The sequence below is a fragment of the Alnus glutinosa genome, chromosome 1 (assembly GCF_958979055.1).
Source record: "Alnus glutinosa chromosome 1, dhAlnGlut1.1, whole genome shotgun sequence".
In the NCBI taxonomy this organism is placed as follows: domain Eukaryota; kingdom Viridiplantae; phylum Streptophyta; class Magnoliopsida; order Fagales; family Betulaceae; genus Alnus; species Alnus glutinosa.
The window spans coordinates 33,617,946-33,690,034 of NC_084886.1; the positions used below are offsets into that span (position 1 = coordinate 33,617,946).

Here is a 72,089-nt window from a genome sequence, read left to right on the forward strand (position 1 = left end):
TTTTGTATTTATTATTCTTTTTTAGGTACCTCCTCATTCACTGAGAACCTAGGAACTCATGTGAAGCCTCGCGTACCCACTGTGGATCTAGATCCAGCAGCTTGTTATTAGACAGATTATTAAAAATAATAAAACATGCAAAGCCACATGCGCAAACAAGTAAATAAAACAGTAAACATAATATTATAGGAAAAGTCAACCAGCTTCGTCCTCAATAAGTATAGAGATACTTACTAGTTTCTGCTCCAAATATTTTCCTTTACAACTGCATAACAATCATTATGTGATGATAGCGAGTTAATAAAGTATTCTTATGAAATCATCATTACTACCATATTTCTTCCTAGAAATCGCAACGGCTACCGAATTAAACATGATCTCTTATTTATCTATTTTAATGCTCACACACCAACTCTTGTACTACTAGAATTATCCATCACATAATATACTTTAAAAATAAGAATACATTGTCATACAATCAAGCACACATATGATTTTACTCTTCTTTAATTCACATCCTTATAACACACCTAAATATTGCTCACCTCTTTTTTTCTTAATATATATATATATATATATATCAAAACCTCAACATATTACTCTCACACTTATATTCCTTGATCCATTTTTAAAACACAATTTATCCATTCTAAATTACTAATCTCATGTAGTAAATACTCATCCATATGTTTACACATATACTCACATGTAAGCTAGCCAACTTTCCATATAACATGCATAGTTAAAAACAAGAACAAGTCATGATTTCAAATAGCAATAGAACTACTTGATCTTATGAGAAGTTTGAGGGAGAAAATACTCACCCAAAGTTCCTCAATGGCTTAGAGAGTGGAGGAGAGTTGCTGTCCAAGAAAGTTCCACTTGCAAAGCTTGGCTTCTTGGTCTCAAAACAAAGGAGGTTTCCACTCACACTCTACTACTGATTTGTGGGAGAATGAGGGTGGTTTTTGGAGCTTAATTGGGTTTGCTAGGTGCTGGAAAGTGGGGTGAAAATGGGGGATTTTCGTGCTACTCTTTCAGCACTAGAGTGAGGGAGAGTTTTGGCTATAGTTTTGTTTCTCCTTCATGAAAATCAACTCCCCATGCAACCTATATATAGTACTCTTGAAGGGCTAAGATTTAACCAACAAATCATCATCCCAATGGCCAGATTTGAGCCAACCAACACCTCAAATCCATAGCTCAAATCTCCTAGGTTACTATTTCATATCTTGGCCCATGATTGCATGATATCTAAGGAAATCTAGTTAGGCTTCAACCAAAATGGACTAACTAGGCTAACTAAATGTGGACATGATCGTTTGGCATCAAGTACCACGTGTGGGTCCCAAGTTATTAGGTGGAAAGATCAATTTTCGCAACTGGCGGAAACTGCACTGCACTGGGCGAAGTCGCTCGATCGACTTCGACCTATAGTCGCTCGATCGACCAGAAAGTCGCTCGATCAACTAACCTCAGTGATCCAATTCTCTACATGCATAACTATGTAGCTTAATTAAACTAAGAGCAATTCTTAAGTCTTATATTTATGCACATATTGATAACTTAAGAGGGTCGTCTTTCCCGGGTATTACATTTTATATTTGACTTCTATATTTTAATATGTCTCAAACTCTTAATTCTGTTCCTACCTTAGATGGTACGAACTATGGCTATTGGAAAGCTCGGATGTGATTCTTTTTAAAATCTATTGACTGTTGGAGTATTGTTGACTCTGGTTGGACTAAACCAGAGGATGCAACTCCCGAAACAGTCCCTCTGAAAAACGCCCGACTTTCCAATGATAAAGCCCTCCATGCTCTATGCCAAGCACTTTCTCCCTCTGAATTTGCCAAAATTTCAAACTGCGAATCAGTCAAAGAAGCATGGCAAATCTTGGAAACAACATATGAACGCACGAAATTAGTTAAATCTGCCAAACTTCAAATGTTGACTTCAAGATTTGAAGAAATTAAGATGTTGGAAGAAGAGACTTTTGGAGAGTTTTACTCCAAGATAAGTGACCTTAGAAACTCCATGGTGAGTCTTGGGAAATCTATCTCGGATGTAAAACTCATCCGAAAAATTCTAAGATCTTTACCCTAGCGTTTCAGGATCAAGGTAACGACAATCGAGGAAAGCAAGGATCTTGAAGAGATGAAGATTGAAGAGCTAGTGGGATCTCTTCAAACGTATGAGCTGTCTCTGCCCTCGGTCAAGAAGTTGAAGACCATTGCCCTAAAGGCTTCCAAGAAGAAGGTAGAAGCCTCCTCTGAAGATGACTCTAAGGATGAAGAAAAGGCTGTGGCTATGTTAGCCAAAAATTTCAGAAGACTGATGAAAGATGATCGGTTCAAGAAGAAATTTTTTGAAAAATCAAAGAAACCTTTCAGAGAAGCTGAACCAGAGAAGAGAGATCCCAGAGGACCCCGATGTTTTGAATGCTCAGGCTGTGGGCATATCTGGGCGGATTGTGGGAATCTCAAAAAGGGCAAGGGGAAGGCATACAATGTGACGCTCAGTGATGAGTCAGAAGAAGAAGCTCCAGAGTCTAAAGAGTTTCTGGCCTTTGTTGCCCCATATGTTGAAGAAGAAGACTCATATTACTCGGGGCATAGTGAAAATGAGGAAGAGCTCAAGGAGGCCTACAAGACACTGTACAAAAGAGTTTGAGAAGCTGAGGGAAGGCCGAAAGCAACACCTGAATGATCTGAACAGTTTGCAGACCGAGAAGAGTTCATTGCTGCTCAAAGTACAAGAGCTCAAGGAAAAGCTACTAGAGACACAGCTCCAACTAGAGAGAGTCACTGATGAGAAGTTGACTCGTATGCTGTCCATCCAGAAGAGCCTAAATGACAAGACTGGTCTTGGGTATGTAGCTTCCTCTTCTGATGTTCCTTCTTCCTCAAAGACTGTATTTGTGAAACCTAAAGTCCCAGAGCTTCCTCCCGCTGTTGAAGATAAACAGAAGGAAAAGGTTAATGATGATGTTCCAGGCACTCAGTAGCCTCATTCCATCAGAAGACCTCCTATTTGCCATCACTGCGGTCTCAGTGGGCATGTTCGGCCTCAGTGCTCCCTCTTGAAAGCTCAAAAGGCCAAAGCCAAGAAAGAAGTGCCCAGACAAGCTCATTATGGCGCTAGACCTGCGGCTCAGCATCATACTCCTTGGCATCAGGCATCCTATCAAGTACCATGGGGACAAGTATCAAGGCATTAGTATCAAGCCCCTTGGTCTCATGCTTCTCAGCATCAATGGTCTCAACAGCGGTTTGTACCAGCCAATTATAGAGGCACTTACAAGAGCAAACCCAAGCATTTGAGAAGGCCTCAAGAGCAATACTCCAGTGAGCCTCCTGTCTGGATGCAGAACATGATGGAGTTGATGATGCAGTCTTGTCAGCAACCACCCACTGGAAGGCAAACTTGGGCTGAGAAGGGCAGTTACCCCAGGAAGGGGAACCGACACACCTAACAGGTTCGGGTGTTCATGCCTAGGATTTGGTTCCTAATCCTAAGGCATCAGGTTTGATTGCTTGCACTTTTTATGTTATATTGATGTGCTTGTTATGCAATCTAGGAACTAGCTTGTTGTGCCCCCTGTTTCTCTTGAGAGAACTTTGCAGGTGGGGAAGACAAAAAAAGCAGGTCGAGCGACTATTTTTCTGTACTGACATCTTTGAGCATTTACAGGTGTGATCTTACCTTTGCATATGATGTCCTTTCCATATTGCATGTTTTGTTTGTTTTTAATAAAAAAAAAAAATTATTTTTTTGGGAGAATTTGCAGGATTTTCTTTCTTCTTGGCTTATTAGATATTGTATGTATCTTTACCTGATATCTCAATTCTGTGAGCATTAATTTACTTTGCTTAGATACATTTGAGAGTATATGATTATCTTGGCCAAGTTATTTTTCCTGGTTGTGCAAAAGTAGGATAGCTCCTTTCCTCATGCGATGAAAAAGTGCACTATCCGAGACTCCCTAAAGGTACATCATTCCTTCTCTGACTATTTGCTTCTAGAATTTCTAAATAAGAGAAGAGGTTTGTGATAAGATGGTCAAATTGACCACAGGCTAGTTGAAACTAGGATCTAAAAATTCTGGCATTTCCTCTAGCTTGCAGCACCATAAGAATTGAGCAGTTATTCGTATGAATTTTGTGCCTTAAAATTGTCTATTCACTGCTTCTGTACTGAATTTGCAATATACCTTGCCCTCTATGAGCAAGTAAAAATTTATCTTGTCTTTCATGGTACAAGTAAAACAATTCGGTGTTGTATCTCAGGGGGAGTGTATCAGATAAGGATGGCTAGGCCCTAGTAAAAGTAAGGTTTGATTTTTGGCCAATCTGTCACGGATTCTCTCTCTTCTTTAGGAAATCCGGTTGCTCTTGTCATGATTTTTTAAACCTGTGGGTTCAGTCTTCACACACACACACGCATTGCATGAGTTGAGTTGCCTATTTGAATTTTCTATGATCAGGAAAATTATTTGTGCTATTTGAAATCTCAACTCTCATTTATATCTCTGTTTAGTTTTTGAGATGATCTTTGATTGTGTTATCAATTGATTATACATGCGTGTTCTGACACTGACTTGAGGAAATTTGATCTCTGTAAATTTTCCTCAATTTTTCTGGTGTTTCAGTGTGGAGCGTCTGGACGGTCTACATTGACGTCCGGACTGGCTGGTGGTCCGAACGGCTCTCTCTTGGAGTCCGGACGAGGATGGAGCCCACATGTCTAGACAGGACCTGACGAAGTCCGGATGCGCGCTGTCATCATCGTCCGAACGGTCTCTTTATATCGTCCGGACGCGCGCGACCAGTCTGCTCCTTTTCGAGGCAGCGAGCGTCCCGACGTCATCAATCCACCGTCCGGACGGGGACCCCACAGAGGCTATAAAAACCCCTGCTCGCCACATTCACTCCCTACCCCATAAAATCATTGTTTTTGGCTGTTTGTGAGTTAAGTTGGCTTTAAGTTTTTGGCTGGTTACATATTCCTCTCATATTTCAGGTATTTTTCTAGTCTTTTTCTCTTCAGTTTTTTTTAAAAAAAAACTGTTAGAATGTTATTTATTTTTTTTGGAATATGAGATGCATATATCTGCCATGTTGAAATTTCTTGGACTTAGTTGTGATATTATTTTGTATTTATTTTTTCACAAGTCCTTTTTACTGCTGTTATTCTGCCAAATTTTTGTTATCTTAACAAGAATATTTTTGGAATATTTTTCTTTGGAAAATTCTTGTTGGATTTTTTTGCAGAATCATGTCTGCCGGCAGTCCACCCCACAGGGTCCATCAGAGACTTGTGGAAGATAGGGATGCAATTCAGGCCAAGATTATGGACTGCACTGTCATTGCTGAGTGGAACGTCCTTCAGGCTGACATCATGGTGCCACCGCTGGACAACATTCTTGCCATTATCCAAACATACAATTGGGGATATCTCCACAGCTGTGCTTGTGTGGTGTACACCAGACTGGTCAAGCTGTTCTACGCCAACATGGAGGTGGTGCAGAATGATGATCATGGAGTGGTGCTTCAGTCCTCCGTTGCAGGCCATCTCATCACTGTTGATCCTCAGGTCATCAGTCACATCATCCGAGTTCCAGTGCTTGAGATTTCGGCCAGCCCATACAATGAGGTGGTGCTTCCTCCATCCCTGGATGATCTCAGGGAATTCTTCTGTGCCGTTCCCCAAGGTGAGGAGCGCTCTACTGCCATCCGGATTGGTGCCTTGTCATCCTCCCACCGCATGCTGGCCAAGATCATTTAGTAGAACATCTGGACTGTTGCCCGGCGCAGTGATCTGATCCTGAAACGGGCCCAGCTTGTCTATGCAGTCCACCTTCGCTTGCCTTTCTGCCTGTGCAAGCACATTTTGGGGGTTATGTTAGAGGCCCGTGATGAGGGCACTGCTGGTCTTCCGTTTGGCTACCTCCTCACTCCGATGATGAGGTGCCCCCACCTGCTGCTATGCCAGTCGGCTTTCCAGATATGGCTTCATCCTCACATACTGTTCCGCCATCTGAGCCGGAGGTCAATTATGCTCAGATTATGGAGGCTCTTGCTGCACTTCAGGGAGGGATGAGCAGCATACAGGTGTCTATCCCCATGCAGCAGTCTATGTGTTCCATGCAGCAGTCCATCTCATCCATGCAGCTAGCTGTGCACTCCATCGACAGGCGCGTGGAGTAGAACCAGCTAGACCTTCAGGAGTGCCTGAAGTATCATCATCCTAGCGGCAGTGATGATGAGGATGATACAGACAGGATTTTACCCATGCCTGAGGATGTTTGATTCCCTCTTGTGTTTATTGACTTTTTATTGACTTTTTGTTATTTTGAGACAATTTTTGCTGTGTTAAAACATTTGGATATATATTACTCTGTTTCCCAGGTCCTTCTGAGACCGTTAGGGGAGTAATTTTTATTACTGTTGGCTATTCTATTACTCTGTTTTACCCTTTGTCCCTTTGTGACAAAAAGGGGGAGTAATTTTTATTTTCGACCGGGAATGTATTTCCAAACCGGTCAAGTGATTTTTGTCCCAGAATGGCCAAAGGGGGAGTTTGTTAATATTTTGGCCTCATTCTGTGTTTGGACAAAATCACTTAAGTGTAAAGATGCTGTAAATAGGGTTTCCACTATTCAGAGTCTGTAAGTCAGAAGAATTCAAGTTCCCTGTCAGCCGTTCGGACGATCGAGCCATCCCGTCCGGACGCCCATCTGTCCACTGTTTCATCTGTCCAGACGACGTGTCATCCCGTCCGGACGCTAGACAAACTAACATCATCCGTCCGGACGAAGTGTTCATCCCGTCTGGACCCCATACTGTATCAAGAAGTTTCTATGTCAGCTTGCATCCGTCCGGACGTTTCAGCAGCACGTCCGGACGCCTCCCAGTACTCGATCAGTTTCTGATTTCTTTCCAAGTTCCAAGAAAGGGAAGATCAATCAACCGTCCGGACGATGTGGTATCTCGTCTGGACGCACGTCTCCTTAAGGCAAGAATCACAATTCAAATATGACCGTCCGGACGTCTGACAGCTATGGTCTGGACGAGCGTGCATCAAAGAAGGAAATTGCCGATTCAACTTCAACCGTCCGAACGACTGCCTACCATGGTCCGGACGCGCGCATTACAGTTATGGAAATTTCATATTGAAGAATTGCCGTCCGGACACTCAAAAGCCTTATATGTAAATTACTTGCAGAGGACGTGCGACCGTCTGGACGATGTGCCATCCAGTCCGGACAATGCCCTTAAACAGGAAAGATTTCCCCACGAAAGTTTCGGAAAATCTTGTCGCACAGTTGTCCGTCCAGACAGCCCATGTCCACCGTCCGGACGGTGCCCAGGTATATTTTGCCTGATGCTCATTTGAGCCCCCGGCCTATAAATAGAGGCCCCTGGGCACTGAGAACTGCAAGAATTCAGTGTGAATTCCATTAGAGCTCAGAGAAGTCATCAATCCCTCTGAAGCCGTTTTACAAGCGTGCTGTGCTGCAAACCGAAGTCTATCTTAGAGGTCGGCTCTAATGTAAGGAGTTCCATTGAAGACCCCTTCAGGTAGGTGAACTTGGTTGGGAAACGTTCGTGTTGGGTTACACGTTAGAGATCAAGGTACGACCACTGCATCGGTACATGTGAGTGTTACTGTCTTGTATCTAGCTATGTCTTCTAAATAGTGGAATTCCTGGGTTTAGCTGCCCCGGAGTGGTTTTTCTCTTAACTGAGTTTCCACTTCGTCAACAAAAATCTGTGTGTCATTTACTTTCCGCTGTGCTTTAATTTTTGTTGACACTTATGCACACACTTTATTTTTAGAAGTCAATTCAATTTTTCACTAGGTGCATCATCCTCATCATCACTACTGTTAGGATAATGGTACTTGAGGCACTCCTTGAGGTCCAGCTGGTTCTGCTCCACACGCTTGTTGATGGAGTGCACTTCCAGCTGCATAGCGGTGATGGACTGCTGTATGGAGGACATAGAAACCTGCATAGTGCTCATCCCCCATTGAATGGCAGCTAAAGCTACCATGATCTAGGAATAGTTGACCTCTGGCTCAGATGGCGGGACGGTCTGAGAGGATGAAGCCATGTCCGGAAAACCAACAGGCATGACAGCAGGTATGGGCACCTCATCATCGGAGTCATCTCTCCGCAGCTATGCATTAGACTTCATCAAAGTCTGCTTGCTGATGGGCTGCTGAATCTTCATCTTAGGTTCTCCAGTAATATTGATGCCGGACTGAAGAATGATCTGAGTGAGTAGGCAACCAAAGGGGAGACCGGTATTGCCCTCATCACGGGCCTCCAAAATCATGCCCAAAATATGCTTGCACAGACAGAAAGGCAAGCGGAGGTGGATGGCATAAACGAATTGGGCCTTTTTCGGAATCAGGTCATTGCGCCTGATAACTGGCCAGAGATTATGCTGGACAATCTTGGCCAACATACGGTGGGAGGGGGATAAAGCGTCGATCCTGATGGTGGTGGCGCGCTCCTCACCCTGTGGAACAGCTTGAAAAAACTCCCGGAGATCATCCATGGAAGGAGGGAGTACAACTTCATTGTACGGGCTGCCAGATATCTCGAGGACAGGAACTCCGATGAAGCGACTGATGATCTGGGGATCAACAGTGATGATATGGCCGTCAACGATGGACTGAAGCACCAACCCGTGGTCATCGTCCTGCACCACCTCTAGGTTGGCATAAAAGAGTTTGACTAGCCTGGTGTACACCACACAGGCGCAGGTGTGAAGATATCCCCAATGGTATGTCTGGATAATGTTGTGGATGCTATCCAAAGGTGGCCCCATGATGTCAGAGCGGATCACATTCCGCTCGGCTATGACTGTGCGATCCATAGTTTTGGCTTGAAGTGCAACCCGATCTTCCACAGTCCTCTGGCAGACCCGGCGCTGTGGACTGCCTGCAGATATGATTCTACAAAAAGAAACCAACAAGATTTTGCCAAAAATAATGCAAAAAAAAAAATCTTGTTAGGTTACAACAAAAAATTGGGCAGAATAACAGCAGTAAAAATGACTATTTCAAAAATATAGACAGAAATTATCACATTGTAGTCCCAAAAAGTATCACCACAAATAATCCCAATATGGCATATATGTATCTCATAATCTCAAAAACATTCCTAAATAATCAACATTCTAACAGTTAAAAATAAACTGAAGAGAAAAAGACTAGAAGAATGCCTGGAATGTGAGATTAATGTACAAAAAGACAAGGAGGGATGAGATAAAGCCAAAAACACTCAAGAAATAACTCACAACAAGCCAAAAAGTGAGATTTTGGTGGGGTAGGGAGGATAAAACAACGACCAAGGGCCTTTTATAGAGTCTGTGGGGTCCCCGTCCTGACAGTGTATTAATGTCGTCCGGACGTGCGCTACCTCGGAAATGAGCGGACAGGTCACGCGCGTCCGGACGTCTATCCTGATCGTCCGGTTGTTTGGTGCCGTGCCCTTCCGGACGTAAACTGATCCCGTCCGGACGACTAAGCTCCATCCCTGTCCGGACGCCAAGAAGGACCGTCCGGATGCTCAACATTGAAACATCAGAAAATTGAGGAAAATTTACAGAAATCAATTTCTCAAGTCAGTTTCAGAACACGCATGTATAATCTACTGATAACTCAATCAGAGAGCATCTCAAAACTAGGCAGAGATATACAAGAGAGTTGAGAGTACAATCAACACAAATATTTTCCTGGACATAGACAACTCAACTCATGCAATGCGTGTGTGTGTGAAGACTTAACCCACAAGGTATGGCTTTCAATGACATGACAAATGGCAACTAGATTTTCTAGATAAGAGAGAAAATTAGTGAAAGATTAGTCAAAAGTCAAACCTTATAACTTATTAGGGCCTAGCCACCCTCATCTGATACACTCCCCCTGAGATGCAGCACCTAATTGTTTTACTTGTACTATGAAGGACAAAGTAAAAAAATTTACTTGCACGTAAAGGGCAAGGCATATAGTAAATTTTGCACATAAGCAGTGAATATACCATTTAAAGCACAGAATTCATATGATTAACTACTTAATTCTTATGGTGCTGCAATCTAAAGGGAATGCCAGAGTTTTTAGGTTCTAGGTTCAACTAGCATGTGGTCAATTTGGCCATCTTATCAAAGACCTCTTCTCTTATCCAAAATCTCTAGAAACACAAAGTCAGAGAAGGAAAGATGTACTTTTAAGGGAGTCTTGATAGTGCACATTTTCATCGCATGAGGAAAGAAGCTATCCTACTTTTGCATAAACAGGAAAACACTTGGCAGATATAATTATAAACTCTCAATTATATCTAAACAGAGTAGATTAATGCACACAGAATTGAGATATTAGGTGAAAACACATGCAATATCTGATATGCCAAGAAAGAGAAATCCTGCAAATTCTCCCCCCAATTTTTTTTTAATTATTTTAAAAAAAATGCAATATGGAATTAACCTCATATGCAAGGCAAGATCAAACCGGATGATGCCAATACAGAAAAACAGTCGCTCAACCTGCTTTTTCTGTCTTCCCCAATAAGTACCTGCAAAGATCTCTCACGAGACATAGGGGGCAAAACAAACTGGTTCCTAGATTGCATAGTAAGCACACAAATATAACAAGTAGAAGTGTAAGCAATCAAACCTAATGCTGTAGGATTAGGAACCAAATCCTAGGCATGAACACCTGAACCTACTAGGTGCTTCTGTTCCCCCTTGAAAAATGAAATTGACTTCTAAAAACAAAAGGCAAGTGTGTGCAACAGTGTGCAACAAAATATCACAATGCGGAATTAAAAGAGATAGATATTTTGTTGACGAAGTGGAAACTCAATTAAGAGAAAAATCACTCCGGGGCAGCAAAACCCAGGATTTCCGCTATTCAGAAGACAAAGCTAGATACAAAGCAGTAACACTCACACACCCCTGATGCAGTGGTCATACCTTGCTCTCTAACGTGTAACCCAACACGAACACTTCCCAACCAGGTCTCCTACCTGAAGGGGTCTTTAATGGAATCCTTTATCTTAGGGCTGTCCCCTAAGATAGACTTCAGTTGTAGCGCAGCAGCAGTAAACTTGCAATGGCTTGAGAGAGAATAAATCAGCTCCAAAAACTTCACAAAATGACTCTCTAAGCTCTGAAGGAATTCAATACCGAATTCTTGCAGTTCTCAATGCCCAGGGGCCTCTATTTATAGGCTGAGGGTTCAAATGGGTGACAGCAATAATATGTACAGACGCCGTCCGGACGGACAACTGTGCGACCAGAATTTCCGAGGTTTTCGCTGAAAATCTTTCCTGTTTGAGAGCCGCATCTGGATGGTGAGACACTGTCGTCCGAATGGTCGCATGTTCGCTACAAGTAATTTCCATACAGACCAAGGGGGATGGCCGTCCGGACGGTTGATCTTCAACACGTAATTTCCATATCTATCTTGTGCGTGTCCGGACCATGATAGGCAAGCGTCCAGATGGTTGAAGTTGAATACGCAATTTCCATATCAGGTGCACACGCGTCAGGACGATGGTAGACTGGAGTCCGGACGGTTGAATTTTAATTGCAATTCTTACCTTAAAGAGAAGCACGTCCGGATGGGAATCCTCGTCGTCCGGACGGTTGCATCAATCTTCCCATAACTGAACTTGGAAAGAATCTGAAGCTTGGTCGAATACTGAAAGGCGTCCGGACGGGTTGCTGAGACGTCCGGACGGATGCAAGCTGGAACAGAAGCTTCTCGATGCAGTGAAGGGTCCGGACGGAAATCTACGTCATCCAGACGAATGATGCTAGGTCTGTCTGTGCGTCCGAACGGATGGAACAATGGACAGATAAGCGTCCGGAAGGGATGGCACGATCGTCCAGACGGCTGACAGGGAACCAAATTTTTCTGACTGTGGGATCTTCTGAAACACTTATGAATAGCAGAATCCCTGTTAAACAGCATCTTTACATACAAGTGATTTTGTCCAAACGGAATGAGGCCAATCATAAACTAACAAACTCCCCCTTTGGCCATTCTGGGACAAAAATCACTTGACCGGTTTGGAAATACATTCCCGGTCGAAAAATAAAAATTACTCCCCCTTTTTGTCACAAAGGGACAAAGGGTAAAATTGAGTAATAAAAATTACAACACACTGCAATTAAAATTACTCCCCCTAACGGTCTCAGAAAGACCAGGGTCAACAGAGTAATATAAGTCAAAGAGTTTAACAAAACATAGTAAAATATAAGTCAAATGTCTCAAACAAAAAGACAACAATACAAAGTAAAACAAAAGGAACTCAACCATCCTCTGCCATAGGTGCAGTCCTAGGCGCATCCTCCTTATCAATACTATTGCAAGGATGATGATACTTGAGGCACTCCCTGAGATCCAGCTGATTCTGCTCCACCCGCTTGTTGATGGAGTACACCTCCTGCTGCATAGAGGTGATGGACTGCTGCATGGTGCTCATGCCTCCCTGAATGGCAGCTAAAGCCTCCATTATCTGTGAAAAGTTGATCTCCGACTCTGAAGGTGGGACTGTCTAGGAGGATGAAGCAATGTCTGGAAAGTCAACTTGCATGGCAGCAGGAATGGGCACCTCATCATCAGATTCGTCGCTCCGCAACTGCGCATTAGACTTCATCAAAGTCTGCTTGCTGATAGGCTGCTGAATCTTCATCTTCGGTTATCCAGTAATGTTGATGCCGGACTGAAGAATGATCTGAGTGAGCAGGCAGCCAAAGGGGAGACCGATATTACTCTCATCACGGGCCTCCAGCATAACGCTCATAATATGCTTGCATAGGCAGAAAGGGAAGCGGATGTGGATGGCATAAACGAACTGGGCCTTCTTCAGAATCAGGCCACTGCGCCTGACCACTGGCCATAGGTTATGCTGCACTATCTTGGCCAGCAAGTGATGAGAGGGAGACAATGCAACGATCCGGATGGTGGTAGCACGCTCTTCTCCCTGTGGGACTGCATGAAAGAACTCTAGGAGATCGTCCATAGAGGGAGGAAGCACCACCTCATTATAAGGACTGCTGGGCAGCTCAAGGACTGGTACGCCAATGAAGTGACTGATGATCTAGGGATCAACAGTGATGATGTGCCCGTCAACGGTGGACTGCAGTACCAACCCACACTCATCGTCCTGCGCCACCTCTAGGTTGGCATAGAAGAGTCTGACCAGCCTCGTGAGGACAATGCAGGCACAGGTGTAGAGGTATCCCCAGTGGTACGTCTGGATAGTCTCATAAATACTATCCAGCGGAGGCACCATGATGTCAGATTAGACCGCATTGCGCTCAGCAATGACTGTGTGATCCATGATTTTGGTTTGGAGTGCGCTCCTCTCTTCCTCAGTCCTCTGGCGGACCCTGCGCTGGGAACTGATTGCAGACATGATTTTGCACAAAGAAACCAACAAGATTTTGCCAAAAATAGTCCAAAAAGATTCTTGTTAGGTCATAAAAATTGGGCAGAGTGACAGCAGTACAAAGGACTATTTAAAAAATAGACAAAAATTATCACAATTATAGTCCCAAAAAGTATCACCACCAATAAACCCAACATGACAAATATATGCATCTCATAATCTCAAAAACATTCCTAAGAAATCAACATTCTAACAGTTAAAATAAACTGAAGAGAAAAGGACTTGAAGAGTACCTGGATTGTGAGATTAATGCAGAAAAAGACAAAGAGGGATGAGATAAAGCCAAAAGCACTCAAGAAATAACTCACTAAAAGCCAAAAAGTGAGATTGTGGTGGGGTAGGGAGGAGAAATAGCGACCAGGGGTATATATAGCCTTTGTGGGGTCCCCGTCTGGACGGTGTATTAATGCTGTCCGGACGCGCGTTGCCTCGAAAATAAGCAGGCTGGTCGCGCGCCTCCGGACGATTTATCCTTACCGTCCGGCCGTTGGTTGCCGCGCGCGTCCGGACGTAACCTGATCCCTGTCCGGACGACTAAGCTCCGCCCATTCGAACTCCAAAAAAAATATCATCCAGACAACGAAAATGCACTCGTCCGGACGCTTCACACTGAAAAACTGAGGAAAATTTACAGAAATCAATTTTTCTCAAGTCAATTTTAGAACACGCATGTATAATCCACTGATAACACAATCAGAGAGCATCTCAAAACTAAGCAGAGATATAAAAGAGAGTTGAGATTTTAATCAGCACAAATATTTTTCCTGGACATAGAAAATATCAAATAGACAGCTCAACTCATGCAATGCGTGTGTGTGTGAAGACTTAACCCGCAAGGTATGACAATCATAGATATGACAAAGAGCAACCAGATTTTCTAGACAAGAGAGAAAATCAATGCAAGATTAGTGAAAAGTCAAACCTTATAACTTACTAGGGCCTAGCCACCCTCATCTGATACACTCCCCCGGAGATGCAGCACCTAATTGTTTTACTTGTACTATGAAGGACAAAGTAAATGTTTTACTTGCACATAGAAGGCAAGGCTTAATTAAAGCACAGAATTCAGCACATAAGCAGTGAATAATTAAAGCACAGAATTCATATGATTTACTGCTTGAAACTTATGATGCTGCAATCTAGAGGGAATGCTAGAGTTTTTAGGTTCTAGGTTTAACCAGCATGTGGTCAATTTGGCCATCTTATCAAAGACCTCTTCTCTTATCCAAAATTTCTAGCAACACAATGTATCAGGAGAAAATACATGCAATTAACTGTTATGCCAAGAGAAAAGAAAAATCTTGCAAATTCTCCCCAAATTTTTTTTTTTATATTATTAAAAAAATGCAATATGGAAAAACATCATATGCAAGGCAAGATCAAACCTGATGATGCCAATACATAAAAGCAGTCGCTCGACCTACTTTTTCTGTCTTCCCCAAAAAGTACCTGCAAAATTCTCTCAAGAGAAACAGAGGGCAAAACATAGCTGGTTCCTAGATTGCATACAAAATATAACAAGCAAGATAAGCAATCAAACTTGATGCCGTAGGATTAGGAACCAAATCCTAGGCATGAACACCCGAACCTGCTAGGTGCGTCTGTTCCCCCTCATAGGGTGACTGTCCTTCTTAACCCAAGCTTGCCTTCCTGTAGGTGGTTGCTGGCAGGACTGCATCATCCACTCCATCATACTCTACATCCATATAGGTGGCTCACTAAGGAACTGTTCTTCTTTCACCTTCTGAGGCCTCATAAATTGCTTGGATTTGTTCTTGGAGTTGCCACTGTGATTGGCAGGTACAAGTCATTGTTGAGGCCGCTGATGCTGGGATGCCTGGTATCGTGGTCCATGAGACCAAGGAGCTTGATATCTTAGTGTTGGGGCCTGATATCATGGAGTCTGGAACTGGGTCGCAGGTCTAGTGCCATGATCAGCTTATCGGGGCACTTCTTTCTTGGCCTTGGCTTTCTGAACTTTTAGGAGGGAGCACTGAGGACGAACATGCCCACTTAGACCGCAGTGATGGCATATGGGAGGTCTTCTGATGGAATGAGTCTTCTGATGGAATGAGGCTTCTGAGTGCCTGGAACATCATCATTGACCTTGTCCTTCCCTTTATCTTCAACAGTAGGAGGAGGCTCTGGGACTGTAGGTTTCACAAATACAGTCTTTGAAGTAGAGGGAGCATCAGAAGAGAGAGCTATATACCCGAGACCAGTCTTGTCAGTTGGGCTCTTCTGGATGGACAGCACACGAGTCAGCTTCTCATCGGTGACTTTTTCTAGCTGGAGTTGTGTCTCTAGTAGCTTTTCCTCGAGCTCTTGTATTCTGAGCAGCAATGAACTCTTCTCAGTTTGCAGACTGTTCAGATCATAGAGGTGTTGTTTAGGACCTTCCCTCAGCTTCTCATACTCTATATAAAGTGTCTTGTAAGCCTCCTTGAGCTCTTCCCCATTATCACTATGCTCCGAATAATAAGAGTCTTCTTCTTCAACGTGTGGGGCTATAAAGGCTAGAAAATTTTCAGACTCTGGAGCTTCTTCTTCTGACTCATCACTGAGAGTCACATTGTATGCCTTCCCCTTGCCCTTCTTAAGATTCCCGCAATCGGCTCGTATATGCCCAAAACCTGAGCATTCAAAGCATATGGGCCCTCTGGGATCCTTCTTTTCTTCTTCCTCTATTTCAGCTTCTCTAGGAGCTTTCTTCACTTTTTCAGAAAACTTTTTTTTGAATCGGTCGTCTGTCATAAGTCTTTTGAAATTCTTGGCTAACATAGCAACAACTTTTTCATCCTCCTCAGAGTCATCTTCAGATGAAACTTCTACCTTCTTCTTGGAAGCTTTCAGGGCAATGGTCTTCAACTTCTTGACCGGGGGCAGAGACAGCTCATATGTTTGAAGAGATCCCACCAACTCTTCAATCTTCATTTCTTCTAGATCCTGGCTTTCTTCAATGGTGGTCACCTTGATCCTGAAACGCTCAGGCAAAGATCTCAGAATTTTTTGGATGAGTTTTACATCCGAGATAGGCTTCCCTAGACTCACCATGGAGTTTCTCAGGTCACTCATCTTGGAGTAAAACTCTCCAAACGTCTCATCTTCCAACATCTTAATTTCTTCAAATTTTGAAATCAACATTTGAAGTTTGGCAGATTTTACAAGTTCCGTGCCTTCACATGTTGTTTCCAAAATTTGCCATGCTTCTTTGGCTGATTCGCAATTTGAAATTTTTGCGAATTCTGATGGAGAAAGTGCTTGGCACAGAGCATGGAGGGCTTAATCATTTGAAAGACGTGCGTTTTTATGAGGGACTAGTTCGAGTGTTGCATCCTCTGGTTTGTTCCAACCAGTTTCAACAATACTACAACAGTCAATAGATTTCAGAAAGAAACGCATACGTGCCTTCCAATAGCCATAGTTCGTACCATCAAAGACAGGAACAGAATTAAGAGTTTAAGACATTATAATAAATAAAAGTCAAAAAGAATAACACTCAAGAAATTAATCTTCTCAGAGTGTACCAAGCTCTGATACCAATTGAAAAATGAAATTGACTTCTAAAAATAAAAGGCAAGTGTGTGCAATACTGTGCAACAAAATATCACAATGCGGAATTAAAAGAGATAGATATTTTGTTGACGAAGTGGAAACTCAATTAAGAGAAAAATCACTCTGGGGCAGCCAAACCCAGGATTTCCACTATTCAGAAGACAAAGCTAGATACAAAGCAGTAACACTCACACACCCCTGATGCAGTGGTCGTACCTTGCTTTCTGACGTGTAACCCAACAAGAACGCTTCCCAACCAGGTCTCCTACCTGAAAGGGTCTTCAATGGAATCCTTTATCTTAGGGCCGTCCCCTAAGATAGACTTCAGTTGTAGCGCAACAACAGCACACTTGCAATAGCTTGAGAGAGAATAAATCAGCTCCAAAAACTTTACAAAATGACTCTCTAAGCTCTGAAGGAATTCAATACCAAATTCTTGCAGTTTTCAATGCCCAGGGGCCTCTATTTATAGGTTGAGGGTTCAAATGGGCGACTGCAGTAATATGTATGGACGCTGTCCGGACGGACAACTGTGCGACCAGAATTTTCAAGATTTTTGCTGAAAATCTTTCCTGTTTGAGAGCCACGTCCGGACGGTGAGACACTGTCGTCCGGACGGTCGCATGTCCGCTGCAAGTAATTTCCATATAAGGCTTTCGCGCGTCCGGACTAAGGGGGATGAACGTCCGAACGGCTAAACTTCAACACACAATTTCCATATCGGTTATGCATGCGTCCGAACCATGAGAGGCAGACGTTCGGACAGTTGAAGTCGAATCGGTAATTTCCTTAATAGATGAGCGCGCGTCGGGACCAATGCTAACTGATGTCCGGATGGTGGTATTTGAATTGCGATTCTTGCCTTATTTATGAGCGCTTCCGAACGGGAAACCACATCGTCCAGACAGTGTATCAATCTTCCCTTATTCTGAACTTGGAAAGAATCTGAAGCTGATCGATCACTGATGGACGTCCGGACGGGCTGCTGAGATGTCCAGACAGATGCAAGCTGGAACAGAAGCTTTTCGATACAGTGAAGGGTCTGGACGGAAAAATACGTTGTCCGGACAGATGATGCTTGTCTGTCTGGCGTCCGGACAGGATAACACATCGTCCGGACGGCTGACAGGGAATCTGAAATCTTCTATCTTTTTCGCAGTGCAGAGTCTTCTAAAAATGCTCTGAAAAGTGGAATCCCTATTTACATCTTTACACATAAGTGATTTTGTCCAAACAGAATGAGGCCAAAATACTAACAAACTCCCCATTTGGCCATTCTAGGATAAAAAATCACTTGACCGGTTTGGAATTACATTCCCGGTCCAAAAATAAAAATTACTCCCCCTTTTTGTCACAAAGGGACAAACGGTAAACCAAAGTAATAAGAAGCCAACTGTAATAAAAATTAATCCCCCTAACGGTCGCAGAAGGACTCGGGTAAACAGAGTAATATTAGTTTAAGTGTTTAACAAAAGAACAGAAAATAACAAAAAGACTCAATAAAACAGAGGGAAATAAAATCAAACATCCTCTGGCATGGGTACAGTCCGAGCTGCATCATCCTCATCATCACTGCTGTCAGGGTAATGGACTCGAAGGCACTCCTGAAGGTCCAAATGGGTCTGCTACACCCGCTTGTTGATAGCCCGTACCTCTAGCTGCAAGGAGGAGATAGACTGTTGCATGGTGGTCATCCCTCCTTGAATGGCGGCTAAAGCCTCCATGATCTGAGAATAATTTGCCTCTGGTTCAGATGGTGGGACGGTATGAGAGGATGAAGCCACGTCTGGAAAAGCAACAGGCATAGCAGCAGGCATGTCATCATCAGAATCATCTCGTCGCAGCTGCGCATTCGACTTCATCAATGTCTGTTTGCTGAGGGGCTGCTGGACCTTTACCTTAGGCTCGCCATTAACATTGATTCCCGACTGAAGGATGATCTGAGTGATTAGGCAGCCTAAGGGGAGACCGGTATTGTTCTCATCACGAGCCTCCAGCATGACACCCAGAATATGCTTGCAAAGACAAAAGGGCAAGCAAAGGTGAATAGCATAAACAAATTGGGCCTTCTTCAGTATCAGATCACTGCGCCTGGCAACTGGCCATAGATTGTGCTGAACAATTTTAGCCAACATACGATGAGACGGAGCTAGTGCACCATTCCTGATGGTAGTAGAGCACTCCTCACCCTATGGAACTGCATGGAAGAACTCTCGGAGATCGTCCATAAAGGGAGGAAGCAGCACCTCATTGTAAGGACTAGCAAGCAGATCAAGGACAGGTACTCCGATGAACTGACTGATGATCTAGGGATCAACAGTGATGATGTAGCCGTCAATAGTGGACTGTAGTACCATCCCACGCTCATCATCTTAAGCCACCTCAAGGTTAGCATAGAAGAGTCTGACTAGCCTGGTGAGGACGATGCAGGCACAAGTATAGAGATACCCCCAATGATAGGTCTGGATAGTCTCATAGATGCTATCCAACGGAGGCACCATGATATCGGCACGGACCACATTCCACTCAACGATGACATTCCGGTCCATAATTTTGGCTTGGAACGCACTCTGCTCTTCCACTGTTCTCTGGCGGACCCGGCGCTGGGAGCTGATGGCAGACATGATTCTGTAAAAGAACCAACAAGAATTTTTGCCAAAAATAATCCACAAAAAAATATTCTTGTTAGGGTAACAAAAATTTGGCAGAATAACAGCAGTAAAAAGGACTTTTGTAAAAATAAAGACAGAGAATATCACAATTAAGTCCAAAGAATTTCAGCATGGCAGATATATGCAACCCAAAAACATTCAAAAAAAAAATTCTAACAGTTGCAAAATAAACTTGAAAGGAATAAGACAAGAAAAATACCTGGAATGTGAGAGGAATATGCAAAAAGACAACCAAAAACTCAAAAAAAGCTTACTCACAATCAGCCAAAAGAAGATTTGTGGGGTATGATGGAGAGAGCGGCGAGCAGGGGGGTTTTATAGCCTCTGTGGGGTCCCGTCCGGACGGTGTTTTGATTATGTACGGATGCGCGCTGCCTCGGAAAGGAGCAGACTGGTCGCAGGCGTCCGGACGATTTAAAGTAACCGTCCACCCGATGAAGCTCGCGCGCGTTCGGACGTAAGGCAAATATCGTCCGAACGACAAATCTCCAAGCTGGTCCGGACTCCAAAAAGGTAACGTCCGAACCACTGAACTCTACCCGTTCAGACACCAAGAGAGACCGTCCGAACGCTCCACACTGAAACACCAGAAAAAAAACTGAGGAAAATTTTACAGAGATCAAATTTTCTCAAGTCAGTGTCAGAACATGCATGTATAATCAACTGATAACACAATCAGAGAACATCTCTAAACTAAACAGAGATATAAAAGAGAGTTGAGAGTTCAATTAGCATGAATATTTTTTCTGGTCATAGAAAATTCAAATAGACAACTCAACTCACGCAAGCCATGTGTGTGTGTGAAGACTCTTTTCCCACAAGGTATGACTTTCGATGACATGACATAGAGCAACTAGATTTTCTAGACAGGAGAGAAAATTAGTGACAGATTATCCAAAAGTCAAACCTTATAACTTGCTAGGGCCTAGCCACCCTCATCTGATACACTCCCCCTAAGATTTAGCACCTTAATGTTTTACATGTACCATGTAGGACAAGATAAAAAATTTTACTTGCACATAGGGGGCAAGATAATTTTTTTTTTTTTTTTTTTAGCACATAAGCAGTGATTATCAATTTAAAGCAAAAAACTTTTTATGCCTTACTGCTTGATTCTTATGGTGCTGCAAACTGTAGGGAGTGCCAGAGTTTTTAGGTTCTAGGTTCAACTAGCATGAGGTCAATTTGGTCATCTTATCAAAGACTTCTTCTCTTATCCAAAATTTCTAAAAGCAAAAGGTCAGAGAAGGAAAGATGTACCTTTAGGGGAGCCCGGGATAGTGCACTTTTTCATCACGTGAGGAAAGAAGCTATCCTACTTTTGCATAAACAGGAAAAACAGTTGGCTAATATAGTCATAAACTTTCAATTATATCTAAGCAGAGTAGATTAATGCTTACAGAATTGAGATATCAGGTGAAAATACATACATTATCTAATCAGCCAAGAGAAAAAGAAATCCTACAATTTCTCCCAAATATTTTTTTTTTTTTTATTTGTTTTAGGGATAATTACACTTAACCCCCCTAATTTATCCACGGTGTGGCGATTTACCCCCCAATGTACCAAAATTGGTACATGACCCCCCTGAACTTGCCAACGTGTGGCAAAATCAACCTTCCATCCAATCCACTGTTCGTTTGGACGGAAAATCGGTCACGTGCAAGTCACGTGACCGTTTAAGACAGAGACCCTCCCCAAGTCATGTGACTTGCACGTAACCGACTTTCCGTCCAAACGAACGGTCGATTGGACGAAAGGTTGATTTTGCCACACGTTGGCAAGTTCGGGGGGGTCATGTACCAATTTTGGTACATTGGGGGGTAAATCACCACACCGTGGATAAATCAGGGCGGTTAAGTGTAATTATCCCTTTATTTTATTTAAAAACAATGCAATATGGAAATGACATCATATGCAAAGGCAAAATCAAACCTGTGTACGCTCAATGATGCCAATACAGAAAAACAGTCGCTCGACCTGCTTTTTCTATCTTCCCCAAAAAGTACCTGCACAGTTCTCTCAAGAGACATAAGGGGCAAACACAACTGGTTCCTAGATTGCATATAACAATATGTCAAGTAAAATAACCAATCAAACCTGATGCCATAGGATTAGGAACCAAATCCTAGGCATGAACACCCGATCTTGCTAGGTGCGTTTGTTCCCCCTCATGGGGTGACGATCCTTCTTGATCCAAGCCTGCCTGCCTTCCTGTGGGTGGTTGCTGGTATGACGTCATCATCCACTCCATCATATTCTGCATCCAGATAGGTGGCTCATTGTTGTGTTGATCAGCTTCCACCTTCTGTGACCTTCTAAGGTGCTTGGCCGTTGCGAACCGCTGCTGAGGCCGCTGATGTTGAGATGCCTGGACCCAAGGTGTATGAGACCAAGGTGCTTGATATTGATGCCTTGGTGCTTGTCTCCATGGTGCTTGATTAGGTGCCTGATGCCATGGATTCTGATGTTGGGCCGTAGGTCTAGTGCCATAATGAGCTTATCTGGACACTTCTTTCTTGGCTTTGGCCTTTTGTGCTTTCAGGAGGGAGCACTGAGGACGAACATGCCCACTTAAACCGCAGTGGTGGCATATAGGAGGTCTTCTGATGGAATGAGGCTCCTGAGTGCTTGGAACATCATCGTTGACCTTGTCCTTCCCTTTATCTTCAACAGTGGGAGGAGGCTCTGAGACTGTAGGCTTCACAAACACAGTCTTTGAGGAAGATGGAGCATCAGAAGAGGAAGCTACATACCCGAGACCAGTCTTGTCAGTTGGGCTTTTCTGGATGGACAACATACGAGTCAGCTTTTCATCGGTGACTCTCTCTAGCTGGAGCTGTGTCTCTAGTAGCTTTTCCTCAAGCTCTTGTATTCTAAGCAGCAATGAACTCTTCTCAGTTTGCAAATTGTTTAGATCATAGAGGTGCTGCTTACGACCTTCCCTCATCTTCTCATACTCTAAGTAGAGTGTCTCGTAGGCTTCCTTGAGCTCTTCTCCATTATCACTGTGCTCTGAGTAATAAGAGTCCTCTTCTTCAACGAACGGAGCCACAAAGGCTAGAAATTTCTCGGACTCTGGAGCTTCTTCTTCTGACTCATCACTGAGAGTCACATTATAAGCCTTCCCCTTGCCCTTCTTAAGATTCCCGCAATCGGCCCGGATATGCCCAAAGCCTGAGCATTCAAAACATCGGGGTCCTCTAAGATCTTTCTTGTCTTCTTCCTCAGGTTTAGCTTCTCTGGGAGGTTTCTTTACTCTTTCAGAAAACTTCTTCTTGAACCGATCATCTTTCATCAGTATTCTGAAATTCTTGGCTAACATAGCCACAGCTTTTTCTTCATCCTCAAAGTCATCTTCAGATGAGGCTTCTACCTTCTTCTTGGATGCCTTTACGGCTATGGTCTTCAACTTCTTGACCGGGGGCAGAGACAGCTCATATGTTTGAAGAGATCCCACCAACTCTTCAATCTTCATCTTCTCAAGATCCTTGCTTTCCTCAATAGTGGTCACCTTGATCCTGAAACGCTCAGGCAAAGATCTTAAAATCTTTCGGATGAGTTTTACATCCGAGATAGGTTTCCTAAGACTCACCATGGAGTTTCTCAGGCCACTCATCTTGGAGTAAAACTCTCCAAAGGTCTCTTCTTCCAACATCTTAATTTCTTCAAATCTCAAAATCAACACTTGAAGTTTGGCAGATTTAACAAGTTTCGTGCCTTCATATGTTGTTTCCAAGATTTGCCATGCTTCTTGGGCTGATTCGTAATTTGAGATTTTTGCGAATTCAGATGGAGAAAGTGCCTGGCACAGAGCATGGAGGGCTTTATCATTTGAAAGGCGTGCGTTCTTCTGAGGGACTAGTTCAAATGTTGTTTCCTCTGGTTTAGTCTAACCAGTTTCAACAATACTCCAACAGTCAATAGATTTTAGAAAGAAACGCATACGTGCCTTCCAATAGCCGTAGTTCGTACCATCAAAGGCAGGAACATAATTAAGAGTTTGAGACATTATAATCAAAAGAAGTCAAAAATAAATAACACTCAAGAAATTAATCTTCTCAGAGTGTACCAAGCTCTGATACCAATTGAAAATTGAAATTGACTTCTAAAAATAAAGTGTGTGCACAAGTGTCAACAAAAAATTAAGCACAGCGGAAAATAAATAACACAAGAATTTTTGTTAACGAAGTGGAAACTCAAGATGAGAAAATTCACTCCGGGGCAGCTAAACCCAGGATATCCACTATTCAGAAGACAAAGCTAGATACAAAGTAGTAACACTCACATACCCTTGATGCAGTGGTCATACCTTGCTCTCTGACGTGTAACCCAAGACGAACGCTTCCCAACCAAGTCTTCTACCTAAAGGGGTCTTCAATGGAATCCATTACCTTAGGGCCAACCCCTAAGATAGACTTCAGATGTAGCGCAACACACTTGTAACGGCTTCAAAGGGATCTTGAACTTCTCTGAGCTCTTGTGGAATTCAATACCGAATTCTTGTAATTCTCAATGCCTAGGGGCCTCTATTTATAGGCTGAGGTGCAGAATGGGCGACTGTAGTAATATGTATGGACGCCGTCCAGACGGTGAACCTAGGTCGTTCGGACGGACAACAGTGCGACAGGATTTTTTGAAAATTTCGCTGAAAATCTGTCCTATTTAAGAGCCGCGTCCGGACGGTGAGACACTGACGTCCGGACGGTCGCATGTCCGCTGCAAGTAACTTCCATATAAGGCTTTTGCACATCCGGACGAAGGGGGATGAACGTCCGGACGACTGAACTTCAACACGCAATTTCCATATCTGCTATGCGCGCGTCCGGACCATGAGAGGCAGACGTCCGGACGGTTGAAGTCGAATCGGCAATTTCCTTAATAGATGAGCACGCGTCCAAACCAATGTTGACTGACGTCCGGACGGTGGTATTTGAATTGCGATTCTTGCCTTATTTATAAGCGCGTCCGGACGGGAAACCACATTGTCCGGACGATGTATCAATCTTCCTTTATTCTAAACTTGGAAAGAATCTGAAGCTGATCGATCATTGATGGACGTCCGAACGGGCTGCTGAGATGTCCGGACAGATGCAGGCTGGAACAGAAGCTTCTTGATATAGTGAAGGGTTCGGACGAAAAAATATGTCGTCTGGACAGGATAACAAGTCGTCCGGACGGATTAAGCAGTGGACAGATTGACGTACGGACGAGATGACACGTCGTCCAGACAGCTGACAGGGAATCTGAAATCTTCTATCTTTTTCGCAGTGCAGAGTCTTCTGAAAATGCTCTGAAAAGTGGAATCCCTGTTTACAACATCTTTACACATAAGTGATTTTGTCCAAACAGAATGAGGCCAAAATACTAACAGCCACAAAGGCTAGAAATTTCTCGAACTCTGGAGATTCTTCTTATGACTCGTCACTCAGAGTCACATTGTAAGCTTTCCCCTTGCCCTTTTTGAGATTCCCGCAATCGACTCGGATATGCCCAAAACCTAAGCATTCAAAATATCTGGGCTCTCTGGGATCCTTCTTTTCTTCTTCCTCAGGTTCAGCTTCTCTGGGAGCTTTCTTCACCTTTTTAGAAAACTTCTTTTTAAAACGATCATCTCTCATTAGTCTTCTGAAATTCTTGGCTAACATAGCCACAGCTTTTTCTTCCTCCTCAGAGTCATCTTCAAATGAAGCTTCTACCTTTTTCTTGGAAGCCATGAGGGCAATGGTCTTCAACTTCTTGACCGGGGGCAGAGACAGCTCATATGTTTGAAGAGATCCCACCAGCTCTTCAATCTTCATCTCTTCAAGATCCTTGCTTTCCTTAATTGCCGTTACCTTGATCCTGAAACGTTTGGGCAAAGATATGAGAATTTTTCGGATGAGTTTTACATCCGAGATAGGCTTCCCAAGACTCACCATGGAGTTTCTCAGGTCACTCATCTTGGAGTAAAACTCTCCAAACGTCTCATCTTCCAACATCTTAATTTCTTCAAATTTTGAAATCAACATTTGAAGTTTGGCAGATTTTACAAGTTTCGTTCCTTCATATGTTGTTTCCAAAATTCGCCATGCTTCTTTGGCTGATTCGCAATTTGAAATTTTTGTGAATTCCGATGGAGAAAGTGCTTGGCACAGAGCATGGAGGGCTTTATCATTTGAAAGACGAGCATTCTTCTGAGGGACTAGTTCGAGTGTTGCATCATCTGGTTTAGTCCAACCAGTTTCAACAATACTCCAACAGTCAATAGATTTTAGAAAGAACCGCATACGTGCCTTCCAATAGCCATAGTTCGTACCATCAAAGGCAGGAACAGAATTAAGAGTTTGAGACATTTTAACAGAAATAAGTCAAAATAATAACACTCAATAAATAAATCTTCTCAGAGTGTACCAAGCTCTTATACCAATTGAAAAATGAAATTGACTTCTAAAATAAACAGGCAAGTGTGTGCTTAAAGTGTTAATAAAAATAACAATTCAGAAAATAAACAACACAAGAATTTTTGTTAACGAAGTGGAAACTCAAGATGAGAAAATCCACTCCAGGGCAGCCAAACCCAGGATATCCACTATTCAGAAGACAAAGCTAGATACAAAGTAGTAACACTCACATACCCCTGATGCAGTGGTCGTACCTTGCTCTCTAATGTGTAACCCAACAAGAACGCTTCCCAACTAGGTCTTCTACCTGAAGGGGTCTTCAATGGAATCATTTACCTTTGGGCCGACCCCTAAGATAGACTTCATTTTACAGCTCAGCAACATCACAACACAATGGCTATAGAGAGAACAGATTAGCTCCAATAATCTCACAAAATACTCTCTAAGCTCTGGAGGAATTCAATACCGAATTCTTGCAGTTCTCAATGCCCAGGGGCCTCTATTTATAGGTTGAGGTTCAAATGGGTGACTGCAGTGAAATATATGGGTGCTGTCCGAATGGTGGACATGGGCCGTCCGGACGGACAACTGTGCGACCAGAATTTTTGAGATTTTCGCTGAAAATATTTCCTGTTTGAGAGCCGCGTCCGGACGGTGAGGCATTGTCGTCCGGACGGTCGCACATCCGCTGCAAGTAATTTCCATATAAGGCTTCGCGCGTCCGGACCAAGGGGGATGGCCGTCCGGACTGTTAATCTTCAACACGCAATTTCCAAATCAGATGAGAGCGCGTCTGGACCATGATAGGCAGGCGTCCGGACGGTTGAAGTTGAATACGCAATTTCCTTATCAGATGCACGCGCGTCCGGACCATGCTGACAGATGTCTGGACGGTTGTATTTGAATTGTGATTTTTGCCTTAAGGAAAAGCGCATCCGGACGGGAATCCACATCGTTCGGACGGTTGCAGCAATCTTCCCTTATTTGAACTTGGAAAGAATCTGAAGCTGATCAATCACTGGACGTCATTCGAATGGGCTGCTGAGTTGTCCAGATGGATGCAAGCTGGCACAGAAGCTTCTCGATACAGTGAAGAGTTCGGACAGAAATTCACGTCGTCCGGATGAATGATGCTTGATCTGTCTGGCGTCCGGAAGGTATGGCACTTCGTCCAGACGAATGGAACAGTGGAAAGATGAGTGTCCGGACAGGATGACACGTCGTCCGGACGGCTGACAGGGAACCGATTCTTCTGACTTGTAACCAGTGCAGAATCTCTGAAATACTTCTGAATAGTGGACTCCCTATGAAGAGCATCTTTACATACAAGTGATTTTGTCCTACACAGAATGAAGCCAATCACAAACTAACAGTTAGCTACGCCGTTCGAACACCTCAACAAACGGCACATTCTGCTTCACCACTAGAACATTCCGTTCGAACAAAGAGAACTAACTGTTCGAAAGCCCATGTGGTATAAGGAAATTTTCCTGATTTCTAAGGCTTTTACCACTAACCAAGTGCTTAAAATTAATTACTAAATACCGCAATTTAGTTATTGGGCGTTTTACAAGTACTTTTTCTTTCATTAGCACTTCTTGCCCAATCTGCATCTTAGTATCCAGCTAGATTCATATTAGTGTCTCTCGAGTATCAAATACCATGATTCATAGTACCATTCACATATCTAATAATCTGTTTCACAGCTGTTAAGAGTAATTCTTTGGGTTGGCCTGAAATCGAGCACAAACTGTTGTTGCCATTCATAATAATAATGAATAATATGGAATCGAAAAGAGAAAGAGCAAGAGAAAATTGGAACACAAATTTACGTAGTTCGGCAATGTGCCTACGTCCACAAAAGTGCGGCTATATTTCAATGTATAATTTACGGTTACAGCATAACATATTTATAAGTAAACCCTAATGCTCCACCAACTGGCCACTATACTAGTATTCTTGTATTACTCTCTATGCCCAAGAGAATATGAAAAACTACTACACCTCTACTAATGCTTTAAATGTTGTTAAAAAAACCTTTTGTTAAGAGTGACAAAACTATTATCAAAGCTAGTCATCCTCCTTTGGACAACCTTCTTATTGAATGTAAAGGTGTCCTTGTTAAAGCCTCCCCTTTTAAGACTACTAAAGATGATCTTGCATATCCTGTTTATTCAGAAACTAAAAAAATTATTGAACAAAATAATTTTGTTAACCAATCTCTCCATACTATTGGTCAACAATTGGACCGTATAGAAGAAAACATTGATGCTCATGTTTCTATTAAAACATCTGAAAACCAATCATTTCTTTACCTGAAGAAACAAAAGGACTTGGTTTGAAAACGAACAACCAACAAGCAATTGATAAAATTGATAAAATGCTTTCTGAAGTAAAACTTAAAATTGATCTCTCAAGAAGTGCCTGTGCCATAAAATGTGGCAAAGAAGTTTCTAATGAATCTGATTCTAAATCTTCCAACTCTTTTATAGATTCTGACATTAAAATTCTTGAAGAAAATTTTGGAAAAATTGATTTTTCACCAAAGCTCCGAAGAATTTTTGAAAAAACCAAACCTGTTGACCTCACAAAAAATTGGTATTCTAAACCTACTCCTCCTAATTTATAGTTTGAAGAAATATTTTTTCAATCCCAATTCTCCGTTTCTGCTAATAAATTGTATGAATGGAATATTGATGGTTTATTTGAACAAGAAATTCTTATTAAAATGAATCATATGTCCATGGTAGCAAACGCTTATGTCACTAATCATAATCTAAGCCACCCAAAAATTGTTGATATGTTGGCTACTGGATTCTTTGGTACCCTTTGGCGTTGGTGGGATAAACACCTTACTGAAGATTCCAGAGCAACAGTTAGACAAGCTATTAAGAAAGATGATGAAAGCTTACCTATCTTTGATGAACAACATCGCATAGGTATACTTGATGGTGTTAATACTTTAATCTATACTATTATTAAACATTTTGTGGGAACTCTTTCCAATATTACTGCTTGTAATTCTGATTATTTGAATAATCTACGTTGCCCTACTATATCTGATTATAAATGGTATCAAGATGTTTCATTTCTCGCATGATGGTTAGATGTAATAGTTGGAAACCATATTGGAAAGAAAAATTTATTGATGGATTATCTTCATTATTTGCTCACAAAGTAAAAGATGAATTTGTTAATTCTCATACTAGAATAATTGATTATGAAAACTTAACCTATGGTGATTTATTTTCTACAATAAAAAAAACTCCGTATAAAATGTGTATTGATAAAAAAATGATAAGGCAACAACTAAAAAAGCTAAATATGAAATGGGTAATTTCTGTGAACAATTTGGTTTACCTCCCATTGCTCCATCTTGGAGAACAAAGAAGAAACCTGATAAATTTCTTAGAAAAAAACCTGCTCCATATTATACTAAGAAAAGAAAATTTAATATGTCTATTGAAAAAACTTCTCATAAAAAACCAAAACAGAAAATACTACTAATTTTGCTAAAGGAAAATATTTCAATTGTGGCAAAATTGGGCATTTTACTGATAAATGTCCCAAACCGCCTAGTAAATTGAAAACAAAATCAATACGTTAAAGATTGATGACAGTGAAAAAAAGAAGAAGATCTTATTAGGATTTTACAATCTAGAGTGTAACACCCTCATGTTTGTACTTAGGAATTTGACCAAGGTCTTGAGCCTAAACTTAGGAATCATGTCATTAGTCCTAGTAAACTTAATAAAGATTGGATCAAGCCCTCTAAAGGAAATAATGGAAAATACTTGATTTCATAAATTAAGGATTAATTTATAAAATATGCCATATAGAACAATATGAAATAAAACCTTGTGATTTTAATGTACCATGACTTATTTTAATTATGTACATTAACTATCTTCAAATTATGTTTAATTATAGATGATCCTTATTAATTAACTGGTATTGAAATCACAAATCACTCCATGCATAAGACCACCTAGGTAAAAAGAAAAGTGACCTTTACATGGAATGGACTAGTTAATAGGAGCAATTTTTCTTCATTTGGAAGAACAAGGCTCCTTTTTTACTTGCCCAAAATAAGGAAGATTATTTCTTGCCCCCCAATTCCCCATCTACACGTCCATCTCCCTCCCATTTCACTCAAGCCACTCTTTCATTTTTCCTCACCTCTCAACTTCTCCAAGAGCTCATCTCACTCCTCCATTAGAGAAGCATTTAAGCTTTAGTGTGATTTTTGCCTTAACTTTGTAAGTAACTCATCCTCTCCTCTTTCAAGCTACCATTTATGTTATGCTTTAACTTGTATGTTATATTTTATTTGGATATTTAAAACCATGTGTTATCATGCTTCAACCTAGATGAGATATTTTGCCTATGTTGTATAAATATTTGTTTAAATCATGAAAATATGACTAAACTATTTTATTAGGTAACTTAACCCATATATTGTCAAATTTCTTTTATGTCATGAAAACACATGTTAAAAAGACCTCATAAAAGCATGTGTTGTACCCAAACCTATGTACCTTATGTTTTATTTTTCTCAATCACATCTACCTTATCTTAGATGACCAAGAGTTTTGTAAATGACCAAATGTATGAGCTCATGAACACCACATTGCTATAAAGAAGATTTCATTATGACCCTTTAGTAATATTCTTCATGGAAATGACATAGGATTCATACCAAAGGTCCATAGTTGTAAAATGATGTGAAAAATGGTTTTAAAAATTAGTAATGAGTTTGGATTTTAGATTGGGTCATAATCTTTTATAACCAAAAAAGTCTTATAGTATGGTTCTTTTGAGTGATAAATTATTTCTAAATATTAACACTTAAAGTGATGTTAAAACTACTTTAAGAAAATATGATATTTCTCATATATGACCAAAAAAAAAAAAAGGGTTTTGAATTAAATCTGGAAAATTTATTTTCATGGCATGTTTGAGTGGGTGTTGATCCAAAATTTATTAAGTGAATAGCTTTAGGGGTGTTTTGGGCCAATGGGCCAAGTTGGCTAAGTGAAGAGTACTAATTTAGACCCATTTAGTGAGTTTTGGGCCTTAGTGCTTAACCTAGTTAGGAGGATATTCAAATGGGCCATTCTTGACCCAAGCCCCCATCAAAAAAGAAAAAGAAAAAGAAAAAGAAGTTAATTAATTAATTGATTATTTATTTTTTTATTATTATTTTTTTTTAAAAAAAAAATCAATAGGGGGAAGGGTCAGGAATGTTGTGTAAGAGACGACATACTCCTAATTAAGGTATTTGAGTAGTTAGCTTTGGGCTAGCCCAGATAAACTTTATTGTTCAGGTCTTAGCAGATCCTCGCATACCTTACCGCAGTAGCGAGGTAAGTGGTACTCCTTACCCCTTCCAAATATATTTCAATTCCAAGGATTCTCAACTCTTTTTTTTACTATACATGTTATGAGGGATTATTTTGAAAGTTTGATTACCCTGCAAAGTAATGCTTTATTATTATCTTAAATATTTTTATGACATGTACTTGTTATGATGTTTATCTTAATCTGTTAATGCGTCATATATGTTTCTTTTTTTATGTCATCATATGATTTAAAAAGATCATTACATCAAAATGATTTATAACTAAGATGTCACTCAAAAGTGGGTGTAAACACTCCATATCAAAAGGATGATTCAAATGAGGGAAGCTTCTATTTTAGTGATTTTTCCAAAGGAAGAAAAGTTTTCATTCATGGAAAGTTTCTAATTAAGGAAAGTTTCCATTTTAGAAAACTTTTCCAATAAGGAAAGTTTTATGGGAAGAAATGGTACCCTTTCACGTTCTAAGTTAAATGATTATTGAAAGTTTAAGGAAGTAAATAATGAGCATGTGTAAGGTAAAACCAAATTACGTAAATGAAGGTTTTAAGACACTTGGCCTTAAGAAAAGAAGCACGGTACCGGGTTAGATGGAGTGCACCACACTGAAGTACGGTTTCGGGAAGGTGTGGCCATCACTAATGTCATGTTGAGTGCACCCAGAAGTTAACCAGCTGACCAGGGCACTTCGAGGCCACGAGTGATGCCTGATCCTCGAAGATTGGATTGCACAACCCCACGCATACGGGGGCGTAATAGTATGTAGGGCCATAAATGACAAGTGAAAAAAAAAATGTTTTGAGGATAGATAAATGGAGTTTAACTCAAGTCATTACTTTATGTTATATGCTTAAGTCTCACCTTCAAATTTTAATGTTACTTTATTTCAAAAAGTCCCAACCTCAACCGTTTTAACTTGGTTGGGAATATTATTTACTGAGCCTTTTGCTCACCCCTTACTTTCTCCCCTTTTCAAGTTTTGAGGCAGATGGGTAGGTGGCCAAAATGTTTAGGCTTTTAGGGGTCATTATATCATCCACTATGTTACTTTATTGCATTTATATTTTGTCAAACTATGTGTTATGTTAGTAAGTGCATCGCGCACAGACAAAAAAAAAAAAGGGGGACCACTTAACTTGTTAAGTCGTGTTATTATGTACTTTTTATGTTAAGAACTTGTGCTTCTGCAAAAATATTATTTTCTCATGGTATGCATGGTAGTATTTTATAAGTGCTTTGGCGTCCTAATATATAATCTTGTGCCTCTGAAGCTTTAAAGCTAACGGGTTAGGCTCTTTTGGGTATGGGCATTACATAGAGAATCTTCTGACTCATCTAACATTTATATTTTAACCTCTGATGATTCTGATTATTAATCTGCTAGTGAATTTTCTGACAATAATGTATTCAAAATTGGTTGCAATGATTCTTGCTAAAAAAATATCAAAACTTGTAATGTTCTTACCAAAGCGAAAAATCTTAGAAAACTCAAGAAAACAACGATTAAAAGTCTTAATAAACCTATTCAATCAAAAATTTCTCTTGATAAATCTTTAGAAAGATTTTCAAAATAAAAATCCAAAGTAATTACTATCTCAGATTTGCAGTATGTAATTAGCAATATCAAGAAAGAAATTATTGATTTAAAAGGTGATTTACGTATTGTCAAAACTGATAATAAAGATTTAAAACAACAAATTCTTTTATTAAATGTTGAAAATCGTTTTCATGATGATAATTCTGATAGTGAAGAACCAACTACACAACCTGAGTAATCTAATGAAGCAGAATCCAGCAATAGGATGATATCTTTCAATAATGATAAAGTTGTTAATCTTATTAATAAAACTTTACCTCTAAGTGGTATTCCGAGATTAATATAATTATCTCTAAAGATTATAATTTGAATGTAATTGCTTTGCTCGACTCCATTTCTAACTTAAAGTGCATAAAAGAGGGGGTAGTTATATATAATAATAATAATAATATACAAAATGGCGTCGTTTTGGTGCCTTTGATATACAATTTTCATTTTGAGTTGAATGAAATTGATTTTTATTCATATTATTATTATTATTATTAAGCTTTGTTCTATTTTGAAGTCTTCTAATTATTTAGTCAAAGGCCCAAAAAAAGGAGCTCAACGAAGGTTCAAAACATAAAAATAGGCCAAACAAGCCACTTTTTAAAAAGTGGTTATGCAATGTGGTTATAAGTTTCAATAATTGCTAATCACCTAAGGCAGAACAATTGCGGTTCGTCTGAGGTGATTGTTGTTAACAGTTAGAGGTAAATGGTAATAATCGCTAACCGCAATCACTTTTACCTACTACATTGAAGCTCTAGGAAGTACACGACCATATTCCTATACATTTGAACACGTTGTTACATCATCACTATGCAACGATTTTTTGCCAACGGCACATAGAAAGAAGAGGCTTTGTAAAAGAGAGAAATGCTATAGCATTTACTGTGGTTTTTTTTTTTTTTGATCTTTCTGTGCTATTTCTTTAATAAAAAAAATTACAGCCTGAAACAAGTCCTCTCTCTATTCCTTTTTTGTTTTTTTTTTTAAAAAAAGATGTCAGATGAAAGACTACAGTACATGGCACATGCTCTAGCATTTCTGTTTGTAAAAAGGTTTAAAGAAAGGATGCTTTTGACATGTGGCTGCACGGGAATGGACATCCACACTTCCACAGTTGATTTCCCTTGGATGTTAGAACCTACTCAAAAAAGCCCAGTCCCCCCAAACACTTTCGCCCAGCGTTTTGAAACTTCTCCAAAGTTGCATTTTAGGAGCCAATCTCTCTGCCCCCCTTTCACAAACACGAAGATCCTCGTCGCTCACACCTGTAATCAAGTAAGTGACTCTTCTTTTTCACGATTGCTAGAATACCCATCACCTCTTTCTCCATTGGATCCAACCCCTTAATTTCTTTTACCATTTTCGTGGTCTACCTGTCTCTGAAGTCACTCGAGTTCATAGCTTAAAGCTGTGAATTTAGATAATAAAAAGCGTTAAGTTTAATGGGTTTCGCCTATTTGGGCTGTTGGGATGTGTGGTAGTAGTAATTGGTTTGATACTTTATGCCCATTTTGTAGTGTTAGCTGGCTACTGCTTATGGAGTGCCAAATGTGCTAAAATCGCAGCTGTACTTGTTGCTTTGACTATTACTTTTATGTGGTATTTGATGTGTTGTAAGTCTATGATGATCGGTTAATTGGCTGTAATATGTATTAGCTGTGATCTTTGAAATTTGTTTGTACTTACCAAATGTTTGATAAATTAACTAAGAGGTAAACATTGATTCACATGCTGGAAAAGAAAAATGATAAATGGAATTAAGTCTTTTATATGCTCTGGTTGGTTGCTCTGAAGGAAAGAAAACACCAATTAGTTCTTGTACGGCTACTTGGTTGGGAAGAAGTTTTGTTTTGTTTTTTTTTTTTTTTAGTTTTTGGCACCCAAGAAACAAAAGCATACAATTCGAAACCTCGACTATTGCCATTCTTAGTCTCCTTTATTCCCTTGGTGAGGAACTAGAATGCTATTGCTTCTATTATGACCTTGAATGACTTAGCTTATTTTATAAGATGATGAAATTCTTGTATGGGTTTGAAAGATAAAGGCAAATAATGTTGTGTGGCAGTGGATTCAGATGAGGGGGCCAGAGCAGTGGAGAGTTCTTCTGGAGCGGATTTGGTTGTATGTGAAAGAGATATGGTTGTAGAACCGTATGAGGGTATGGAATTTGAATCTGAAGATGCTGCCAAGATATTCTATGATGAGTATGCACGACAGGTAGGGTTTGTCATGCGTGTGATGTCTTGCCGTCGCTCTGAAAGAGATGGGAAGATTCTTGCCCGCCGGCTTGGATGTAATAAGGAGGGGCACTGCGTTAGCATTCGTGGTAAGTTTGGGCCAGTTAGGAAGCCACGGGCAAGCACTAGGGAAGGTTGTAAGGCAATGATTCATGTAAAGTATGATAAGTCTGGAAAATGGGTGATAACTAAATTTGTAAAGGATCATAATCATCCACTTGTGGTGTCCCCACGTGAAGCCCGTCAAACAATGGTGAGTTTTCTTATTCTTATACAATTATATGCTGCAGTATTTTATTATCTTTTTTTCACTACATTTTCTGCTCGTAAATCTATATCTGTTCCTGTTGGGTTTATTTACTTCTCCATCTACATAATAATGAGTATCTATGTTTTGTTATCTTAATGCTCTACTTCATGTTCTTTATTTGGCTAATTCAATTGTTAACAACACAATATATCTATTATGTTCTCTTTTTAAATAAGAATTGAGAACATTAAACAGCAGTGCAGTAGATTAGGCCTTGGATAGAGAGAGGTCTTGCATACATATAGAAGGCAAAGAGTCTATTCAAATGGAAAATATATTGACTTTTTTGTGGAGTTTATTTGGACCATTAAATACTTGAAGAAGTGCCAAATAAAGTGGGGCTATTTAGTATAACTTGGATTTTCACCAAAACAAGATACATGGCCCTTTCTGTAGCTTTGTAAATATATCACCTACTTTGCCAATTGCCATTACCCTCTAACCCAATAACCATGGCTCTTTCTTTTTCTGTTTTTTTGTTGGGGGGGGTGACTAACACCTAGCAAAAATTACGAACTATATAAAGTAGTTGTAAGCTCTGGAATGATAAGAAAGACTAAAATGAATATATTTGGCCTAAATATGTACCACCACGAATTAAAACGCAAAATAACTGGCTTTCTATTTTGCAGATAGTATGTTGCACATAACGTGTTTGTAGCATAGATTGCTAACATATGTTTCGATTTATAAAGCATTGAAACAAAACATAGACAAATCTTTTCTGTAAATGGACACCATTGCTTACATAGGCTACAAAAAGAAAAGAAATTCTATCAAGTAGAGTTTGTTTCTGGCGATTACTATAGTACTTTGAGTACCCATGGATTACTATAAAACTATCTAGCCAAGCCTGAGAAATGAAAGCTTGAATAATGCCTTAACCAGTCTTGAACATCAAAAATTCTAATGATTGCAGATATGGCAATTGCGTTTTCTTAATTGGTGTTTTCCATACCAAAATACTCTAGCTTTACAGAACTTCTACAGGGAGTTATTGGAAGCTTTCCTTCCAAAATTCTTATTTATTAGGAGGGAAGATGTTTTAACAAAGACTTGTGAGTTTCCATTTTGGGCAGTTGTTTTGCTTAATGTTTTAAGTTCCTTTTTGAGGCAGGCGGGGTTTGTGGATAAGGGAAAAGTGAATGAAACTAAAGGAATTATCCATTGACTCTTAAGAATTTTTTCTGGTAGAAACTAAACCTTAAAGGATGTTAACCTAAACTTCTTTGGAATAGTCCACATTGGATTGGCCTCTTTAAGTGTGTAATTTGACAACTGGGTTTTGGTCCCATTAGTTAATTTAATGTGTGTGTGTGTGATTTTTTTTTTTAAAATATTAGAAAAATTAAAATTGTTGGACATAAGTTTTTTGAAGATTGAGAGACTGCGATGTTAGAGCCGAAAAAGATGTTCCAATCCCTCTACACATGGATAACAACATTCATTAGTTTGCCTGTTTCTAATTTTCCTGAGTTTCTGGATTTTTGTTCATCTTTTTCTCCATATTAGAGGGGATTTCTCTTGTATACTTCCCATGTACTAGACTTGTGCCCCTCTGTGCTTTTAATGGAATTGAATTACTTATAAAAAAACGTGTTTCTAAAGGTTTTGACTCTAATATTTATTCATAAAAAAAAAAAAGGTTTTGACTCTAATATTAATTTGAAATTTCATCCACACAACTATGCATCTTCAGGCTGCCTGTTCTGTTATGAGCTTTATGCATGAATAGAGTGATTCATTACAAGCGGTATAAGTATTGCAGTCCTAGATGATATGCTAGTCCTTGAATACAGTTAGAATACCGGTTCAGGAAGTTTCCGGGAGAGATTGGTTGGTTAGGAGCCATAGTGATTTTTAGGGTCGTGCTTCCTCAAGGGGCATTGACAATGATATCATGTTCAGGCTGCCCAACTAGCTATCTGTGAGACTACCTGTGTCTTTTATGAAGCCTTGTGATATCCTGTAACTGTAGTATGGTTTGTATTTTGCTGGGTTTTTGATTAATCAAGCACTTGGGTAGTTCATCAAGGTCACAGAGGATAATCAAATTGGGTTTCTGGAACAAGTGCAATTCCATTGCGTCGTTTGGCTAAAATGTCTAAGATAATATTCAAAGAGTTGAAGAGAAACTTTAGTTGTTAGGTATGTGATGAATTGCGGTTTTTGCTCATAGGATCAATGGTTGCCTAGGAAATTTTCCTTAAGGAACTACATCAAAATAATGCTGAAGGTTGTTTTTAAGGTAATTCAGTTCAATTGGGCTTGGTCATTTTAATAGAAATCAAATTAGAAGTATTAGTCTTCTTATCTAAGACGAGGGTGTTCAAGGATCCTTGCAAGAGCTAAAGTGCTGCATATGAGGGTTGTGATGGTGGTTCAAGATTAGGACCTCTTAAATGTTGCAGCTGAACTTTATGAAATTATGTAGTTCTGAAATATTTGCTCAAAATAGTCTTGGGGCCTTGGCAATAGTTGCACTATACAAGTGGGGTTGTGATTCTTGGATTGGAGCTCATATTTGCACCTTTTTTTTTTATTTTTTATTTTTTTTATTTTTTATGATATGGTGGCAGTTTATTTGTTTACTCCTCTTCCTTAAAGCTGTTGATTTTTTATTTTTACATGTTTTCTCTGTTTTAAGCTGCTATAAAACATCAAATTCTATGAGCAAACCCATGTTAGTGCTGAAAGTATAAGATCCTGTATCATGTTCTAGAATTTGAGAATCTGTCCACCTGAGATTAGGTATCAGAGCTGTCTGTCTAATATAGCTCTTTCTGTTAGAAGCTTTAGGCTGTCCTGCATCAAAATGATCAAATAAAGATGGCCAAAAGGGAAGCCTTTGCTTTTTGGAGGCATTGTTGCAACTATAGTCTGTAGGTAGTAATCTTCCCAAGACTTGTCAAGTACTGTAATTCTCAAGGACCAAAAGAAGTGTCAAAGCAGAGAATCATGCAAATTTGAGTTTAGGATGATTCTAACTTCTATTACACATTTTGCATATTTTACGATACAAAGAACCTCAAAGAAAATCTACTACATTGCTTTATGCATTTTATGGTGTCATAGTGTTGGACCAGCAACACACCCTGGTTTTGATACTTCAATTGATAGTGATAACCTGGTTTCACATATAGAAATTGGGAAAAATATTGAGTATAAACGATTCGTTTGTATCTTTAACATAATTGTAGTATAAAGGATATTTGACATCTCTCAAACTTATGCACATCTTCTATAATTATTCAACTAACATTTTGTTTTTAATATACCTAGCTTCTTGAGTCAATATTTAAACTGTTTGACTAGATGACAAGCAACTTCTACGTTTGGACACATGTTAACATGTTGTATCACCCTTTTATTTCCCATGAATTTATTTCTTGGCATCATAGACAGGCATAGACAGGCTGTATGTTTATCCCTTGTTTAGGTTTTCTTTTTACCATTTGGCATTTCTTAAATGTTTACATGCACGCATGCATGTATGTGTACAAGCATTATTGTGCTTTTCTGTGTTCAAGTATTATCTATTTCAAAAAATACACGTCACTTGTATGCACACACGTATATATGGTTATCTAGATACTAGTCTACTAACTTACAGTCCAGTCAGTGACGATCTTGTAGAATATCACCTTAGTTGGACAATGAAATGATCCTATTGCATGGGTGCTTTACCTAAAATAGTGATGGTATTGATTATCAATTATGATATAAATCAAGTGATTTTTGCATTAATATTGTAGGATGAAAAGGATAAAAAAATCCAGGAATTAACTACAGAACTGCGGAATAAGAAACGGCTATGTGCAACGTATCAAGAACAGCTAAATGCATTTATGAAAATGGTTGAAGAGCATAGTGAGCAGCTATCCAAGAAAGTTCAAAATGTAGTTGACAATCTTAAAGAATTTGAGCCAATAGAGAAGGAGCTTCTGTCCCATAGATAGAGCCTTGGCACATAGAGTAAGTACTTCTTCATCTTACCTTCAAATTGTACACGCCATTTCTTTTCATATTTTGTGTTCTCTATATGTGGAAGTGTACTACATTTTGAACTTTTGCTCTGTTTATGTGGAAGTCATTTCTAGCAGAGATTTCATGTTTTACTTTGGTAATCCTTTCTAATTCAACATTTATATCTTTCACCAAGTGAGAGGTAGCCTCTTCTATGGTGTCATTCATATAGTCAAGAGAAGGCACCATCGACATAGTTACACAGTGTAATCTTAAAATAGTTTACTTTCTTCGAATAATGATGTAATACAGTGATGTAAATCCTGGATTAACCAGGAGCATCTATCAATAAAGTCGGTCTTCGTCCCGGTTTCCAGATATTTTGTTTGCTGCTAATATATGAAACATGTCTGTTGTATTTCAATATGGTTGACTCAAATTATACACTGTTTAGAATGACTATTTTGAGATGCATGTTAGACAATTAATTTGATCTTTCAATAAGTTTTCTTATTTTGTTTTGTGCAAAAAGAAAAAAAAAAAAATCGAATTAGTATATATCATTCTTGTATTGCTTCTGTTGTCATCTGGTTGGCCTGTGAATTGAGTTGTTCAAAACATAGGCCAGGTTGGAATTGAGAGCAGGCCATAATACAATCCAGCTTTCTGTGAATAGTAGCTTAATGTACCTAAATGGGAGGTGGGCAATAGATGTGTAGTTGTCATTCTTGCACCTGTCCATGATTGGAAGAATGACTTGCTGGTCCATTTCATTTTCCCATTTGATATGTATGCAATTGCCATAGTTTGATACGCTGGAGTGAAAGTTTATTGAGATCAGCTTTAGTTGTACTAAGTTTTCAATACCCTTCACCTATATAAAATTTAATAGTATCAGTAGAAAAAAGAAAAGAACTGTTCATAGAGGACAATCTTGAAAATAATCTATATTCATTTTCTCTGGGTGCAGCAATAGGAAGAAACAATGACAGAAAAGCGAGATGAGTTTTTGCGTCTTGTAAACTGCAAGTGATGATGGAGCTGCCCTGATTTCGTATCTTTGTTTATAAGGGTGTACATTGTAATATTATTGTCTTTTTTTCTTTTTTTTTGGTGGGTGTAGCAAATAGGAAGAAGAATGGCTGGGTTTGAGGGCATATTTAAAGGGTAGAAGATGAATTCCTCAACCTTTTTAAGTGATTCATATCTGCGATCATATAGGGCGGCATAGGTATTTTAAAAATTTAGATAGAATACCTGTTACTCTCTTTCTTTTCTTTCTTTTGCTGATTATATCATAGTCCAACTTGTTGAAGATGTGAGTTCAGGTTGTAATTGATCAATATATGACTTCGATTTATAGAATCTAAACCAATTGTAACATGTTTACTGTTGATAAGATATTGGAATTCAGTGCTTTTTCTATGTCAGCTGTGTGGTTGAAGCCCACACCAGCAACAGACCCACTTTTTTGTTAAGAGGGAGTAGTTATGTGTTTCATTCATTGGGGCATCCTCCTTGTTTATATAGTAGCCTATAAATTCACCCTCCCAAATAATATGATTCAATGATATTGTTTGAGTTTTACGAGAAAAGAATTGATAACAAATTATAAACACCCTGATTTATTTTATTTATTTATTTTATATAAATGATAAACACTCTAAATTATAATCGAATGAATATATCCCGAGAATGGCTATCATTTTTCTTCAACTATCTCTTGAGTTTAGATTTCTAAGTAACCATTGAACTTCAACAATTATTACAGGAAGATACATAAGATTCGAAGACAACACATCAAAGCATTAGTAAACTTTCATTAGCTTTACGAACTTTCATGCCTCTCTATTGCGATGAGATTGACCCCTAAGCCACTAATAAGTGGATCAGGATTTCTTACAATTTTTTTAAAATTTTAGATTCTCAATTTATGTGAATTTATGTCGTTTTATGTATCGAACGACATAAAAAATGCTATATATTAAAAATGTGATATGTTATTAATGAGAATTGAGTATATTTTTTTTAGGTTCTTGTACTTTATGCAGTAGAAAAGATTTGGGCAAAAAATTGGCTTTCGGTTTAGTAAAAACTGTCTTTCGGTTTATCAGGCTCGTCTCACACGGTTCTAAGCTTAAGCCCCGTTCAGGCCCCGGCTACAGGACCCTTCAGCTAGCCTCAATTGCAAATATAGACCAGGTCTCCACACCGACCAATTAGACTGGGCAGTCGTGTAAATGGGGGGCAATTGAAGTGTATATAAATAGCCATCGTGGGCCCATCCTCATTCACCTTTATATGAACAATAACCACACAACTGCAGCTGGCCACATGACTACCTCCTCTACAAGGAAAACAAATCAACCACTCCTAAAAACATCTCAGCATGAAATCTCGATTGCAAGTAAAAACACAAGACTGTCAATGTCCGACCAAATGGACTAGTCTGGCATGAAAAATTGGAATGAGGGGCTACTGGAGTACCCAGTTATTGAAGGGCCCATTAAGCCCAACAAAAGGCCCTTTAGGACCAATTAAGCCCATGGTTTTGGTCCACCACAAGTCTTCGGCACATATTCATTGTATGGCATATAGATGTGGCACACCCCAAGCTTACGGCCCCAAATAGTCAAGACCATAAAAAGAAGGATATCCCACCCATTCACTATTTTGCCAATTTTAAGTTGCTGTGTCAACATGATTGTAAACTCAAGCGTAGGTTATTGCAAGTAATAAAATACTCGATGAGGCTGATGTCGATCCTCGGGAAATGATAGATACTCAAGTAAAAATTTTATTATCGTGTACAAATAAAATGAGTTGACTAAGAAGTGGAGCAATTGAGTGAAATGTAAAGTAAAATTTAAATTTATCAACATGTGATTTTTCTCAAGACAAAAAGCATTCCAAAGCAATCAAAATCTATGAAGAGCATTCATTAATCATTTAAAAAACGCATAAATTGAAAATGGGTTGATTTAAAATTTGATCTCAATAACACATTACAAGAGATATTATGCGTTCATTATATTCCCAAATCATAACAAATCAAATAACAGTAAGCATTTGATATATCCAAAAATCATAATGAATCATATACTTGCCCACATGCAATTTTGTTCAAATTAAAAATAATTGCCCAATATTGAATTGTAAATCCATGAAGAACATCCAATAATAATCTCAAGAACGCATAATGACAATGATATGCTTCACCTCTAGCCCTAACTTAAAGTTTAGCCGCTCATAACCATGAAAATAAATTCCATAATCAAAGTTCTAAACATGTATTACAGAAAATATAAAAGAAAAAAGATATGAAAAAACAAATGTCACTCCAAATGGTAGATGGAAGGGAAAGTCCCTCTCTTGCACTCTGTTTGCATCACGGCAGAAGCATTAGAGTTTTTCTTTCCTTTTCACAATTTTGCTCTCCCCCTGTTTTATTGTTTCTCTGCATGGGCGCACGTGAGACAAAGGGAATTTCCTTCTCTTTATTGCATTTCAGATAAGAATTGGTTATTGATGTAATTGTCCCATTAGCAGTGGATGGGCTGGATTTGGATTTTAGTAGTGAGCTGAATGGGCTTGGCCCATTCCAATTGTTAGAGTTTAGCTTAGGGCTTTGTCTATATAAAGCCCAATATTCTAATTGTAAAAGATATCGGATAAGTCATTTGTGAAGCGGAGAAGGTTAAGCACACCTTGAATAGCTCGGGAGACCAGACATCTCGAATTGTCCAATTCTATCAAATTTTAATACAGAATCCATTACTGTTTTCCTGTTCTTCCATTTCTTTACAGATTTCTTCCATCATTTTTCATCCATTTCCATTCCAATTCCATTACAAATTCCTTAAAGCAAAACCCTAGAAATTCAGTAACAATTTCGGTATTTTGTTGCTCTTTTTCTTGTTTTCTTTGTGTCGTTGCTTTGTAGACAAAGGCTGCAACTGGATTTAAATAGGACAAGTTTTTGAATCCCATCGGCCATGACTACTGGCATTGATTAAAATCTAGCAACCCAATTTCATTTTCTTCTTTCAGTCACTTGAGCCCTTTTCTTTTTGTTATTATCAGCCTTGGTGCATTTTTGGATGGATCCGGCTTCCATCCTGCAAATGAAAGTACCCAAAATCCCTTTCTGGGTTATACTCTTCTCCCACGAATCGCAGTTGGGTCGCAAGAAAAATGAATCAGAACAAAGCTTGCGACCTCCATGACATAAAACCAAGAAACTGTTAAAGCTTACAAACCTTTATGGGTTATACTCAACCTAAAAACAAAGCTCTAGGTTTTTTATTTTATTATTATTTATTTTTTTATTTGGGTTGAACCACAAAATCCCACTACACCTCTCTGATCCTCTGATGTGAATCCGTTAGTAATAGAGTAGATTTGTCAGGAACCTAGACCTTTAGATTCATAGAGGGAACACTACAAGAAATAAGGCACTTCCTTTTCAAAAAGCCTCCAACCAATGAAAAAAGACGTAAAAACAATGTGTAACCTTTTTATAAAGCCACTTACAAAAGGTAGTAAGCCTTCGGTCAGGGCCGGCTCGATATGTTGTAGAGCCTAAGGCGACAATTTTAGATGAGGCCTTTTTATATTTAATAAATTTTTTTAATTTTTATATTACATTTATATATAATTTTTTTTTTTCGCTTTTGAGATACAACTTTATCATATTCATTGTAATAAATTTGTTAGAAATTCTTTTTAAGATTCAATTAATTTTTTTTATTATTTTATTTTTAATGTTTTTCATATCTAATGCATATTTTTAGCTAATATTTATAAATAAAAATTTTACACGAGAATAATTGAAGTTGATTTATCAAAAGGGGCTTGATTTCATAACAAGATAATCTAATATAAAACATAATACTGTTTTTTAAAAAAAAAAATGTAAAATGTACTGTTTACGAGAGTAATAACGTACACTTCAATGACCCTTTTATGTAATTGCGTCCTTAATGTAATTTGCTAATTTAAGTTTTTATTGATAAAAATAACATAATACTATTTTATAAAAAAGATAAAAAAAAAATAAAGTGTGACTATTCACACATCCACGCATGATACAGTTGATACTGAAAAAAAAAAAAAAAAAAACAATTTAATAAAAAAAATACGTTTTTGAAATGATTGAACTTTTGCTAGTTGTATGCCTAGCCTCCAGATCCTTCTTCCTTTCTCAACTTTTTATTGTTTCCATCACTTCAGTCCACTTCACGCACGTCTTTGCACTGCTCGATGCTAGACTACTCGAACATTCAAACTCAAACCTCAAAAGGTACACACCTGCTACTCTTTGCTTCTTATCTCTCTTTCTGTTCGTCTTCTTTCTTCCTCTTACAAAAATGAAGGCTTATGATGCGAGAGATTTTCAAAAGGGGAGGCGGAGAGGCCGACGGGAGAGCTATCTGTGGTCAAGCGGGCGAGCACGTAGCAGTGGTTATGCGTCTCCTACTTTCTGACTGTGGGGGAAAATTGTAATGCATTTTAGAGAGTTGTTTTGGTAAATTGCTAGAGAGATATTGATTTGTGTGTTTGTCTTTTTTTAAATATATTTGTGTTCTTGGATTCTAACGGTTGATTTTTTCTATGTGGGAGTTCTAGAGGGGCAATGGGCAATATATATATATATATTTTCACAAAATCGTTGTGTTTCCAAACATATAATGATTGGTTTTTCTGTGTGGGAGTTGTAGAGTCTGCATAGAGAAATCACTTTTTGTTTTTTTGTTTTTGCAAAATCGTGTTTATACTATATGAGCCTTGACCGTTGGTTTTTCTGTGGAGTTTATTTATTTTTCTTGACAAAATCGTTTGTGTATTGTAATTGGGCCTTTTTTTTTTTTCCTCTCCATCTCCTGATTGCAAAAAAATGGGCCCTTTTTTTTTTTTTTTTTTTTTTTTTTTTTTTTTAAATAATAGAAATCTTATTATTGGGGGCTTTAGGTGACCGCCTAAGTCGCCTAAGGGTAGAGCCGGGCCTGCCTTCGGTCTATAAAAATAATAAACCACTTTTTGGTTCAAAGCGTGGGAAACCCACACCACAAGACTCACAACACAAGAACATGGTGCTTCCTCTTCAAGTCGGTTTTTGAAACAACGTAAATAGAGTCACGTCCTTTTTCAGGGACGTGACTTCACGTCCTTTTCTCTAGGTCGTGAACACTATAGCTACTTGTAGTTCATATCCTATTTGTTTCCATCATTAAAGAAATGACGCCTTTAGTTAAGGTCTTTTACACAAACGAGTTGCACGTCGTTTGAAAAACGACGTTGAGTTTATTATTTTGTTTTAAAAAAATAATTGGTTGCTGATGTTGTCTTGGCAACCAAACAGCAAGTAAAACTCTAAAATTTGGGGTTTAAAAGGATCTTATTTATTTTCTTCTTCAGCCTCTTTTTTTTTTTTTTTGGTTCCTTCTTCTTCACGAGGTTCGAAGCAATAAATCATCCTGAACACTTTCCGTTTTTCTCGGTATGGATTCACTTCCAAACTTTTCTTTTGCAACATAATTAAAGGAAAATAATAATAATAATAATTAGTGTTACCTTCAATATGTTTTTGAAAAATCAAAACAAATAATAATAAAAAAAAAAACCAAATACCTAAGAACTACTCAAGAAATCAGACCCAAAGTTCTCAAATCAAACTTATATAAACACAATCCTACCATAATGTATGTACCTACGGTGGTCGTGTGACGCTACGACGGACGTTGATGAAGGGGTTTAGAGATGAGAGAGAGAATGGGTACCAACGAAGAGAGATGGGGATTGTGCCACCTAGGAAAGAGAAGAATGAGAGTGAGAGACGGATGAGAGAGAGATATTTGAGGAGGAGGGAATCTAAGAGCATCTCCAACAAGTAAAGTTAAAATAACTACTGAAAAAGTACAAATATCTACTTTAGCTATTCATTTTTCTAAATACACTCCAACATATTCTCTATTCTACTCTCTATTTGCATGTAAATATTATTTTTCATTCTTTTTTTATTATATTTTTTATTATTTTTTTCTTCTCCTCCTTTTCCCTTCTTTCCCGGTTTCTCCATACACTTCTTCTCCCCCCTTTTCTTCTTCCTGTTCGATCACTCTCTCTTGTTCTTTCTTTCTCTTTTCGTCTGAAATACAGCGAGAGAGAGATCGAGGGATTTAGGAAGAGACCCATGAGAGGAGAGCCGAAGATGGAGAGACCCGAGAGGCCGAGACTGATCTGAGAGAGAACCCGCTGAACCCGACGAACCCAGACGAAAACCATCAATCCGATCCTCCATGAGTCGAGCTCCGGTGGCTTGAGATGAGTTCTGGTTGAGCGAGGTGCGGATCCGGTGGCTTGAGGTGATTTTCGGTGATTATGAGCGATTTCTGGTGACTAACCAAGGGGTTGATTTTGGTTGATGATTTTTAGTTGAACCCATCTGATTTTGAAGCTTGAATGTGTCTCCCCTGTTTCGGTTATGTGTATCACGGCTAAAGCTATATTTATGGTTGGTTTTGATGATTTTGGTTGGTTGTTCATGATTTTTGGTTGGTTGTTCATGTCAGCTGTTCTTCTAGAATCAGAGAGGGAAGAAAGAGGGAGAGAGGGAGAGAGAGAAAATATTAATAAAAAAAGTGTAACTAGATGAATAGTGAATAGGCAATGTTGGCTAATTGCTGTTCACTGTTAAGGAAAAAACGCCAAAGAAGCTAATCTGCTGGAGAGATAAAAAGTGCAAAAATAGTCAAATTTGACTATTTTGGCTAAAGTAGCAACTCTGTTGGAGATGCTCTAAGGTTGCAAAGGGGTCAAGCAAGATGCAGTTGGGGGAAGGAAAGTGGAGAGAGATGGAGGAGGGAAATTAGGTATTGAGAAGGAAAGGGGGAGAATATGATGTGTCTTGAAAAATGGCGATTAGTTTGAGGGATTTTTGGACAACTCAGATTGAGCTTAAGAGATTGAAGGGCTGAGATATGAAGGGCTGTATGGGAAGACATGTGATGGGCAGGTGGGCATTAAATGCATAGCTGAAATGGCTTCAATGGTCGAGATCAGGAGTGGAATAATCTAACGGCTAAGGATATGGGCACGTCTTTAAGAGGGTGATCGCATGACTGCCACGTGGTTAGGTAGTTAAGGGGAATTAAATGTTGAATGATAAGGATAGGAGGGTTATGATTAAAAGACTTAATCCAACGACTGAAATTGGAATGCATAAAAGGCTAGTGTTTGATAGCTTGCAAGAGGTAGCTAGAAACGACGTAAAAAATGAAAAAAAAAAAAAAAAAATGTCGATTACAGTTTTTTTTTTATAATAAAATGATGATAAAAAAAAAATTCCTTAATTAGTGCCGTTTCTTTAAAATAACTTTAAAAAAATGATGCCAAAAAACAGTTTCTTTTTCTTCTTCTTCTTCTTCTTCTTCCTTCTTCTTCTTTTTTTTTTTTTTTTTTTTTTTTTTTTTTTTTTTTTGTCCTTTGTGTCCTTTACATAAAAGGAAAATGAAACTAAATTTACTACCTTTTTAAAGATATGACGAAAATATTTATAAATTGGTGTCCTCTAATAAAAATGATGCTAATATTATTACCTTTTAAAAGTGATGACAAAAAATATTTATAAATTGGAGTCATTTAATAAAAATGACACTAAATTTACAACCTCTTTAAAGAAATGACGAAAATTATTTATAAATTGCCGTCCTTTAGTAAAAAGGACTCTAATTTTACAACCTTCAACAAAAAGGTCCCAAAATAAAGATGTTAGTCCTACTTTTAAAAGGGCACTAAAAAAAAGTACTAATGATCCATTTTTTTTGTAGTGGAACCTAGACCTTTTGACAAACATAAGGTTTGAAGATAATTTTCTCAAGCATACTTCTTCATTAATAGTCTCCCCTTTAGAGAAAAGAGCAATGCTAATCGATTACAAAGAGAATTACTAATCTAAATAGAACTCTTAAACTAGGACTCTAACTCTACTAAGTACCTGACCAACTAAGACTAGACTGATTCTATTAACTCCAAACTAGGACTCTAACTCTACTAAGAAACAAATCTGACTCAACCTAGGAATTGAAGTACTACTCCCTATGGAATTATAACTCCTTATTGGAGAGAACTTTGGGAAGATAACGTCATTCCCCTCCCCTAACAACGCCCTTGTCCTCAAGGTGGAAAATGCTGCTGGATGATGGATTCTTTGCCATCCTCATCTCCCATGACCACATCTCCATCATCGTCTTCTCCCAAACACGTCTCTATCATAACGAGACGTTTTCAGTGATGGCCCGAGCTATATTTATCTTTGCATTTGATACAGAGCCCATTTTCCTGCCTCTCTCGTCGTTCCTTTGCCATTAATTTCTTGATAAGAAAAGCTGGTTGTGGTTGGAGATGGTTATTCTACGGTTGCCGCCAGTCATACGGGGTTGTCCTCCTTAAGGCTTCATTCCTTGCCAAACCAATGGCTGAGGAAATAATATTTGACCTTTCTGCTAGTACCTCTGCCCTTATGGATTCCTCCAACTTGCTAACAAAACAACTAACCTATTGAGTTGAGGATAACATCCCTATTTTGGAGAGTAATGATTCAAATTTGGCTTGGTAAACCTATTGACTTGAGGATAACATTTTTGGAATTTTGTCAATTCCTTAAAGGGATCATAGAACTGATTTGGCCCAAAGCAAACAAATAATCCCTCTGTAAATTCTACCCAAGTTATCACTAGCCTGTCTAGTGGTGTCTTCTCTTCCTCCTGAGTCCAATGAAACCTATGAAATTGCTCAGCTTGACAGGCCCAAACGGTTGGGTCTTCTTCTCCATTAAACCTAGGAAAATCTAGTTTGGCATGTCTATGTGTGAAGGGTGGATGTTGTTCTCTTGGGTGTGAGCGGTTTCTGTATTTTTCCCACGTGAGCTCTCCCCTTCTTCCCGTCGTGACTTTCCCTGGGTGGATAAGAGATCAAAAATATCTGTCATGCGTGCCTTTATCTTCTCCCTGATCTTCTGTTGCCCCTTAGTTAGGGATTTCACCGACCATTCAAGATTGCTCATCCTTTCTTCTATCGTGTTCTTCTGCTTTCCTTGAGTAACTGAACATGTCACTAGCCCAGATTCTAGGAAGAAATTTACGTTGGTTGTGCTCTTACTCTTTTTAACACACCGAGAGATTAATTAACTGGTAATTAATTTCTTAGTTCACCTTCCAGTCCCATTCTCATTCCACAAGGAATAAGACTTACGGATCTCTACTCCTAAAAAAGAAAATACTATGTTGTGAGTTTTAAATTACTCGCAAGCACACGAATTGTTTGCAATATAGTGTATGTACAAGTGCGAGGTCGAATCCACAGGGAATTGCGTTGCGAAAATTAATTTCTATTTAAACTAATTCTATCTTAACCTAGTTCCAATTTTTTGGTATTTTTATGGAAAACAATTAGCTAAAATAAAATAGAATAAAAACAATTAATAAAAAAAACTAAGGTTTTAGAATCCACCTCGCTAAATCAAACAACATATTTTCTTGTTTGTTCATACATCCTATGCATGTTCTAATTTTCGTAAAATTACCTATTGAAAAATTCAATGAATCTATCATTTCGACAAATCACAATGAATATCCAATTTAATTCAAAACCATCCAATGTATCCGTTTGATTAATAAATCACAATAGATATCCAAATTTAATCAAAAGATTCAATATATCCATTGGATGAAACACATTGAATATCAAACGTTTACACATACATTAATCGAAACAATCAATTAAAAGAGTTTTAATCCTTTAATTGAATTGAAATGAACATACATTCGGATTATACGAATCAAAACATGAAAACATGAAAACACGAAATCTAATCAATGGCGAGGTTTCATCTTCAACCTTTGTTGAAGACTTAGCCTCTCATAACTAAAAACAAAATATTAACTTTTATTGAAAACATAAAAATAAAAGACTTACAAAGAATAAAAGCCAACGAACCCAGCTGCCGCTATGTACAATGTTGGGATATGTCCTAAGTGGTGCCTATCATGGGGTTTTTATAGCAAAACATTAGGTCAACCCCATGTGTTTCAAAATGACACATCTACCCCTCAAAACCCTAATAAGAGAAAAGAATGCTAGGGTTTCGAGCCATATTTTCAAAATGGCACATCTACCTCTCAAAACCCTAATAAGAGAAAAGAATGTTAGGGTTTTGAGTGTCTGCAGCAGCCAAGAGTAAGGAAATTCGCATTCTTATATTGCGGGGCACTTATAACATAGCAGAATTTCGAGTTAGGAAAATCATATTTCACAATGATTTGTAGTATTTTGAATTAGCTTTCCAACGCCACTAATTTCACCTTAATACTATACTTTAGCTGAAAGTTATAGTCAAAATACTATGGGCTTGTTTGACAAACTATTTCCAACTCTCTCTCTTTTTCTTTTTACTTCTTCCAAAAAAATCAAATCAAAAACATTTTAATTTTTTTTACACTTTTTATATCACATCAATCATATTTTATTACTATTCAAATAAAAAAAACCCACTACAAAACAAAACTTTTTTACTTTTCTATAAAACATTCTCAAATTTTATATCACATTAATCACTTCTTACTATACAACACACAAATATTCCATAATACAATTACTTACAAAACAGACTCTACAACTTGTGCAGAACATGAAATTTAATCCAATCCGATTTAATCCTTTTATTGATTTGGTTAAACATAACCATATCATCTAAGTCTTATCAAAGTGTGCTTTCTTCCAAATCTCTGCATTTTTCACTTTAAAACTGCCGTTTTCTCTCAATGATTTGTAAAATACCAAAATACAAAAACTAACAAAAAACATAAAAAAAATAACAAAGCTAAAGGTTTAACAAATGTGAATTAAGGGGTCCAAATATACAATATTTGACACTCATCAAATACCCCCAAACTTACATTTTGCTAGTCCCTTAACAAAACAAAATGAAAAATAAAGTCAAAGCAAGAAATACAAGTCTGTTGTCGTGTGAGAGACGATTGCATTTAGCGTATGCAACAAGCCTTTTAAACCCATAGGACTCCTTAGTGGACGAGTGAAGTCTCGTGAGGGTTTGCCAGAAATGATACCCACAAACATTGAAGCACTATGCTGTTGACAAACAAGGATTTGCACACAAACACATGGTTCATACATCGTGAGTAGGTTTAACAAGGTGAACATCACAATCACATCATCAAGACATCATAAATCATTCAACTCATAGCTGGAAAATTGAGACAACACATGCTCCAATAAGTGCAAAGTGAGATTAACATAGACTCATGAGGTTTCAATTTTTCTCAAAGCTTGTGTACCCCAAAATTCATAAGAATTCTTGTCAGATGAAAACAACCAAGCCTTAAATCATTTTTTATTTTATTTTATTTTATTTTATTTATTTTTTTGTGTAGGCTATGCAATGCTTGACTCCCTTAAGCTTTAAAATTGACCTATGTAATGAGTGTTGGGCCAGTGACTCCCAAACTAGATGGTTTTAGGGCACTAGATGTAGAGACATTCGTAAGGGCTTAATTACTCAAGTAAAAAAGGCTACGAAGTCAAACTAGCCATACAATCTACCAAATTGAATTTCTCATCTTTTTACGCGGACACTCAATGCTTAGTGAGGCAAGAGGTCCGGTTACTCAATGAGTATTCAAACTAATGATTTATTTATTATTATTATTTTTTTTTTTTTAAGATTTGAGCCAAGGTTTCATCAACAAGTCATCCTACAAATTTCAAGATACACATCCCTCAATTTAAATCTCATACCTCATAGACCCTATGCTAATGTGCTTGTGATAAACATCTCAAACAAATGAAGTCTCTCTAATCGAACAATTGAGTTAAAAGATTCAGATTTCTAATGACATGCAGTGTTCAAGATGTCAAACTAACCAATGACATACAAACCACAGTTGTGATGTAATCATGCTCATTCAACAACACAACACAATATTTTTTTTTAAAAAAAAAATTCTAGAACAAAATGACAAATAAACAAACAAACAAACAAATAGTATTTTTCCATACCCCCAAACTTGAATTACACATTGTCCACAATGTGTAGTATAGAAATACGTTACCAGGAGTAAGGAAATATCATGGTGTGAAAAAGGCCAGGGCGTCCCCCAAACTTAAACACAAGCACACCTGTCACAAACTAACAACAATATTTCTCACAGAAACACACATCACAAGGTCAATTGCTGTTAAAAACAAACAAAAAAGACAAATTGAAATGAAAAATGACTAAAAGAAAACGTGCAGAAAATAAAATAGAAAAGAAAAATTACCGCACTTTCCCCGATTATTGGGATGTCCAACTAATCCCTTCCACCTTTTCTTCTTCAGAATTTGATAGCACTCTGGCAGAATGTTTCGCCACCTTAGGTAGCCTACTTGCTTGCTTTGAAGGATCTTCTTAGGAAGATGATTCCTAGATTTGTGACCTTGTGTGCATAGATCCTTGACAAATTTATCATAAGGCCGCTCTTTGAGACATTGAAGAACTGAAGCTTGGGGCTCATGAAGTGTCTCAAAAGGGATGGTGATGAAGGAATGAGCTTCAGTACTCATTTCCTTGTCATTGGACAAATTTGGAGTTGACGGGGACTCAATTTGCTCCAAGTGCTCAACAGACTCCAAGTGCTCCTCTTTCTCTTCCTCTTTAGCTGCTGATGAAGATGTGTCAGGAGAAGATATTTCAGTGGTTTCCCCATTCTCAGGTCGTACCTCAAGAGTGGAATCCAATAAGGCCTTAGCTTGCTCACTTATCATGTCAAGGTCCAGATCAAATTCAAATTGAGCAAAGCTCTCTTCCAAAGGATCTTCTAGACTTGGCTTATTGACAATCTCCTCAACAACTTCTTCACTCCCAAGTGTGGTGGTGGCTTGGACATGCTTATGGTGAAGATTGCTGGACTCATTCTCATCTGCCATGTACTGCCTTTCAACCATCAACTGACTCTGAAACTCCTCTTCCTCCATTCTGTTTAACTCTGCAACCAGACGATCAAACTGTCCTCCCAACCTCTCAATCGCCTGGACTGTGATTTGCATGAAGGCCTTGAGAGTGTCTTCCAAAGTTGACTGTGAAGATGAAGCTGGATAATTGTAGGATGAAGGATGGGAAGATTGGTCATCGAACTGCAGATATTCAGGATAGTGCAGTTCATGGTATTGGGGAGCACAATTTCTCATGGCTTGAGCTTGCCACGAGAAATCAGGATGGTTGCTCCTGTTCGGGTAGTAAACATTGGAGTTAGAATCAAACCCCAGGCTGGAGAAATTGGTGTTCATTTGCTCATATGCAAAATTGGAGAATTGTACCAAGTATGGACAATTACTAGAACTATGATAAGGATTAGAGGAATATGAACATGGTTCATGTGGGTAGAAATTAGGAGTGTAGTTGGTAGAAGCGGGTGTCCTACCACTAGGAGAAACATGTTGTGCAGAAAAATTATTTAAATCATCAAACTGAAAGTCCATGCTTCACTCTCACTTTTTAAATGCAAATATCCCATATAAAATATCAACCATCTTTTTATTTTCTTCAACTAAAAGAAAATGTAAGTGGGGTAGACAAAATTTTCCAAGGACCTAGGTTCGTTCCCAGGAAAGTGAGGGGGGTCACACGGACCTCTTAAGTCCTAAGACTTTCCTAACCAGAACTTGCCTAGACACTTGGATAGCACCGTAAGACCACATTAGCAATTTTATTTTTTTTTGGGTTCTTTTTTTAACAAGTTAAAATAACCAAAATTAAAAATTAATGTAGAAGCACAAACAAATACACCAAAAATTAAAAACTACAACTTAAAAACCCACAAAATGGACCAAAATTAATTAATTTTTTTAACAAAGTTTCAGCTACTGATCTGCTGCAGGTTGTGCTTTTTGCGTTGGTTTGCTCGAGCCAATTCTGTGGATTATCTTACCAAAGCTGCAAAACAATGATAGAAACACCTTTTTTTTTTTCTTTTTTTTTTTTTTCTTTTTTTTTCTATGGTTAGACAATAAAGCAAAAATAAAAATAAACAAAAATTGCAAGAAGAAGAATAAAACAAAAATCTACCTAAACTAGTAGAAAAATAAAATCAATTTAAACAAAAATCAATTTTCACAAACAAAACAATTCCCTGACAATGACGCCAAAAACTTGTTGTGAGTTTTAAATTACTTGCTAGCGCATGAATCGTTCGCAATATAGTGTATGTACAAGTGCGAGGTCGAATCCACAGAGAATTGTGGTGCAAAAATTAATTTCTATTTAAACTAATCATGTTTTAACCTAGTTCCAATTTTTGGTATTTTGATGGAAAATAATTAGCTAAAATAAAATAGAATAAAAACAATTAATAAAAAGTACTAAGGTTTTAGAATCCACCTTGCCAAATCAACCACATATTTTCATGTTTGTTCATACATCTTATGCATGTTCTAATTTTCATAAAATTACCTATTGAAAAATTCAATGAATCCATCATTTCCACAAATCACAATGAATATCCAAATTAAATCAAAAGATTCAATGTATTTGTAGGGTGAAACACATTGAATATCCAACGTTTATACATACATTAATCGAAACAATCAATTAAAAGAGTTTTAATCCTTTAATTGAATTGAAATGAACATACATTCGGATTATACGAATCAAAACATGAAAATACGAAATCTAATCAATGGCGAGGCTTCATCTTCAACCTTAGTTGAAGACTTAGTCTCTCATAACTAAAAACAAAATGCTAAATTTTATTGAGAACATAAAAATAAAAGACTTACAAAGAATAAAAGTCAAAGAACCCAGCGGCCGCTATGTACAATGTTGGGATATGTCATAAGTGGTGCCTATCATGGGGTTTTTATAGCAAAACATTAGGTTAAACCCCATATTTTCAAAATGACACCTCTACCCCTTAAAACCCTAATAAGAGAAAAGAATGCTAGGGTTTGGGGCCAAAATTTTAAAATGGCACATCTACTCCTCAAAACCCTAATAAGAGAAAAGAATGTTAGGGTTTGGAGTGTTTGCATCCGCTAGGAGTAAGGAAATTCGCGTTCTTATATTGCGGGACACTTATAACATAGCATAATTTTGAATTAGGAAAATCATATTTCACAATGATTTGTATTATTTTGAATTAGCTTTCCAACGCCACTGATTTCACCTTAATACGATACTTGAACTGAAAGTTATGGTCAAAATACTATGACTTGTGCAGAACGTGAAATTTAATCCAATCCGATTTAATCATTTCATTGATTTGGTTAAACATAACCATATCATCTAAGTCTTCTCGAAGTGTGCTTTCTTCCAAACCTCTGCATTTTTCACTTTAAAACTGCCGTTTTCTCTCAATGATCTGCAAAATACCAAAATACAAAAACTAACCAAAAACATTAAAAAATAATAAAGCTAAAGGTTTAACAAATGTGAATTAAGGGGTCCAAATATACAATATTTGGCACTTATCATACTACACAGCGGAAACATAAAATATTCTATCAACATTAATTACAACTAGATCATCTATCAAGAGTCATTACATTAACTAAAATCATACTAAACATATCATCGATATAAAAGATCAAAACTAAACCTTAATACACAATCTGACCTCAAATGCTAAGCCTACAACATCACCAAAATGTACTAATTACTATGAGTGATCTTCAGAATCCTGCAATCGGTCCTCAAGCAGAACTTGATCGATATCAGTAGACCAAACGGTGGCATTTGCTCCAAGGTCCATCTCGAATCCAACATCTAAAAGTAGTCCAACTATAAAACAACACATGTTTCATAAGTGGAAAAGATACAAGTGTACGTCCACAACTTAGTGAGTAATAATACACATGGTGACAAGCTAACATGTAGTGAACTCAGTTATTTATAAATCACATATATAAATGCAATGTTACAGCTTATCATTTGACAATGTCATCATGGATGCAGTATAGATATAATATATGTTACAATAAGAGAATCATGTCATAGTTCAACTTCATATGGTCTACCCAGGATATTAACCCTTTCCCGGCATGGTTAGTGCTGTTTCGAGGGACTTATAATACAACTAAGTGCCCTGGGTATGTACGCTACCGTTTATCATTAACAACCTAACCGAGTTTGACCTTGGGTGGCCCCTGCTAATAACGTCCGTAATCGTTATCCTCATTCAAGCATGGTACGCTTGTCACAAAATAACCATTGGATCCAAGGCTCATCATACATAACATAAACTTTTGACCGTAAAGAATAACTCATATAATAGTAAGTTCATGCCTATTATTTTGCATGTACCAGTGTACCATGTCATACGATGCAATTTAATATTCACTGTCTTTTCATGCATGCCTTTATAAACCCATCATTTTCATTATCATATTATGCATCACACATTTTAACAAAATAGAGTTCATAGTAATAAAAATATATTTCATGTGAGTTATAAACATGCACATTTGTATCGTACGGTTCCTCCGTAAAGTCCTCTTGAGGCTTCCCAACCTCGAAATCTAAGAAAAACTATCATCAGTCTTACTCTCAAGCTCAAACTAATTATATGCTCTAATAAGTTCAAAGTAGGCATTCTGCTTGACCCACAAACGTTCATGATCAAGGGTCGAATGTTCGGGATACGATGCTGGAACGTTCGCTACACGAGGAACGATCGTTCGAAGCAAGAGATCAAACGTTCGGCTAGAGGATCAAACGTTTGCTCATGGCAGGAACTAAAACTAATCTAACCTAGGATCTTAGAAATACTCCTAACTCGGTTCTAAGCCATAATAACACATCATGCTAGAATCACAACGTCTTAAACCATCAAGATACAAAACCTATTATCAAGCTAGTATTAAGTCCATAATAACAACTAGAGGATTAAACGACTAGAAAGATAAATCGACAACATAATGGCTACAAAAGAACAAGCTTGAACTAAGAGCATTGCCTCCTTATAGTGAAACGTCTTCCTCATGTCGAAGCACTCTCTCACACTCTCACTATAGTAACGGGGCTTAAAGCGTTAGATTTGTGACGACCTTTTTTTTTTTTTTTTTTTTTTTTTTTTTTTTTTTTTATACAAATCATTTGCATAAACATTAATCTTTTAAAATATAAACGGTTCTTCACAGTGACACGCCTACATGTTGCTCAGCCAACATATGGCACATGCCCCATAACATCCACCAAATAATCAGAGTAACGTCTATTTAACTATGCAGCGAAAAACATAAATCTGAATAGCGAAAATCACAACTTATACATCTATCACAAATTAATTACAACAAAGAGCCATTTAACATCTATCTGATTAAGTCTTATCAACATATTAAATACATAACATAAATGGCTTTATACAATAACAAGTGTGAAAATTGAAATTGACTTCTAAATAAAAGGCAACTGTGTGCGCAAAGTGTCAACAAAAATAAGCACAGTGGAAAATAAATGACACAGAGATTTTTGTTGACGAAGTGGAAACTCAATCAAGAGAAAAACTACTCTGGGGCAGCCAAACCCAGGAATTTCACTATTCAGAAGACAAAGCTAGATACAAGATAGTAACACTCACATATACCCGATGCAGTGGTCGTACCTTGTTCTCTAACGTGTAACCCAACACGAACGCTTCCCAACCAGGTCTCCTACCTGAAGGGGTCTTCAATGGAATCCTTTACCTTATGGCCGACCCCTAAGATAGACTTCAGATGTAACGCAGCAACAGCACACTTACAATGGCTTCAGAGGAAAAATAACGTCTCTGAGCAGTTGTGGAATTCAATACCGAATTCTTGCAGTTCTCAATGCCCAGGGGCCTCTATTTATAGGCTGGGGGCTTAAATGAGCATCAGGCAAAATATAGCTGGGCGCCGTCCGGACGGTGGTCATTGCCGTCCGGACGGACAACTGTGCGACAGGATTTTTCAAAAATTTCACTGAGAAATCTTTCTTGTTTAAGAGCCGCGTCCGGACGGGATGGCACATCGTCCGGACGGTCGCACGTCCGCTTCAAGTAATTTCCTTATAAGGCTTCGTGTGTCCGGACCATGGGGGATGAGTGTCCGGACGGCTGAACTTCAACACGTAATTTCCATATCTGCTATGCGCGCGTTCGGACCAAGATAGGCAGTCGTCCGGACGGTTGAAGTCGAATCGACAATTTCCATATTAGATGCACGCGCGTCCGGACCAAGGCTGACTGATGTCTGGACGGTGATATTTGAATTGCGATTCTTGCCTTGAGGAGACGCGCGTCCAGACGAGATACTACATCGTCCGAACGGTTGATCGATCTTTCCTTTATCGGAACTTGGAAAGAATCTGAGACTGGTCGAGTACCGAGAAGCGTTTAGACGGGCTCCTGAGACGTCCGGACGGATGCAAGCTGGACAGAAACTTCTCGACACAGTGGAGGGTCCGGACGGAGGTGCACGTCGTCCTGACGGAGGTGCACGTCGTCCGGACAGATGATGCTTGGTCTGACTGGCGTCCGGACTGTATGGCACGTCGTCCGGACGGATGGAACAGTGGTCAGATGTGCGTCCGGACGGGATGGCTCGATCGTTCGGACGGCTGACAGGGAACCGAAATCTTTGATCTTTCACTTAGTGCAAAGTCTTCTGAGAGTGCTTCTTTTTTTTTTCTTTTTTTTTTTTTTTCTTTTTTCTTTTTTGGAAAAGATGAGATCACATGTCCAATAGTGATCCCGGCCTAAATTTATTAGATAAAAGCCTCACTTTTGGAGGAGGAATACCATGATAACATCCAAAATTCACAGGATTTACAAAGAACCACCATCCCATGAAAGACAAACCACAACTTACTTCATTCTTAAGCAAGGTAAACCACAGTTATCTACCCGTAATATCCCTTTGAGTTCTTTAGGAATATTATTCAAATTATATTCATACGTAATCCTCGCACTACCACATTTACTGAGCCAGTCCGCAACTTGGTTACCCTCTCTAAAAACACGGTTAAACCGAGTATTCAGGCCACTGATGAGAATGAAAATTTCCTCCCAAAAATCCTCCAAGTACCAAACCCGACAACTACCTTTCTCGAACCAAGTCACAATCAGGGATGAGTCAAGTTCAACAACAATATTACGTAAACCCTTCGCCTTGCATTTTCGTAAACCAATTAGAACCCCCAATAATTCAGCTTTATTATTAGAACCAATACCAAAATACTCCGAAAATGCAACGATCAGATTACCTTTATGGTCTCTAATCAGCCCCCCCGCACTGATTCCCCCGGATTCACCAAACTACTACCATCCGTATTTAATTTGAACCAACCCAGCTCTGGCTTCTCCCAAGATACTGCAACAAAGTTGCTTTTCGAAGAAGAAACAACCGGCAAATTTAATTCTTTAAGAATTGCTTGATCATGCAAATTACCGGTATCCTTGAGCCTCAAACCAACCCAATGAATCCAGTATTTAACCTTCCGCCACAAAACATTAAAGCATACCTTTTGTCCCTCCATACGAGCCAAACACCTCCATATCCATAGATTCCAAATAATGATGCAGGGAATCAACCCAATCAAATTACCAACCTTTGAGGATTTTTTGGTTCTTCGAAACCAAGCTTCAACAGTAACCAACAAAAACCGAGTAGCCACATAAGGAATACCCAGGAAACTAGAGCATATTTGCCAAAGCTTAGCTGCAATCTTGCCACTGTAAAGCACATGATCCAGGTCCTCAAAGTCGCCCTGCGGACAGCATTCACATTTTGAGGCTAAAGAGATACCAATACGCCTTATACGGTCATCCACACTCAAGCTATTTGTCATTGCCTTCCACACAACAACTGAAATTTTTTTTGGTAAAGCAGAGTGCCAAATCCAGTTTGTCCATTGGTGCTTTGGAACCGAAATACGAAGCCAGTCCCAAACACTTTTTGTTGAAAATCTCCCATCCCTACTACCAAGCCATATTAAGCGATCCATTCCTGGTTAAGTGCCATCAATCTGAGAGAAAATATCCTCAACAACCTCTTGACCCACTAACTGAACAACCAAGTCCACATCCCAACTATGTTCCACCATGCAATCTTTCATTTTTAAGAAAGGCAAATCAGATATCTGAACATTCTGACATATAGGACCCGACTCCATCCACTTATCCCGCCAAAATGATAGGTTCCCGTCTTTCACACTCCATACGGATTTGTCAATAACCAGGGGAACTGCTTTAATAAGCATTTTCCAAAATCTAGAGCCTTTAGAGGAATCAACAAGGGAAAAATGTTGATTCTTCACGTACTTGGCTTTAAAGAAATGTGACCATAAGGTATCCTCCGAGAGGAATTTCCAGGCAAATTTGGATTGAAGGGAGCTGTAGACATCCATAATATTTCTGATCCCCATGCCCCGCCTTCATCCACGGGCCTGCAAACAGATTCCCAACTCACCCATTTCCTCTTTGGCCTTCCTTCAGACGAACCCTAGAAAAACGTACTAAAAAGTCTGTTAATCTTCCCAACTAAAAAGACTGATAATAAATGCACCAGCCAACTTGAAAGAACGTGCTTAATCAGAAGTAATCTGGCACCAGCAGAAAGATATCTCATCTTCCAACCCTCAATTGTTTTAGAAATTTTAACCAACAAGTCATCAAAATACCAAGATTTAACCCTACCAGAGAAAATGGGAACCCCCAAATATCGCGTTGGGAAAATCCCCATCGAAAAACCAGATACTCTAATCAGCTCCTGACGCCTAGAATCTGGTAAACGGTTGGAGAAAAATATAGATGACTTCGAGGCGTTGACCACTTGACTAGACCACTGGGCATAGATATCAAGAACTTCTAAAATGCTCCTCACATCTTTCTTTCTACCAGTCGAAAAAATAACCATATCATTCGCATAAAGCAAATGGGATATTAACGGGCCCTTTCTAGGCTGCAAATAATATCCAATAGTCCCATCCTGAACTTTCTTCCGCAACAATCTTGAAAACACCTCCTCCACCAAAATAAATAAATAAGGGGATAAAGGATCCCCCTGGCGAAGACCCCTACCAGGCTTTAAAAAACCTTTAGAAGTGCCATTCATAACCACAGAGAACCAAGAAGAAGAAACACAGTTGGAAATCAGCTTACAAAACCCCAAAGAAAACCTAAACGCATTCAGCACTTTCAACAAAAACTCCAGTCTACCGTATCATAAGCCTTGGCTATATCAATTTTCATCATAATGTTACCCCCCCCCCGAATTGGTTTATTTATGTCTTGAACCAATTCCTGTGTAAGACTTATGTTCTCAAAAATACTTCTGCCAGGCAGAAAGTCTCCTTGCTCTTCAGAAACCAAACGACACAAAATAGCAGATAATCGATTCACAATTAGCTTTGAACATATTTTATACACAACCGAGCAAAGGCTAATAGGCCTAAATTTATCAAAGGAACATGGGTCCGGCACTTTCGGAATCAAAACAAGAAAGGAAGCAGTCTAATACCTCAGAAATGCCGTACCCGCAAAAAAATCCCTGACTGCCTCGATCAAGTCTCTGAATAGTGGAATCCCTGTTTACAGCATCTTTACACACACAAGTGATTTTGTCCAGAATGAGGCCAAAATACTAACAAACTCCCCCTTTGGCCATTCTGGGACAAAAATCACTTGACCGGTTTGGAAATACATTCCCAGTCCAAACACAAAAATACACAGAAATTACTCCCCCTTTTTGTCACAACGGGACAAAGGGTAAAATAGAGTAATAACAACCAACTGTAATAAGAATTACTCCCCCTAACGGTCTCAGAAGAACCCGGGAAACAGAGTAATATAAGTCAAAATGTTTAATATAAGTCAAATGTCTCAAACAAAAAGACAACAAAACAAAACAAGAGGGAATCAAAATCAAACATCCTCAGGAATGGGTACAGTCCTAGCTGCATCATCCTCCTCATCACTACTGCTAGGATGATGATACTTCAGGCACTCCTGAAGGTCCAGCTGGTTTTGCTCTACACGCAGGTTAATGGAGTGTATCTCCTGCTGCATGGAGGACATAGTCACCTGCATAGCACTCATTCCCCCCTGAATGGCAGCAAGTGCCTCCATGATCTGTGAATAGTTGACCTCCAGCTCAGATGGTGGGACGGTCTGGGAGGATGAATCCATATCCAAAAAACCAACAAGCATGGTAGCAGCTATGGGCACCTCATCATCGGAGTCATCCCTCCGCAGCTGCACATTGGACTTCATCAATGTCTGCTTGTTGATGGGCTGCTGGATCTTCATCTTCGGTGACTCTCTCTAGATGGAGCTGTATCTCTAGTAGCTTTTCCTCGAGCTCTTGTATTCTAAGCAGCAATGAACTCTTTTTAGTTTCCAGGCTGTTCAGATCATAGAGGTGCTGCTTACGACCTTCCCTCAGCTTCTCATACTCTAAGTAGAGTGTCTTGTAGGCTTCCTTGAGCTCTTCCCCATTATCACTATGCTCTGAGTAATACGAGTCTTCTTCTTCAACATGTGGGGCTACAAAGGCCAGAAATTTTTCAGACTCTAGAGCGTCTTCTTCTGACTCATCACTGAGAGTCACATTGTAAGCTTTTCCCTTGCCCTTCTTCAGATTCCCGCAATCGGCCCGGATATGCCCAAAGCCTGAGCATTCAAAACATCGGGGTCCTCTAGGATCTCTCTTCCCTTCTTCCTCAGGTTCAGCTTCTCTGGGAGGTTTCTTTACTTTTTTAGAAAACTTCTTCTTAAACCGATCATCTTTCATAAGTCTTCTGAAATTTTTGGCTAGCATAGCCACAGCTTTTTCTTCATCCTCAGAGTCATCTTCAGATGAGGCTTCTACCTTCTTTTTGGAAGCCTTCAGGGCAATGGTCTTCAGCTTCTTGACCGGGGGCAGAGATAGCTCATATGTTTGAAGAGATCTCACCAGCTCTTCAATCTTCATCTCCTCAAGATCCTTGCTTTCTTCAATGGTGGTCACCTTGATCCTGAAACGCTCAGGCAAAGATCTTAGAATCTTTTGGATGAGTTTTACATCCGAGATAGGTTTCCCAAGACTCACCATGGAGTTCCTCAGGTCACTCATCTTGGAGTAAAACTCTCCATAAGTCTCTTCTTCCAACATCTTAATTTCTTCAAATCTCGAAAATCAACATTTGAAGTTTGGCAGATTTAACAAGTTTCATGCCTTCATATTTTGTTTCCAAGATTTGCCATGTTTCTTGGGCTGATTCACAATTTGAAATTTTTGCGATTTCAGATGGAGAAAGTGCCTGGCATAGAGCATGTAGGGCTTTATCATTTGAAAGGCGTGCGTTCTTTTGAGGGACTAGTTCAAGTGTTGCATCCTCTGGTTTAGTCCAACCAGTTTCAACAATACTCCAACAGTCAATAGATTTCAAAAAGAAACGCATACGTGCCTTCCAATAGCCATAGTTCGTACCATCAAAGGCAGGAACAGAATTAAGAGTTTGAGACATTATAAAAAGAAGTAAAAAAAAAAACACTCAATAAATTAATCTTCACAGAGTGTACCAAGCTCTGATACCAATTGAAAATTGAAATTGACTTCTAAGTAAAAGGCAAGTGTGTGCGCAAAGTGTCAACAAAAATAAGCACAGCAGAAAATAAATGACACAAAGATTTTTGCTGACGAAGTGGAAAGTCAATCAAGAGAAAATCCACTCTGGGGCAGCCAAACCCAGAAATTCCACTATTCAGAAGACAAAGCTAGATAGTAACACTCACATATACCCGATGCAGTGGTCGTACCTTGCTCTCTAACGTGTAACCCAACATGAACGCTTCCCAACCAGGTCTCCTACCTGAAGGGGTCTTCAATGGAATCCTTTACCTTAGGGCCGACCCCTAAGATAGACTTCAGATGTAGCGCAGCAACAGCACACTTGCAATGGCTTCAGAGGAAAAATAACGTCTCTGAGCAGTTGTGGAATTCAATACCGAATTCTTGCAGTTCTCAATGCCCAGGGGCCTCTATTTATAGGCTGGGGGCTCAAATGAGCGTCAGGCAAAATATAGCTGGGCGCCGTCTGGACGGTGGTCATGGCCGTCCGGACGGACAACTGTGCGACAGGATTTTCTGAAAATTTCACTGAGAAATCTTTCCTGTTTAAGAGCCGCGTCTGGACAGGATGGCACATCGTCCGGACGGTCGCACGTCCGCTGCAAGTAATTTCCTTATAAGGCTTCGTGCGTCCGGACCATGGGGGATGAGCGTCCGGACGGCTGAACTTCAACACGCAATTTCCATATCTGCTATGCGCGCGTCCGGACCATGATAGGCAGTCGTCCGGACGGTTGAAGTCGAATCGGCAATTTCCATATTAGATGCACGCGCATGCGGACCAAGGCTGACTGATGTCTAGACGGTGATATTTGAATTGCGATTCTTGCCTTAAGGAGACGCGCGTCTGGACGGGATACTACATCGCCCGAATGGTTGATCGATCTTTCCTTTATCGGAACTTGGAAAGAATTTGAGACTGGTCCAGTACCGAGAAGTGTCTGGACGGGCTGCTAAGACGTCTAGACGGATGCAAGCTGGATAGAAACTTCTCGACATAGTGGAGGGTCCGGACGGAGGTGCACGTCTTCTAGACGGATGATGCTTGGTTTAACTGGCGTCCGGACGGTATGGCACGCCGTCCGAACGGATGGAACAATGGTCAGATGTGCGTTTGGACGGGATGGTTCGATCGTCTGGATGGCTGACAGGGAACCAAAATCTTCGATCTTTCACTTAGTGCAAAGTCTTATGAGAGTGCTCTGAATAATGGAATCCCTGTTTACAGCATCTTTACACACACAAGTGATTTTGTCCTGAATGAGGCCAAAATACTAACAAAGTGACACAAGCGTCACAAGCCATAAACAATGGACAACCCGTGGTCCACTAATTACGACCGTTGCGGCAAGCTTCAGTCATAATATCCCAAGTACATTACTACAAGACCATCAACTATACTAGAGTACCTGCAATCAAAGGAACATCATCTATATGATTGTGGAGGTTTGCCACTTCCGTATAGGTGAAAGAATGAGTTCACCATCTCAGTACATAATACCGAGACCTTCGGTGATATTAAACTAACTGAGTTTTCACAAAGAACCAACTCTTCTTTTTAGTCTTGTGTACACCATAACAGCTACCAATTTTATAAGGATTTGTTTGAAAAGGTCCCCATAGCTGATATAGCAAACACAAACTATAGAAAACATTTAAAGCATACTACGTAGCTGGGAACATACATAGGAGTTCCAATTTCTTGGATGCAACTACATACAAACCCACCTACTATAATATTTTTAAGTTGGTAGCCCAAATGCATAAAGACCCAACGTTACTAACTGTGACAACAACGTGCCTCAAGGCATTACGACTTCATGACTATGGCACAACAGTTGATCATGCGAGTACTAGAGTGAAACTCCAATATACAAGCATGTCTTGCCAATGTACCAACGACAATCCATCTACCTACTCCCAAAACACACTGATACCTCAACCAATAACGTCAACATCTAGGTACATCAAGCTTAAAACAATGTCATCTTGCTTTTTATTATGAAGATACTATCATTCCCCGAATGCGGGTAACACCGAATCCCATGGCATTATGGCGTCATGCCTTGAACGCCAGGTGATCATGCGAGCACTAGAGTGAAACTTTAATATGCAAGCACGTCTTACTGGAGAACAATAATATTTGCCTACCTACTCCCAAGATACTGCAGTAGTCATACTCAAACAATGAAGATACCCTTGCACATCCAAGCTCAATGTTCTTAAATCAAGCAACTAGGCGATAGAAGTGTACATAAGCTCTTTGCCATTAAAACTCTTAGGCATACTAATACGTCTAGCAAAACTATAATATTCTATATCATGAAAACATCACACACAATTTAAACAATGTTATGCATGCTCATGATAGTCTTATTTTTCTTTGTGAGGCTTACCCTCTCTTCGTTATTATGAGGCTTACCATCTTTTTCATTATTATGAGGCTTACCCTCTCTTTTGTTATTATGTTCATACTTTATACTTTACAATTCAAACTCTATAACCTACTCTTTGCAAATTATGCTTTCTTCAAACAATAAATCAATCAACATGCATTGTTATCATTCTATTTTACATAATTTAAATCCCAACCGCAGCACACATTCAAATACTTTAAATCAACTCAACACCTTTCATTCATGCATCATTTCATAACATCATTGATATTATTTGAACATAATCAAAACTACTCAAATCATCCAAAACATATATTTCAATATATAGTTGGTTTCGATTTATAAAACACATATATATTTTGCAATTCTATAATATATGAAAATATTAGTTTTTCTCAGCGAGTAGAATACTCACCTTGGCTGCATTGGACTTATGACTCGAACTTCTACTGGATTCTAGTCACTTGGACTCTACATTGGAGGACCAATTGAAGTCTCCAATCCAGACACAATCTAGCAAACATTGGTATCGTCAGACTACACTATTGAACCCCATACTCTATGACACCTTAACTACCTACATGCTCACACGTAGCGTCACTTGCTTCTAAAGCTAGCTAGGTATCCTTAATTATTATTAGATTGTTTATTGGTTCTAGGCTCTTATTATATCTTGCTTATTAATTAGAGGATGCATTGACAATTTTATTTGCCAACTTATTATTATTAAGTCTGTTAGTATTTTATGTTGGCTACATTCTGGATGACAAAAACACTTTATGTAATGGTTGCAAATTAACAGGATGATCGGTTCTTATTCAGAGTCTTCATGTATACGAACAATGTTCATTTCAAAACATGTGACGGATCACAAGTTTCTAAAAGATTTCCATGAAGATTCCTTGCAAATTACAAGGCAGAAAAACCGGTTCCTGTGCAACCGTCCGGACGAGCCTTTGAAGCTGTTCGGATGCCCCGCAGTGTCTAGAAGCTTGAATGTTGAAGACGTCCGGACGTCAGAGCAACACCGTCCGGATGATAGGTCAAGCTTCTCCAATTTCTACACTGAGTTGGATTTTAGCAGTCAACACTGTTTGGGAAGTTTCTGCAAGACGTTCGAACGACGTGGCAACATGTCCAGACGCTGTCCAGCTTTTCAAAATATTCCGGACTTCCGTTGGAACGCGGAAAGGAGATATAGTGAAGACCGTCCGGACACTCGGCCAAGCCGTCCGGATGTATACCTGTTATGAAAAGATTTGCGCTATTTTGGAAGGCAGTCGTAGAAGACCTTCCGGACGTGGCTAACTTCCGTCCGGATGCTCGATAGCCAGAGTTCAAATTTAAGCATATGTAGGTTTTCTGTAAGCCTATAAATAGAGGGCTCTAGGCTTGTAAATTGTATGAATTCTGTAACGAATTCCATAGTGCTTAGAGATGGTGTTTAGGGAGAATCGAAGATCCTCTAGCTCTCTTGCTGTTTTTGGTGTGTGCTCAACAGTTCGTGTGAAGTCTATCTTAGGGGTCGACCCTAAGGTAAAGGAATCCATCAAAGACCGCTTCAAGTAGAAGACTTGGTTGGGAAGCGTTCACGATGGGCTTCGTGTTATAGTTAAAGGTATGACTATTGCAATAGGTTTTATGAGAACGAGTGCTTTGTAATTTGCTTTGTTTTTGGATAGTGAAGTTCCTAGGTTTGGCTGCCCCGGAGTGGTTTTTCTCTTCACAGAGTTCCCACTTCATCAACAAATATCTTGTCTTCTTTAAATTCTGCATTTAAGATATTTTGACGCACACAAACACACACTTGGTTCTTTCAGAAGTCAATATTTATTTTCAAATGATATTAGAGCTTGGTACACTCTATACTAGATTTATATTTCTTGAGTGTGATCTTTTATTGACTTCTTTGTTTATAATGGAAAAAGGTGAACTCCAAAGGACGTGTGACAAATTGTTTGAACAATTTGAAAATTGTAAAACTTCTAGCATAGATCATCTTCAAAGACTTGAAAGTTTTGAAAAAGAAAAAGATGTGTTTATTAAAAAAATTAAGTCTTTAGAAGATGCTCTAATGCACTCAAAACTGCCTTTGGAAAAACCTTGTGATTATGTTATGAGTAATGCTACATCTTCTTCACATGCTATGCCTATTCATAGAACTATGTTTGTCAAACCTGGCATGTCTACTCATCATTCTCATGCATCTAGTAGGAATAAAGGTAAAAGGTACAATTCTATCCCTACTTGTTATTATTGTGGTATTATTGGTCATACTCATCCTAATTGTTTTCAAATACGCTCTCAGAAGCCATGGGATAAAAAACATGTACCTATGGATGATGGGCTTGGAATTAGAAATCAAGTCAATAATTTATGTGATCAAGTTAAGCTCATCAGTAAAAAATTAGAGAGTCCTACCCCTCATGGAAAAAATCTTGTCATGTCTAAAAAGAATATCTCTAATAAACAGGTTTGGATTAAGGAAAGTGACAATCTTTGTTTTGTTGCTCATACTGCGTTAAAAGTCCTAGATACTTGGTTGTGGTATTTGGATAGTGCTTGCTCCAAACATATGACAGGTGACAAGGCACTCCTTAAAGATATTTAAATGGGAAGAGGAGGAAGAATTACCTTTGGAGATGGTAGTCAGGCTAAGGTAATTGGCAAAGGACAGATTGACATTCCAGGGATAGAAGTATCTCAAAAGGCCCAATATGTGGAAGGTCTCAAGGCAAATCTCCTCAGCATTAGCCAATTGAGTGATGATGACTTGCTTGTCCAATTCTCTAAAAAGGAATGCAACATCTTTGACAACAATGGAAAGTGGCTAATGGGAGGAGAAAGGACTAGTGACAACTGTTATGGCATTCCAGGTCTTTCCTTAAATTCTCAGATCATCTGCAATAAAGCTACTATTGATGAAAGTGAGTTGTGGCATCAACGTTTGGGTCATCTAAACTTCACTGACATGCTTAAGTTTGCAAGCAAGGAAGTTGTCAAAGATCTTCCTAAAATGAAAGACACTGGGAAATGAGTTTGTGGTCCATGCCAGCTAGGAAAATAGACTTGTACTGCTCATAAGAAGACATCAGGTATTCTTACTTCCCGTAATCTAGAATTGCTACAAATGGATCTCATGGGTCCCACCTGAACCTCTAGTCTCAGTGGGAGGAAATATATTCTGGTTATTGTAGATGACTATTCCCTGTACACTTGGGCTCTTCTTCTTCAAGAAAAATCTGATGCTTTTGAAGCTGCTCAGCATTTGTTCAAAAAAATCCAGATAGAGCAAAATTGTCCCGTCATGAGGATCCGAAGTGATCATGGTAGAGAGTTTGAAAATGCTCGGTTTGAAGAATACTGTCACTCTTATGGCATTCAACATGAGTTTTCTTCTCCAATTACTCCTCAACAGAATGGGGTTGTGGAGCGGAAATATAGAGTTTTACAGGAGATGGCTCAAGTGATGAATCATTCTAAAAATCTTGCTCAACATTTTTGGGGAGAAGCTATCAACACTGCATGTCATATCATCAATAGAGTCTACCTAAGGCCAGAAACTAGCAAGACTCCTTACGAGATTTGGTTAGGTAAGAAACCCACTGTTAAATATTTTTGGATTTTTGGTAGTAAATGCTATATTCTACGAGACAGGGAAAATTTGGGAAAGTTTGATCCCAAAAGTGATGAAGGCATATTTTTGGGATACTCCACCAACAGTCGTGCCTACAGGGTTTATAACACCAGAACAGAAACAGTAATGTAGTCCATCAATGTGGTCATTGATGATGATATTAGGTCACATAGCAAGGGGGAGATTTCTTAGTCCACCCTAGAGGCTCTACCTTCTCCCACAGATAATGTAAGTGAGACTTCCTCTTCAGCAGTTGATCCTATATCTATTCCTCCTGTCTCTCCTACAGCAGCAAATGTTCTTCCTAACTCAACTGATGCTGTGCCTGCTGAGGAAACTGATCCTACATCAGATCAAGATGCAGAGCTGATAAATCCTCCCATTGAACCCACCTCTTGGGTTAAGCTCAATCATCCTTCCAGGCAGCTTCTTGGGAATCTCAATGAAGGTAGACGGTTGAGAAACAGAATAATCAACCCCTCTAATGAGGTTGCTAATCAAGTGACTTACAATTGCTATTTGGCTCAATTTGAACCAAAGAAAGTGGAGGAAGCCTTGCAAGATGACAGCTGGGTTACTGCTATGCATGATGAGTTGCATCAGTTCACTCGTAATGTTGTTTGGACTCTAGTTCCTAGACCATCTAATCACAATATCATCGGCACAAAGTGGATTTTCAAGAACAAATCAGACGAACATGGCACGGTGATCCAAAATAAAGCACGACTTGTTGCTCAAGGGTACACTCAAATTGAAGGGATAGATTTTGACGAAACTTTTGCCCCAGTTGCTCGCTTTAAATCTATAAGAATTGTGCTCTCTATATCCTGTCATCAAAGCTTCAAGCTTTATCAGATGGATGTCAAGAGTGCCTTTATGTGGACTAACCAAAAGGATTTCTGGATCCTCACTATCCTCAACATGTCTACAAGTCGAAGAAAGCCTTGTATGGTCTCAACCAAGCTCCACGGGCGTGGTATGTGATAAGCTTCAAATGTTGCACATTCAAGCCCCTTAACTTATATATGTTAATTCCTTAGCATTGTTATTTGTTTGATTTTATGTTGTTTTATTGTTTTCAGGTTTTAAATAAAGATGCAATTAATTCCGTTAATTTTGGGCTTAAAGCACACTTTGAGAAGACCTAGAAGATATGTTTAAGCTTAACCAATTATAATAGAAGACCTATATGATGTGGTTAAGTTTAATCAAATCAAGTGAAGGATTAAATCGGAATTTCTCCACTAAGAGTCAAAATCGGATTGGATTCAAATTTGGATTCTGCACATTTATCAGTGTTTTGATCATAACATTTGGCTCAGATATTGGATTGAAATGAAATTGGTGGCGTTGGAAAGCTAATAAAAAAAAACAAATATGTCAGAAATAACTCTTTCCTAGTTCGGACGTTTACTATGCCAAAATTGCCCCTCAATAAAAGACCGCAATTATGAAGGAATTTGGAATCCTTTTCCTACTTGGATTGAAGTTTTAATCTCCTACTTGGACAAGAAGACTCAAGAGACGATTTTTTTGGAATTCTAAAGCTTCTAGGCCTTGTGCTTGTGCTTAGCTTTAGACAGAAAATTCTTCTTGGAGGCTTGACAAGCTCAAAAGGAGAAGAACACGGTAGGAGGCCATCTCAGCACCACGATAAGCGGCTAAATTCGTACTAGGGTGTTGATGTAGCCCTTTCCAAGTAACAATGGTTTAATTGTATTTTAATTTGGTATTTTCTATATGCATGATGGAACTGTGAGAATTGATCTTAATGTTTATATTCAATCATTATGAATTTCTTATCTTGTCTTAGAAAGTCTTTTATATTGATTGACCTCAATCCTTTATATTTTCTGTGATTATGTGATTGATTGTTATACAACGATTTTAATTG

The 72,089-nt window shown here is 39.0% G+C and overlaps 2 protein-coding genes across 2 annotated transcripts; one reads left to right on the forward strand and one right to left on the reverse strand.

Annotated features, from left to right (window-relative positions):
* Nucleotides 1-34,143: 34,143 nt before the first annotated feature.
* Nucleotides 34,144-40,966, forward strand: LOC133858788 (protein FAR1-RELATED SEQUENCE 5). Its single transcript, XM_062294249.1, has 4 exons — nucleotides 34,144-34,303; nucleotides 35,094-35,518; nucleotides 39,331-39,550; nucleotides 40,512-40,966. Coding segments are annotated over exons 1-3 (630 nt in total). The 5' UTR covers nucleotides 34,144-34,302; the 3' UTR covers nucleotides 39,535-39,550; nucleotides 40,512-40,966.
* Nucleotides 40,967-60,563: 19,597 nt separating this feature from the next.
* On the reverse strand, nucleotides 60,564-62,823 carry LOC133859207 (uncharacterized). Its single transcript, XM_062294535.1, has 4 exons — nucleotides 62,635-62,823; nucleotides 61,118-61,708; nucleotides 60,874-61,054; nucleotides 60,564-60,829 (listed from the first exon to the last, which is right to left on the reverse strand). Exons 1-4 carry the CDS (start codon nucleotides 62,821-62,823, stop codon nucleotides 60,564-60,566), a joined length of 1,227 nt encoding a protein of 408 aa, XP_062150519.1.
* Nucleotides 62,824-72,089: the final 9,266 nt, after the last annotated feature.

What these genes read in the sequence shown, in the direction of transcription:
- LOC133858788 (XM_062294249.1), top strand. An exon ending in GTGAAGCCCGTCAAACAATG is followed by an intron (nt 35,519 to 39,330) that starts GTGAGTTTTCTT and finishes TTAATATTGTAG; the next exon opens with GATGAAAAGGATAAAAAAAT.
- LOC133859207 (XM_062294535.1), bottom strand. Translation starts at nt 62,823, where the DNA reads ATGAAGTCCAATGTGCAGCTGCGGAGGGATGACTCCGATGATGAGGTG. An exon ending in GGGGAATGAGTGCTATGCAG is followed by an intron (nt 61,709 to 62,634) that starts GTGACTATGTCC and finishes GGGTTTTGTAAG; the next exon opens with CTGATTTCCAACTGTGTTTC. An exon ending in TCACATTTCTTTAAAGCCAA is followed by an intron (nt 60,830 to 60,873) that starts GTACGTGAAGAA and finishes ATTCCTCTAAAG; the next exon opens with GCTCTAGATTTTGGAAAATG.